The 70239-nt window shown below is 46.9% G+C and overlaps 3 protein-coding genes across 3 annotated transcripts; 2 read left to right on the top strand and 1 right to left on the bottom strand.

Annotated features, from left to right (window-relative positions):
- Positions 1–18241: 18241 nt before the first annotated feature.
- LOC137834297 (uncharacterized) lies at positions 18242–19246 on the bottom strand. Its single transcript, XM_068642357.1, has one exon. The coding sequence runs from the start codon at positions 19244–19246 to the stop codon at positions 18242–18244; it is 1005 nt and encodes a 334-aa protein (XP_068498458.1).
- A 6080-nt stretch (positions 19247–25326) lies between these two features.
- LOC137834296 (predicted GPI-anchored protein 58) lies at positions 25327–26603 on the top strand. Its single transcript, XM_068642356.1, has 2 exons — positions 25327–25450; positions 25648–26603. Exons 1-2 carry the CDS (start codon positions 25327–25329, stop codon positions 26601–26603), a joined length of 1080 nt encoding a protein of 359 aa, XP_068498457.1.
- Positions 26604–40372: 13769 nt separating this feature from the next.
- LOC137834295 (uncharacterized) lies at positions 40373–44221 on the top strand. Its single transcript, XM_068642355.1, has 3 exons — positions 40373–40920; positions 41232–41895; positions 44033–44221. The coding sequence occupies exons 1-3, from the start codon at positions 40373–40375 to the stop codon at positions 44219–44221; spliced, it is 1401 nt and encodes a 466-aa protein (XP_068498456.1).
- Positions 44222–70239: the final 26018 nt, after the last annotated feature.

The raw sequence follows: 70239 nt of genomic DNA, 5'->3' as shown, positions 1-70239 counted from the left end.
TCCTCCTAAGAGTGGTGTTGATCTTGAAGGTGCATGATAGGTATGATTATAGGGAGGTTCGGCCAGCCCAAGGAAAGGTGAAGGATGTGAAGTTTAGAGCCTAGAATTCTAGGAGAAGCAAAGCTTGGCACAAAATGGCAGCATAACTTTACTCACAATAAACTTGAAAATACAAGGTGTAGGCTCCTCCTTTTATAAGCTAAGGAGGACCATAATGCAACCCTAATGCTAGCCAAATGAAATGTAAATGTGAAGCACATGGGTGCACATGGCACATGGGTGCACAAATGAGCACATGGGGAGGGGTGTGTCTAGTTTTTATGCTCACCCCCTCCATGGTCTTTCTAGAATGTTCACACAAATATGCTTTCTACACTACTCTAATTACTAAGCACCCCTAATGGGCCTTTATGTAACAATTACAAAGGTCTTCTCTTCCCAAAACCATAGCTTTGACCCATGTGTATGTGAAGCTAGACGGTCTAGAAGGAATCCTCATCATGGCCTAGACGCTCCTCTTCATGGGCTAGACGCTCCTTTTTTAGTCTAGACGCTCCTCATCATAAGCTAGACCGTCTAGTCTTGGAGGCTTGGCTTTCATCGTGTGGTGAGCTTGGGCCCTCCTCCATCAAACAAGGCACATGAAGGTCAAACTACTGTCTATGGAGTGATCATCACCATCTGTTCTGACCAAAAGGAGGCGAAGAAGTGTTACGAAAACAGCCTCAAGAACAAGAGGTCTGTATGCCACGTAACCACAACGCCTCCCCCTGGCACGGAGCCTGCACAGGAAACCCTGCGAGTGCTGGATACTACGTTGGAGGTGGCCGCCGAGGGCAACGTCCCAATGGAGGATATCGAGGCGAGGTCCGAGAACGCCGCCCGGATGGAGGGAGAGAGAAACTGCTCGGAGACCGCCAGGGATGCAGGTATCGCGAGGGCGCTGATCTTCAGTGAAAAGAAGCCTCAGCCAATAGAGGAATGGCTTGAGAAGAAGATCGACGGCAAGACATTTAAGTTGGGAAGAACCTTAGACAGCGAGACGCGAGACCAAATCCCCAAGGTGATAAGTAGACACCTGGATGCATTTGCGGGTCTGCTTCAGATATGCCGGGAATCGACCCCGATTTTTTGTGACATCGTTTAGCAATGGATCCCCAAGTCAGGCCCATCCGCCAAAGAAGGAGAAAGTTCAACGAGGAAAAAAGGCAGGCGATCAAAGACGAAACACAAAAACTCCTCGTAGTAGGCCACATCAGGGAGATCCAATATCAAGAATGGCTCGCCAATGTCGTTTTGGTCAAGAAGAGTAGCGGAAAATGGCGGATGTGTGTTGATTTCACAGACCTGAATAAGGCCTGCCCAAAGGATTCTTATCCTTTGCCGAGTATAGACGCCCTGGTAGACAGTGCATCAGGGTGCAAGCTACTCAGTTTTCTGGATGCCTTCTCGGGGTACAACCAAATCAAAATGCACCCAATGGATGAAGAGAAGACTGCCTTCATGACGGAAAGGTCATTCTACTGCTACAAGGTGATGCCCTTCGGGCTGAAGAATGCGGGAGCCACATACCAAAGGCTAATGGACAAGGTTCTCGCGCCTATGCTCAGGAGGAATGTGCAGGCATACGTTGACGACATGGTCGTGACGTCCCTGGAAAAAAGCAAACACGTCGTCGATTTAGAAGAGTTGTTCGTTACTATCGCCAGGTACAAGCTGAAACTAAATCCTGAGAAGTGTGTCTTTGGTGTGGAGGCAGGGAAATTTTTGGGATTTCTCCTGTCAGAGAGGGGGATCGAGGCTAACCCCGAGAAATGTGCCTCCATTTTGGCGATGAGGAGCCCCGCCACTGTGAAGGAGGTGCAACAGCTCACGGGGCGAATGGCCACCCTGTCCCGATTTGTATTGGCCAGTGGAGAGAAGGGCCACCCATACTTTCAGTGCTTGAAGAGGAACAACAGGTTTGTCTGGATGAAGGAGTGTGAGGAGGCCTTCATAAAGCTCAAAGAATATTTGGCGAGCCCACCAGTTCTATGCAAACCCCAAGCAGCAACACCAGTCAGGCTGTATTTTGCCATAACTGAGAGGGCAATAAGCGTAGTGCTCGTCCAGGATCGAGATCAGGTCCAAAAACCCATCTATTTTGTTAGCAAGGTGCTGCAAGGCCCAGAAGTGAGGTATCAGGCCTTAGAAAAGGCGGCGTTACCGGTCGTATTTTCGGCGAGGAGGTTGCACCATTACTTCCAGAGCTTTACGGTGTTGGTAATGACTGACTTGCCCATCCAGAAGGTTTTGAAGAAACCTGATGTAGCAGGAAGAATGGTGAAGTGGACGGTGGAACTATCGGAATTCGACATCAAGTACGAGCCCCGGGGATCGATCAAGGGGCAAATCTTCGCTGATTTTGTGGTCGAGCTGTCTTTCGAAACAGCTCAAAACACCAAGGATGACTTTCGTTGGGTACTCTCGGTGGATGGGTCGTCTAACCAGCTGGGCAGCGGGGCTGGGGTCATTTTGGAGGGACCAAACGGCGTGTTGATAGAGTAATCACTGAGGTTTGCTTTCAAAGCAAGCAACAATCAAGCAGAGTATGAGGCCTTGATCGCCGGTATCTTGTTGGCGAAGGAGATGGGGGCGAAGGTGCTGATGGCCAAGAGCGATTCGCTGTTGGTCACTGGACAGGTAACTGGCGAGTTCCAAGCCAAGGACCCGCAGATGGCAGCCTACCTGGAGTACATGCAAGAGCTAAGGAGATCTTTCGCTTTGTTTGAAGTGGTACACGTGCCGAGAGAGCAGAATGCCCGAGCTGACTTGTTAGCCAAGCTTGCCAGTTCGGGCAAGGGGGGCAGACAGAGGACCGTTATTCAAGAAACTTTGAAGACTCCTCGGGCTTTTATCGCAGATCACCAGGTCCTTCACATTTGTAAGTCGACGGAGAGGACATCAAGGGGCCATAGATCTCTAACGCAGGAGACCTTGAGGACGCCAAGGGTCAGGGCGCACCAAGCGAAAGGGGTGAGAACGATGCAAGTTTGCACTATCCACGAGCCAGATACGTGGATAACGCCATACCAGCGCTACTTGGCAGATGGCATGCTCCCAATGGATTCAACAGAAGCCAGAAAGATGAAGAAAAGCTCCAGCAAGTTTACCCTCATTGACGGCGAGCTGTACAGGTTTGGATTTATGCACCCTCTTCTTGTATGTGTACACGGAGAAAAGTGCACGAGAATTATGGCCGAGCTCCATGAAGGGATTTGTGGGAGCCACATTGGAGGTCGATCTCTGGCGACAAGAACTGTCCACGCAGGTTATTACTGGCCCACAATGAGGGAAGATTGCAAGAGATATGCCCAGCGTTGCAAGCAATGCCAGCAGCACGCCGACTGGCACAAGGTGCCCCCAGAAGAGTTAAAGTCAATCTACAGCCCATGGCCGTTCCACACGTGGGGAATTGACATTCTGGGGCCCTTCCCGTTAGCGATCAGGCAAATGAAGTATTTGGTTGTGGCGATCGAATACTTCACGAAATGGATTGAGGCAGAACCATTAGCCCAGATCACCGCACATAAAATCCAGAGTTGCGTGTGGAAGAATATTGTGTGTCGTTTTGGCGTCCCCAAGCGTCTAGTATCGGACAATGGGACTCAATTCGCAAGCCACCTGTTGAAGAAGCTGTGCGAGGACATCGGGACACAATAGGTGTTTGCTTCCGTGGAACACCCACAAACGAATGGGCAAGTGGAGTCCGCTAACCGGGTTCTGCTGAGAGGATTGAAGAGGAGGCTAGAAAAGGCCAAGGGGTCTTGGGCTGAGGAAGTTCCCAGCATAGTGTGGGCATATCATACCACTGAGCAATCAGGAACCCACGAAACCCCGTTTAGCTTGGTGTATGGATGCGATGCGATGATCCCAGTTGAAATCCAGGAAAGCTCGCCGAGATTCCAGAACTTCGTGGCGAAAGACTCGAACGAAGAAAGGAGAATGAACTTGGATTTGCTGGACGAGGTCAGGGAGGAAGCGCGGGTGAAGGCTGAGGCAGTAAAGAGAAGAGTTGAGCGTAAGTACAACTCCAAGATAAAGCCAAGGCAATTCAGAGATGGCGACCTGGTGATGAGGAAGGCCCACCAGTACGAGATGGAAAACAAATTGTCACCCAAGTGGACAGGACCGTTCAGAATAACTTAAGCACTCGGGAACGGCGCCTACCGCTTGGAGACGCTGGAGGGAGGGGCGATTCCTCTCACTTGGAATGCCACCCATCTCAAGTTTTACTACAGTTAAGGCCTTGTAAGTAGCAATTAACTCCAACAGTTTAAGATGTATCAGTTTAAACAATTTTTCAAGGGGGCACTCTTGATGTGATTCCAATAGCCACATAGAGAAAGGTTCTTGACCTTCTTAGGAATCACCTTGAGTTGGACATTATAGAGGCACTTTTCTTAGAGTTGGATCATTGTTCTAAGACAAGAACTCACCAAAAACTAGTACCAAATCCCAAACTCATTTGGATGAACCAATTTTAGTCAAATTGAACCGAACAAAAGAGTAAGAAAAGCAAAGGAACAAGATGAATGGACTGAAATATAAAACTGCCAAACCAAAACTCATAAAAAAACAGCAAGAACACCAAACCAAAACTCAAGAACACAAGCTAACAAAAACAATAGAAAGAGAAGGAAGGAAGGAGAAGAGAATGCTCATGAAGATGGAAGGAGGATGGATGATCTCGCCACTAGAAGTGTGGAATGCTCCTAGATGAGAGTGATGCCGCCACTTGAGGACTCCATTGATCCATCAAGATAAGACTAGAGAAGAAGGCTCAAAGCTCTCCAAAGTTCACTCAAAATTTGAGTAGAGTTTTCTTAGATTAATTCCAATCTGCATTGTGAAGGACCTAAGCCCTCCTTTTATAGGAGTAAGGGCTGGTCATTTACATAGCTTATTCCCTAAGCTACCCAAAAAAATCCTAAGATCACACCCCCCTTACTAAGCTCACTCCCCAAGCTTCTAGAATTTGCTAAACTAAAGCCTAAGGATGCTTTTACAAAAGAGGTGTCTCATGTTTCCCTCTAAGCACCTTTCTAAACATTATTCTATATTATTTACAATTTTAAAGAAACTATAAAGAGAGATATTTAATATGAAGCCTATTATTTGAGAGTTTGTAGACTTCTTTATCTTTAGGCTTGATCTTCTCTTTGACTTCTTTTAATTTGTGAGACGACTAGAAGGAAGAACTTCAAATGTGTAGGTGAAAATCCTCTTCCTTCATTAATAAAATCCTCTCCTAGTGGATATCCATCATACTCCCCGAGTTGGAGAGAATTCGTCCACGAATTCAGTACTCCTGCATAAAACAAAGTCAGTTTGCTATTATATAAGAGAAGACAAGAAGAAATGGGCAAACATGACTTATCACTTTGAAATGTGATTCCAATAGTGGATATCCATCAACTCTTTTTCCCTAAGGAGGGTTTTAATGAGGCCACCCAGTAAAGAAGGTTTCGAAGTTTATCAAAGTTTCCCAGCTGTTAAGTTTGCATGCTGTCTGTTTGCCAAGTTTGCGGGGAGAGACTCTATCGCCCTTCTGTAGTTTTAAAGAAAAATGGTAAATCCAAACCGCATGCATCCAGTACAAAATTTTCGAAACATAAAGTTTGTTAAGTCCTCGTCGCCATATGGCGATCGGAGGCACAGGAATAAAGTTTTTTAAGTCCTCGTCGCCATATGGCGGTCGGAGGCACAGGAATAAAGTTTTTTAAGTCCTCATTGTCGTATGACGATCGGAGGCACAAGAATAAAGTTTTTAAAGTCCTCGTCGCCATATGGCGATCGGAGGCACAGGAATAAAGTTTTTTAAGTCCTCGTCGCCATATGGCGATCGGAGGCACAGGAATAACGTTTTTTAAGTCCTCCTCGCCGTATGGCGATCGGAGGCACAAGAATAAAGTTTTTTAAGTCCTCACCGCCTCCAGGCGATCGGAGGCACAAGTATTAGATTTCCTCCCAGCGAGGAAGAGATTTAAAAAGACCTCCTCGCCTTGAGCGAGTGTAGGCGAGAAAGAGATTTAAAAGACCTCCTCGCCTTGAGCGAGCGTAGGCGAGAAAGAGATTTTAAAGTCCTCCTTGCCCTGAGCGAGCACAGGCAAGTACAGATCACAAGACCTCTTTGCGTGAGCGAATTGAGGCAAGTTGAAAGCCCTCAGTGCATCCGGGGGAGGAGGAGATGTAACCCTTGGGCAAGTTGAGGCATCAGGAAAAGTCCTCCTCACCCTCGAGTGAGTTGAGGCAAGATGAAACTGAAAAGTCAGGGGTGTTAACGATCTCAAAATATGGGAAAGGAGGGTTGGAGAAGGACTCTTTTCCCCTTGAGAGAGACACCAATATTGACCTAGTAAGACCAGTTAAATCTGAGGTAAAGGGTGGTTGGGGAAGGTTTACAGAGGGCACCTCACCACCTAAATCGTTGTTCTAAAACCTAGGGAGGTAGAGAAGGATCCGAAAGGCGGCTCTACCCCCAGATGGGGGAACAATGATGTAAGTTATCTCAGGGTAAAAACCCAGGGAGGTAGAGAAGGATCCGAAAGGCGGCTCTACCCCCAGATGGGGGAACAATGATGTAAGTTATCACAGGGTAAAGACTCGGGGAAGGTAGAGAGAGATCCGAAAGACAGCTCTCCCCCCAGATGAGCAAAGATGAAATCCGGAGGTGCTCCCGCAGGGGACACTCCCAGTTAAAAGGAAGATGACGTCGCCAGGAGCCCATGGTTTGAGATCGAGATAGAAAGAGAATCGCATGGCGATGGCCGCATCAGCAATGTTCTGGGCAACGGTGTAGAAACGCCTTTGGCCCTTGGTAGATCGGGTGAGAGAGGTTTCAGATACTAAGATCGACCTAAGCCCTTTTTGCCAAGTAAGTGATTTCGTATTAAACATTATTGTTTTGAATTAACCGTTTGCAGAGAGTTAAGTACCTGTTGGACAAAGTACATTGAGTTGGGAAAAACCCTTCCAGTTAAATCAGTCGATTGCACGGCAGATAAGTTAGAAGACTATATATATATACATGTGCACATGAATATCGAACAGTTTGAGCAGAATAAAAGATATTACATACAAGTCAAAATTAGATACAAGTTTCAAGGCGATAAGTCAACTGGGGGTACGATCTTGCCGTCCACCACTTCATTGTACACCGAAAACTCTAAGAGGTCAAGGTCGGGAAATTTGCAAGCGAACTGCTCCAAACCCGCTCCAAAGCCGGAAGTAAGAACTTGGGCAGCTTCAAGCTGAAGCTCGTCGATCTTCGACTTGAACCCACTGTTCTCTTCACGAACCTGGGTAATTTCAAGCTCGAGCTCGTCGATCTTCTTCTTGAACCCGTTGTTTTCTTCGCAAACCCGGGCAAGCTCGGTAGCAGTTTCGCTCAATTCTTTGGAGGCCTTGTCCCGATCCTGTTTGACTTTCCCCAGAAGGGTCTCCCTCTCAGTCGACCTTTTCTCCAGCTTGGCCATCTTTTCGGCATCGGTTTTCTTTGCCTCCTCCAGCGCGGCAATTTTCTCCCTCAGAGGGACGATCTTGTTCTCCAGCTCGACGGCGTCTTGGAGTTTGTCATGAAGCTTCTTGCGCAGTTCTTTGTTGTCCTTGCGCACGGTTTGAAGCTCGTCCTTGAGAGCGTTTTCGACCTGCGAAAACTCGAGGCCTTGCATCAGCATGTCGCACTTGGTCTTCTCGGCTTCGGCCTTCGCGGTGCTCGCCACCTCCTGATGGACCCGGTTATCAAGTTCGAACTTCTCCAAGGAGTCCCTTAGCCCTTCGCCGACGATTTGGGGAAGACAATCGTCAACCATGGCACTTAGGCGCACGGTGAAGGACTTCAAGGCTTCCTGAAGAGGGGGTGGGAGGCTTGAGGTTGCTGGAGGAGGCGGAGGTTGGTGCTCACCACCACCCTCACAAGGTTGGATGGCGGGGGGAGCTTCGAGGCGTGGTGGTGAGGCAGGAAGTTCTTCGGCGACTTGGGAAGAGGCTTGCGTATCAGCAAGTTGCTCAAGAACGGCTTCAGCAACTGAGGCGATCGAAGCAAGAACATCCCCAGCAGACTCGAATGGAGTGGAGGCGCTGGGGTGGCTCTCGATATAGTTTGGGGCGGCGCTCTCAATTGGTGGGGGCTCGATCACAGCCCCCCTCTTCCTCTTGCAGACTAGCCCGTCCTCGGTGCTCTCGTCTGCCTCTTCGTCTGACACTACCCTGGGGGCTTTCCTCTTAGCCTTCTTAAGGGGTAGTTTCTTGCGTTGGGGGGCTGGAAGAGCAGCAGCTGCGGGTGGACCCACCGGCGATGATTGGCCTTGGGCAACGGCGATCTCCGCGACAGAGTTCGGGACTGTTTGGGAGCCCGCCGCAAGTTTGTGGGACTTGGCTATGGCGCGTAGCTCAGCCATCCTATCCTTCCCCAACATCATATCTGCATTAGTGACCCATAGTTACCAACCAGCACAAGAATTCAGCAGTTAACAATGCAAAGAAAGATAAGCAATATAAGACAATGAATGGGGAAAGTTAAAACCACACACAGGTCAGAACAACAACATCAAAATAAAGACGGGGCGATGCAAGTGTAGGCTAAGGGAACTCAAGGGCTTAAGGACAAACCTATGTGAACGTCTAGCTGGCCTTCGAGAAACTCGTAGGCGATGATGGAGGAAGTGGGCAGAATCACGTTGGAGGAGGCGGCTCTTTTCCAGAAACCGCACAAGTCCTTGTCGAGCTCTCCCATTTTTTCTGGCCCCCTGGCCTTCCTGAAGCTCGACTCCTTCTTCCCCTTGTTCACCCAATACAAGGGGAACCCGTCGAGAAGGGAAGGGTCTTGGTCGCTACAACAAACACGCACGAACTTCCCCTTCCAGTCCTTATAGGATTGCTGGAAGATGGAGAGAATGGACCTCCCAGCGACCCCATTGAGGCTAACCCATAGACGATCGCCCGGGTTTTTCGCCTCGAATAGGTACAGGAACACATCCACCGAGGTCGGGTGTCCCAAGTGCACGCAGATAATTTGGTAAGCCCGGACGAACGCCCAGCTATTGGGATGAAGCTGGGCGGGGGCTATGTCGAGCTCGGTCAGGAGCTCCCTCTCAAAGCGTGTGAAGGGAAACCGAAGCTTGACCTTCTTGAACATGGTGGCGTAGACAAAGCAGAAAGGGGCGTCGTCGCTCCCTGATTATCGGTGCAGATTGGCTCACCGGGAGGACAAGGGCGCACAACTACTTTGTCATCGTGCTCTTTGCTGAAAGAGAGGTGATCCGCATCACCTTTCTTGACACGAAGGATATCGCGATCAGTGTTGATGGATGAAGTCTCACCCAGCAGGGTTGCGGAAGCCCACGGGTATAGTCGCGCTGGGTTGTGGTGGGTTTGGTTGTGGTTGGTTAGGTCGAGAAGACACGGGTCTCGCGACTCGGTCGGAAGGGACGTTAGGACCCCTTGGGGGGTCGCGGGAGGAGGAAGGGTTTGGTGTGATTTTTGAACGAGCCATCGAGGAAGCTGCAAGAAGACGAAAAGGGAAGATATGAGAGTTCGTAAACAGAGAGACTCGACGGAAGAGAGGGAGATTGATGGAGATCAAGCCCAAGAGAACATGGAGGCCACTCATCAAGCTCAAGAAGAGGTGGAGGCACAAATGGAGGACGCCCATGGAGGTCAAAGTCCACCTCAAAGGATTACAAGAAGCATGTTCAAAGCCTTGGGAGCTAGAGGACATTTATTTTCTCTTTTTGTAGTGTCTTTAGTTGAAGGTGCTTAGAGGGAAACCTTAGAAACCTCTTTTGTTATAGCATCTTTTAGGCTTTAGTTAGGAGCTTTAGGAGGGTGTATTAGTAGATAGGTGTAGGAGTAGAATAGGGGGTGACAAAGTAAAGGAAGGGATCACACCTTCCTTGCTTAGGCAATTAGCGCCGGTTCTAGATAGCTTTTGGAGGGAATTTTGAATTGTTTAGCTTTCATTTTTCAGCACCTTAGGCTATAAATAGAGGTGCCTTCCTTGTAAAATTCAGATTTGAATTTTATCTAAAGAAACTATACTCAAAATTGGAGTGAGCATTTGGAGAGCTTTGAGCTTCTTCTCTAGTCTTATCTTGAAGGACCATGGTTTCCTCAAGTGGCGGCTTCCGCACTCATCTAGGAGCATCCATTCTTCTAGTGGCGTGATCATCCAACCATTCCTCCATCTTCATGAGCATTCTCTTCTCCTTCCTTTCTTCTTCTTCAATTTGTTCATGTTGTCTTGTGTTTTGAGTTGTTGTTGTTTCGGTTCTTCTAATTTTCCAGCACCTAAAGTTTGTTTGTTTCTTAATTCTGTTCGGTAGTTTTGATTTTAATTCAATTCTGTTCGGTTTCTTCTTTTTAATTTTCCTTTGTTGATTCAATTTGACAATATTTGGTTCAACCAAATGAGTTTGAGAATTGGTACTTGTTATTGGTGAGTTCTTGATTTTAGAACCATGATCCAACTTCTAAGAAAGTGCCTCTATATTTTCCAGCTCAAGGTGATTCCTCAAAGTGTCAAGAATCTTGTTCTATGTGGCTATTGGAATCACATCAGAGATGGAAGAACAAGGGGGGCTCACAGAGAAAAGGTTCAAAAACCCTAAACGCAGAAAAGAAAAAACAAAGTAGAGAAAACATCCCACAACGTATGCTCCAGACAGTTAATGGATGATGCAAACCGATTAAAATGCAGCAAATATCAGTAGAAGTGATAAAAAAAGTTACCTTTGGATGATCAGAAGAGTATTCAGAAAGATGGTGATTGGGGGAATCGAAGCGTTCGCTGGAGCGTTTCGAGAGTCTGAAGAGAGGTAGAAGATAATGAAACAGTGAAATGACGCGAAGTGTTTAAGAGTCTCGAAGAGTTTTGAACGTTACGAGAAGCGCAAATGGCAATGAATAACGGCCGTTGATGAATCCACGTGTCGAATGATCGAAGGAGTTGGTGAAGTGTCAAGTCAGTAAACAGTGCGAGCGCCAACGCGCAAAGCCACGTAGGCCGCCGGATTTAAACCTCTTTAGTCTTCTCGCTGAACAAGTCGCAGCTCGAGACTGGGGGACTTGTGTACCGACCAGGTCATCGAGTGTGATGACGTGTCTAGCACGTGACTATGTGGGGCGTGCTCAGCGGAACACGTCGACAAGAGAAAGATGAATGGTTCAGAAGTGAGCATAGTCGCCGGTTCATGGAACTGGCGTTCTATAGTGAACATGGTTGGTGGTCGCCAGGTTTATGTGTCATCGACGTGTTAGACAAATGGGAGATCAGGTGGTCTGACGCCGCCGCGAGGAGCACATCGTCGGATGTCCCAGTAAACTCAGTTGAAGCTGCTGAAGGCTCAGAAGAGTAAGATCAAGCGTATAATTTCAGTAAGATGATTGTTGCGCCAACATAGGGCGTGAAGGGCGTGTGGGTTGAAGGGAACAACTTGCCTATCAGCGACAGGATTCCCAGAGTGGACATTCGTTGATGGCAAGGTTTCCTCAGCCAGAACATGCATGGCGCAGCGATAAGGAGGGTGGCATTAGCGACAAGCGATATCACAGAGATGGTGCACTTTGCTGCACCCGATACTCGCCTTGTCAGGTGGTGTTCTAGAGCATATTGCGTGCTAGCTTACTCCTTGAGTAGAGGACTTAGCCGCACGACTGGTTACTACACAGAAATGACGCTCAAGTTACCTCAACCTAGATGACGACACGTGTAGGGTTGGATGCTACCTGTTATTCCAACCCAGATGATGACACGTGTAGGGTTGGATGCAATAGAGAAATGACACTCAAGCTATCCCAGCTCAGATGATGACACGTGTAGGGCTGGGCACTACCTGCTATCCCAGCCCAGATGGCGACACGTGCAGGGCTGGATGTGAGCCACGCGTCCAAAAGCATAACGGCCTGGAGAGTGAGAAAACCTAGCCATAAAGGTAAACTTAACAGAATTTACAGAGGTACGTTTTTCATTACGGCTCATTGCTAGAGTTGTGTGCCTTTAGTACGGTTTCACAGAGCATATTTTCTCTGAGTCTTTGGGTGTTCTTGTTACTGACTTGAGCATCGGAGCGCCACCGGCCGTAGAGGCGCCACCTTGTGTTTTCAGGTTCTCAGAGAGGTTTTCTATGGTGTGGACTTGAAGGCCACGTGGAGTCAAGCTGGTGAGGAGGTTCGTGACGAGGCAACGCTCTTACGCTAGGTCAACCGGCAGGATCATTGAGCTAAGATCTTCAACTTTTTGTGGTTAAAATTTCATAATCCAGTTCGCTTTATATCATTCCAGTTAAATCAGTGAACATCAAGCACAGTTTGCATAAAAATATTTTCCAGTAGCTCTGTTTTTGTTTTCTTCATCTACTCTAGTGCTTTTCTTTAGGTCTCTTTTGTGTGCCTTCTTTTTCATTGAGTACCTTATTTTCTTGCTTGTCTTTTATTCATTACTCTTTGAGTTTGTCATACAGCTAGTATTCCTTTTGTTATAGCCTTTTATTGCTTATACCTTTTCTTGTTTGTCTTTCATTATTCATTGGTTTTGTGGTGAAGTGCTTTGAAGATTGTGTGCTCTTGCTTTGACATATTTCATTTGATGGTACTCAAGGCCTCAAGATCAGCTTGGTCAAGGGAGTATTCTTTCTTTGGAGTGATTTAAGTGACACTTCACTTCGGTAGTTGGTTCCAAATTCTTTTGGCTAACTTTGTTTTCTTAACTTTGTTTGCTGTTTTATTGTTTGTTGTTTTCTTTTCCAAATGGCTTCATAATTCTATTAAAAGTGCCTAAGCTATCTCCAACTCAAGTTGATTCCATAGAATGTCAAAGAATCATCTCTATTTGGCTAGTGGAATCATATCACTTTATATACTCTAGGGTTTCCACTGATTCCGCTAACCATAATTAGGTTTACTGATGGTGTGCCTTAGCGCCGCTATCACCCACTTTTAGGGCAATCTAGCACGTAAGACTCCTTACTAGAGTGCAACCTCTTACGGGATGACCACCTGGGTACCAACTTGTGCACCTAATCTCTGGGGCCATCCGTCATGGGAGTACCCTAGCTGTTCACATGCCATGCATGCAACTCACCCCTGGAACGTGACCCTCACGGGTCGTCTCTCCTCTAGTGGCTCTTTACTCGTGTTACGCCTAAACGCGTCATCCACACCACATGCATGGACCCCTCGTGATCTAGACTTCTCCCTAACTAATAATTGCTGTGTGTTCTAGGATCCACCTCTCGTGGTCCAACTCTACTGTTTGAGTCACCGATGTTCGATCTCTCATCGCCTTCACCGCCCTACCGAGGACACATCAGCACATCCTGGTGATTGGCCTCTGACCACTCTTCAGTACCTTGGCTCACGTGCCCAGCGAGACATTGGCCCACGACACTCGTGGGACCCAGCTTACGCGGTCCCATCATTACTAGTGGTCAACGACACCCGAGGACTAGTCGGTACAGTCATAATCTATGCTTACAACTAGGGAGAGACGTTGTGCTTGTTTTTGTATAAGGATATCCTGAAATCCTTCTATTTATAATGATTGAACTTACAACTACGTACATGCATGTATCCATAATATCCCTGTTTAACCTATTTCAATTAATGCTCTCACCATCTTCTACTCAACCAACTTATTGTACGTAGTACTATATTTTATTATTAGTGATCTCAGTTATAGCACGTGGTTTTGTAATTTGTTTGAAGTTATCTTCTTATTTAGTAAGGAACAAATGAAATCTATCACAAGGTAAAATTGTAACGCAACTTGAAAAAAAATTAGCAATCACACCAAAAAATTAGCAATCACACCTGAAATCGAAATTTTTTATAAATTTTCTCTTTAATAATTTTTTATTTTCTACTCTTTTTTTCCTTGTGTTTTGTAACCGAGTGAGTAGTGTTGGTTACCAAAGAAATCGAAATGCGGATATGCAAAGAAACTGGGGAGGGAGTGTCTCACTCGTGAATAAAGAAAGGAAGAAAAAGCCTTATTTCTTTCGTTAATGTTTTTTGTCCATTTATTTTCCTTTTCACTCTTAAAAGGTTTGTGTTAAATTACCATCTTACCTTTTCTCTAGACAAGTAGAATTTTCTTTTCACTCTTTTTAACACGATTTGGTGCCTCTTTGCATAAGGGTGCACTGTTCCTGCGGACGGAACTGAAGGTGCACCCCTTATTTGGATCAGGGGATTAAGGAAGATGAGGGAGCGGGGGAGGGGTGAATGGAAGGTGCAGGTTTCTTCTCTTAAATGCAGAGAAATAAGAGGGAGAAGAGAGAAAGTCACAATGACGCATGTAGCCCTATTTTTTTTATAAAATCTGAATTAGTCACAATGACGCATGTAGCCCTATTTTTTTTATAAAATCTGAATTAATCACAATGTAATTTTGTATCTATTTTTTTAAGTATCCCATGCACATATAATAAAACATAAAAAAAAAATAACTAAAATTGTAAAAAAGTTTATATATTAATGGTCCTGTCGGTTGACCGAAAACGTCTACGACAATCTCAGGCCCAAGAATCCCTGCGTTCGCACGTGCTTTCCTTCTGATTGCACTCCGACGCTCAAGTCAATCTTAGGGCTAGGAAACACCCAAACTGTTAAGCGTAAAGCTTTGTGTAAACTGTGTGTGTGAAGCGGCACAAATGAATAGCGTACCTTACTAGGTTTGTGACTACCCTTTATATAGTCTAGGGTTTCCACTGTTTCCACTACCCAAAATAGGATTTCTGAGGGTGGGCCCTAGCGCCTCTATTACCCACTCTTAGGGCAACCTAGCGCGTAGGGCTCCCTAACTAGAGTGCGACCTCTGACGGGACGACCGTCGGGGTGCCACCTCGTGCACCTGATCTCTGGGATTGCCCGTCCTGTGAGCGCCCTAGCCGTTCACGTGCCATGCGAGCAACTCACCCCTGGGACGTGACCCTTTCAGGTCGTATCTTTTCTAGTGGCTTTTTACATGTGTTACGCCTGAACGCGTCATCCACACCACACGCATGGGCTCTCGTGACCTAGGCTTCTCCCTAACTGATAACTGGTGTGTGGTCTGGGATTCACCTCTCGTGGCCCAGCTCTGCTGTTTGAATCACCGATATCTCTTCGCTATGTCTGATGTCTCATCGCCCTCACTACACTGTCGGGTGGCACATCGTCACATCCTGTTGAACGATGTCTGACCACTCTTCGGTACCTAGGCGCGCGTGCCTCGCGAGACGCTGACCCCTGCCACTCGTGGGACCCACCCTACGCGGCCCCACCATCACTAGTGGTCAAACGACACCTGAGGACTGGTTGGTACACAAGCCCCCCAGTCTCGAGTTGTAACTTGTTCAGTGAAGAGACTAAGTCCTCACCTAGGCGACCTATGTTCCAACAGCGCCTGTAACGAACTCTTTGAACTTTAGGTAGCACGCCTGCCCGTCTTATCTACTGCGTATAGGTAGTGGGGGTTTGCACACTAACCTTGAATTGACCTCACCCTTGCTCAGTATCAGGGGAGGATTTATCTGTAAACTGCGCTGCTCAACCTTGGTGTTCTCACTCGAGAGGACGACGTTCTCTCCGAACCTGCCCTTTCCTCTCCCGAGACTTCTAACCCAAGGGAAAGCTTGTGACTAACCTCTTAAAAGGGGATTTCACCGATGAACCATCAACCCTAACGTTCTCACTCGAAGGTAAGGTGTCCTCTGTGAACCTACCTCCTCCGCCCTCGAGGTCCTCTAACGTAAGGGAATGGCTCGTATCTGACCTCGTTCTCGCTCAAAGGCGAGGGAGGGTTTCTCTTGTGAACCATACTAGTTCATTCTTGGTGTTCTCACTCGAGGGGTAGGTGTTCTCTACGAACCTACCTTTCCCACACTCGAGGCTTCTAACCCAAGCGAACGGTTCGCAACTGACCTCATCTTCGCCCAAAGGCGAGGAGGATTTAACTGGTGAAGTATTTCGTTCAACCTTGGCGTTCTCACTTGAGGGGGGACGTGTTCTCTACGAACCTACCTTTCCAACACTGAAGGCTTCTAACCCAAGCGAACGGTTCGCAACTGACCTCATATTCGCTCAAAGGCGATGAGGATTTAACTAGAGAACTATTTCGTTCAACCTTGGCGTTCTCACTCGAGGGGGGAGGTGTTCTCTACGAACCTACCTTTCCCGCTCTCAAGACTTCTAACGCAAGGTGAACAGTTCGTAACTGACCTCATCTTCGCTCAAAGGCGACGAGGATTTAACTGGTGAACTATTTCGTTCAACCTTGGCATTCTCACTCGAGGGGGGAGGTGTTCTCTATGAACATACCTTTCCCGCTCTTGAGACTTCTAACGCAAGGTTAACAGTTCGTAATTGACCTCATCTTCGCTCAAAGGCGAAGAGGATTTAACTGGTGAACTATTTCGTTCAACCTTGACGTTCTCACTCGAAGGGGGAGGTGTTCTCTACGAACCTACCTTTCCCGTTCTCGAGACTTCTAACGCAAGGTGAACAGTTGTAACTGACCTCATCTTCGCTCAAAGGCGAGGAGGATTTAACTGGTGAACTATTTCGTTCAACCTTGGCGTTCTCACTCGAGGGGGGAGATGTTCTCTACGAACCTACCTTTCCCGCTCTCGAGACTTCTAATGCAAGGTGAACAGTTCGTAACTAACCTCGGCTTCGCTCAAGGGCGAGGAGGATTTATCTGGTTAACTATTTCGTTCAACCTTGGCATTCTCACTCGAGGGGGGAGGTGTTCTCTACGAACCTACCTTTCCCACTCTCGAGACTTCTAACGCAAGGGGAACAAGTTCGTAACTTCATTGTACAAAATTCGAGAGCATATTTCAATCGAAATTTATTGGGTGACCTCATTAAAAAACCCTTATAAGGGGAAAAGAGCGTCCCCTAAGACAATGTACAATGTTATTGTTTAACTGAAATAACTCTGAGGTTGACCGCTTTCCATGTGCGAGGAATCGCGCCTTCCTCCCGCGTCTCAAACCTGTATTCTCCATTTCCAAGGGCCTCTGTCACTCTGAAAGGACCAGTCCGTTAGGGGGAGCTTACTCTCTATTTGACATGGGACCGTTAGGGTCACCTTCTCCAATGCTTGGTGTCTTACCTCAGGCCCTTGCAATACATAGGTTTCTGAACCTGATCCCCTTTCTGAACAAGGACTGAACTAGTTTGCACAAGACTGAAGGGTTGGCTAGGTACTCCTTCAGCCTGATGAACGCCTCTTTACACTGGGTCCATATGCACTGGAAGTAAGGGTGGCCCTTGTCTCCTCCAGTTGACACGAATCCGGACAGGGCAGCCATGTGCCTCGTCACTGCACACATTTCTGGGTTCGCTTCTATCCCACGCTCAGTGAGCAAGAAACCTAGAAACTTCCCTGCTTCTTTTCTGAACATGCACTTCTTGGGGTTCAACTTCAGCCTGCACTTAGCTATTGTCGTGCATAGCTCTTCTAAGTCAGCAAAATGTTGTTCTTTCGCCCGCTGGTGGACAGGTCAGACCTTGGCAATCCGATCCTACGCCGTGAGAGCGCTGCCAAGCTTGAAGATCTTTCCTCCAATCTCTCTTTTCCCACATCGCTGATTGGCTCAGGTCGCCTTTCCCAGGCGATCTCTGCGTGGGTGACCTCGGGCTGGGCGACCTCTTCTGAGTGCGGTGCACGCGTAGTGACCATGAATACCCCTCTCTTCATTTTAAGGTTGTTCTCATAGGACCTCTTAGCCTCCTTCTAATCTGACTTGATGGTAATCACTTTTCCCCCCAAGTCAAGCAACTTCATCTTCATGTGCCTCGTCGATGATACCGCCTTCAGCCTGTTCAGCGTAGGTCTACCTAGCAGTATGTTATATGCGGAGGGGGCGTTGACGAAGAGGTACTTGATGTTCTCCGTACGGGACGCGGTACCATCTGTGAAGGTGGTCCTCAGCTCCAAGTGCCCACGCATAAGGCCTTACAGGTCGGGGGACAACTGCAGCTTGTTGAAAATCGTCCAGAACATCACGTCTGTCGAGCTCCCTTGATCTACCAATACACGGTGCACCCTCCTCCCAACGGTTACTACTGAGATCACCACCAGGTCGTTATCGTGTGGGACGACGTCTCGAAGGTCGGCCTTGGTGAAGACGAGGTCAACGTCAAGAGCGTCATCCGCCTCTTGCGCTTCTACCGACATCATTATTCGTGCATATCTCTTCCTCTGAGAAGTGGTTCACCCTCCTCCCGAAAAACCTCCTGCGATAGTGTGGACCTCACCATGCACGGGTATCTCGTGCCCCTGATCCTCTCCTGATGTTGTCGAGTTCAGGGCTCCCTGTGACTCCGCCAAGTAGTCATTCAAGAAACTGCTCTTCACCAGCTCATCTAACTGGTGTCCCAACGCCAAGCAGTTGCGTATGGGGTGGCCAAACGCTTGGTGGAACTCGCACCAGGCGTTCTTGTTGGGTCCTAACTTCTTGTCGGACTTAGCGGGCATCTTTAGTCTCTCTGCTATGTTGGGGATAGCAATGAGGTCCTTTAATTCTACTATGAATTCGTGCCTAGGAGGCACATTTTCTCTTGCATGCCCCCTGGTTTGGGGCTTCCTGGGTTGGTAGAGTTGTTGCTTCGTCGGGGTCTTCTTCTCTGTCGTTGCCTCATGTACCCTCAAGGGTTGAGGTCGACCTGGTGCATGTGGGCGCGTGGGAACAACACACGCACGCTTCTCATAGACTTCTCCCTCCGCAGCAATGTGAGCCACCACTCGGCGCCTTATCTCACCAAAAGTTTTAGGGTGGTTTCTGATGAGTGATTCGCTGAAGGGTCCTGGCACGATGCCCTTTCTAAACGCATGCACCATCATCTCTTCACTCTTAATGTTCAACCGCACAACCTGTGCCCCAAAACGGTTGAGGAACTCCTTCAGGGACTCTCCCTGATACTGCCTTACGTCAAAAAGATCGTAAGAAATGGACGGGGGAGCCCGATTCACGATGTATTGTTCTCTGAACAGTTTCATGAGTTGTGGGAACGACGTCACGTGGCCATCAGGAAGACTGATGAACCAATCCATCGCAGTTCCCACCAAAGTGCTCATGAACAACTTGCATCGCACCGCGTCAGAGCCCCCAACCAACATCATATGCGTATGGAAAGCCGTCAGATGAGCTTCCGGGTCCTCTGTACCGGTGAAAGCGACCTCTGGCCCTACGAACGTGGCTGGTATTACTGCATCCATGATCGCTTGCGAGAACGGCATTGGGAACTCCCTGGGCAGCGTCACGGGTTCTTGATCTTCCTTACTTTCGCCTTCCTGATTTTGCAGATCCCTACGCAATTCGTCATTTGATCGGTGTAGTTCTTCATTCGCTGTCAGCGACGCAGCCAAATCAGTCTGGATGCGTTCTTGATTCGCTCTTGACGCAGCCACTTCTTCTTAGAGGGCCTGCATCGTGTCCATAATCTGTTGCAGGGTGAGGCTTTCGCCCCCGTTTGGTGCAGCAGATCCTTGCCTCGTATTTCTCATCTTCTCAATCTTTATGGTTCTTGTTGGTGGGACAGCGTTTTAGATCGTGCCCCACAGTGGGCGCCAAATGTTCCTGCCGGTTGACCGAAAACGTCTTCCTACGTCTACGACAATCTCACGCCCAAGAATCCCTGCGTTCGCTCGTGCTTTCCTTCCGATGGAACACCTGAAAACACAAAGACAAAGGGCGTCCTAGAGGTTGTTTGCACTCCGACGCTCAAGTCAATCTTAGGGCTAGGAAACACCAAAATTGTTAAGCGTAAAGCTCTGTGTAAACTGTGTGTGTGAAGCGGCACAAATGAATAGCGTACCTTACTAGGTTTGTTACTTCCCTTTATATAGTTCAGGGTTTCCACTGTTTCCACTACCCAAAATAGGCTTTCTGAGGGTGGGTCCTAGCACCGCTATTACCCACTCTTAGGGCAACCTAGCGCGTAAGGCTCCCTAACTGGAGTGCGACCTCTAACGAGACGACCGCCGGGGTGCCACCTCGTGCACCTGATCTTTGGGATCGCTCGTCCTGGGAGCGCCCTAGCCATTCACGTGCCATGCGTGCAACTCACTTCTGGGACGTGACCCTCTCAGGTTGTATCTTTTCCAGTGGCTCTTTACTTGTGTTACGCCTGAACGCGTCATCCACACCACACGCATGGGCTCTCGTGACCTAGGCTTCTCCCTAACTGATAACTGGTGTGTGGTCTGGGATCCACCTCTCATGGCCCAGCTCTACTGTTTGAATCACCGATGTCTCATCTCTATGTCTGATGTCTCATCGCCCTCACTACATTGTCGGGTGGCACATCGGCACATCCTGGTGAACAATGTCTGAATACTTATTTATTTGAATTCTACATTATTTTATTATTTTATTTATAATTAAAAAATTAATTATTTTAATTAACTAAATTGTGTACAAAATTAATTATCATTTATTTCTTTTTTTATACACAATGATAAATTTATAATCTTAGAATTAACACAATTCAAAATATCCTTACAACCATCACATCACTCACATATTTCAATAAATTTTTCTCACATATTCACTCTAAGATACCTCAACTTTCTTCACACTTCCACTCCCTCACCCTCAACTTTTCACTCCCCCACACTCTCTAATCCAAACAAAGTGTTACTTTTACTATTATAACATTAATTATAGTCTCATATATAGGAGATTGATGGGTCCATTATAAAGATATCATAAACTCTTACCCCATGTCATTATTAAGTGTTAGAAATATAGTTGGCAGCTCAACTACTTCTATATTACCTCATGTTGGTGGATTTTTCTCCACTCCTTTTTAATTAATGCCTTCATTCTCTCATTCAAGTGCCTTCCTTGCAAACTCCAAATTGAATGGTATAGGTAAAAGTATCTTTTACACTTAAATGAGATCTTTGGTACCGGATATTATTAAGGCATTATGATGACGTATCTTTTTCTCGAAATCTATGATTACTTACATGATTATCATGAACTCTTTGCTATTAAGTCGAATTAGCGTTCTGAATTACAATTAAGAATGTATTACCTAATGGCTAATCATTGTTTGAAACGATTTGGACTTTATAAATTTGATCATATATGTCGACACAAACAAGGTATTGACAACTGCATCTATCGTCCGATATCGAAACAGGAAAAAAAAATTAATAGATGTGGCCAAACATTAACAAATTAATATACTCATTTCTTCTAAATATAGATGGATTTTAAAAGTATGTTTCTGTCATGGTGTTGTGATATTTTCTATCCATTTATTTTCCTTTTCACTCTTAAAAGGTTTGTGTTAAATAACCATTTTATCTTTTCTCTAGACAATTAGAATTTTCTTTTCTATCTTTTTACCAAGATTTGCTTTTACAATTATAACATCAATTATTGTACTCTTTTTATTCATCTTCTCTTTAAACTTTACAAAATTCTCATAGTCTCATATATATGTGATTGTTGGGTCCATTATCAAGATATCATAAACTCTTACCCCGTGTCATTATTAAGTGTTAGAAATATAGTTGGGAGTTCACCTACTATGTTACCAATAAATTAGTCTTTTTTAATAAAGGCTTAAAAATCCCCGGAGAAACGACCTCCTTTCTGGTATTTAAAATATCTAATATTTGATCTATCATTTTCCAACTCCATTAAAAGTAATATGAATGTTTACTGATGGTGAAATCCACTGCAAACAATTTTCTTTTCAAAAATCCTAATCATTATTTGACAACTATAATCTTCATAACAAAAACCATATTTAACCATTTTGAAATAATTAATCCAAAATAGTTGTTTTGGCTTATTTGTTAAGTCACACAAGCATAACCAACTCCAGAATACAGTTTGATATTTGAGGTATTTTTTTTTTAAATAAATAAAAATGATTATATAGTTGTAGATAGGATTCGGATGATTTTATCTCAAACAAATCTTATCGAACAAGATTAATTAGAAAAACTAAAATATAAACCAAAAAAAATATTTAACTATAAATAGAATGGATAAAACAATGATACATCAAAACATATCGAGTTCTCTAGTTAGACGGATACTCGTCGTTTTTCCTGTATGAAATTATATACACTATATGACTTTTCAATCAGTAAAGTAAAATGAGTTTGCGAAATACTTATTTTGAACATATACATGCATATTACGGATCATTTTATCTGAAATCCTAAGCCAAGACGAAATAATGTTCTAGACTGAAGATCCGAATGCAACAATTTAAAAGAAATAAGAAAGCAAATTAGCTCGAATCCAACAAACTAAATAATTTTACTGTCTTCAAAAAAGGCCTTTTTTTTAATTTATACATAAGATATTTTCTCACTTTACGCATCACTTTTTGAGCTAGGAATAATGAAAGATATTCCCTCGTATACAATCCCACCAGGTGCCATGAAAATGGATCTTCCCCAACCAAAGTCAGCATCGTGGATTGCAATGAGCTTCTAATGATTCATCACTTGGAATCTGGAATACCTTGTAATGAGCTTCAGTCTAGAACATTATTTCGTCTTCATTAGTCTAGACCAACCATAAGATTCATCACTTGGAATACCTTGTAATGAGCTTCTAAGAGTCGAGATCATGCTTCACTTCAATAGTTTCACTTCAATAGTTTTCTTGAATATAATGCACTCCTCAAGTACAATCAACAAATCTCAGTCTTAACCAACTGAACCATCCCACATTTGAACTCATCTTAACACTAGGAAATGTTTTCAAGAATTTCAATGAGTTATTCTTCTCAAAGAAATCACGAATGAAACAACACCCACAAATGTCTTGTCTTATAGTTAAGCTTTTGAGAAGGAAAACGACATTTAGCGGTAGGAATTGTTCCTAAAATACCATATTATATATTGTGACATTTATATATATATATATGATCCTGCCGGTTGACTCGAGTGCAAGAGTCTTGCCACGTCAAAGGTATCTTCTCTCGATCAGCTTCGCACCACGCTAGCCTTCGATCTCCACGTCTCAAATCCTCTCGAGAACCTGAAGAAAACAAAGACACAGAATGGCGTCGCTGCGGCCGATCGCGCTCCGACGCTCAAGTCAGTGACAGAACCACCAAATACTAAGAGAGAAAAGCTAAACTCAAGGAACCGTGCAAATGTTCTCTCAGCGTACTCAAGTGTTCTCAAAAGCGTAAAGAAGTGTTCTAAACGCGCGTACCTCAGAAGTTCGTTAGAGTTCTTTATATACCTGAGCACTTTCTCTCTCCTGACGGTTACACCTCTGGACACGTGGCTCGCATCCAGCTGTACACGTGTCACCATCTGGAGCCACCTTCTACTTGAGCGTCACCTCTACTCTTCAAGCTATTTGACTAAGTTACCCATGCGAGGAGTAACTACAGCTTCCTTGGAGCGCGACCCCTTAAGCGGCGAGTACGGGGTGTCACCATGTACACCTTCTCTGTGGTCTCGCCTGCTGCTATCACGATCTGCTTTACTTGCACATCGTACATGTTCTGGTAAACTGTTCCCTTGCCTCGACCTCTGGCCAGGGAATGATCATCTGATAACTTCGACCTTCGTACTAGTACCCCTTGAAAGCCTTAAGCAAGCCTTCATGATCCTTCGGCGATGTGCCCCTTTCGGCGGTCTCTGACCACTTGGTCGCCTAAACTCACATACGGCGACTATGACGCGAGCCTGGTGACCGCCGGTTATACATACCAGAGATCGGAGAACACCAAGCTAACAATTGGCGACTGCACAAACTTCCCGATGTGCTTCCCTTCTATCAGCCAGGTGTTCCGCTCAACACGTCTACATTATCGCTTGCTGCCACGTCATCACTTCCGAGTACCTGATCGGTACACAAGCCCCCCAGTCTTAAGCTGAGACTTGACCAGCGAAAAGACTAAGAGGCCACGTCATCGTCGATCTACGTGGCACTGGCGCAGATTTCCGTACGCCCGTACCCTCTGCTTTTCTGACGCTCCACCAACCTCTTTTTCCATCACTCGATACGTGGCTTCATCAACGGTCGTCTTCAACTGTCGTTTGCGCTTCCGAAAACGTTCGAAAAACCCTTAAACCCTTTGCGCTTCCACTGTTCCATCATCTTTCTTCACTCTCAAGCGTTCTAAGCGTTTTCTCTGCGAACCACGAAGCTTCTCGTCTCTCTCAATCTTCAACTTTCTTCAACGCTCATCTGATCACAAAAAGGTACCCCTTTTACTTCTTCTGTTGATATTTGCTGCATTTTAATCGGTTTGCATCATCCTTTATCTGTCTGAAGCATACGTTGTGGGCTGTTTTTTCCTTTTCTCCTTTTCTCGTGACTTAGGGCTTCGTCCTTCATAACGTTTATCCTAGCGAACCCTTATTCGTTCGTTCTGTCTTCTTCATCCTCAATCGAGTCGTTCTTTGTTATCCTCATTTCATCCTTTTCTCTTTCCTTTGCAGTTCCTGCGATGGCTCACACAAAGTCCACCGCGAACCCTCCTCCTTCATCACGAAACCCTCCACCCCAAGCCCGTAGGGTTGCTCCTGGGGCAAATCCTCCACCAGCGCGCAACCCACCACGAGCCTCTGGTGCTCCTTCTAATCAGGCTGAGAGGCCTACTTCTTCTCACGCCAATCCTACTTAGGCAACTCCACCAGTCGCCGGAGGAGCCTCCCTTCCTCCACAAGACTATAAAGAACTCTACCCTTGGGCCACCCCGACTCTGCTGAAGGAGACATCCTCAATAAACACCGAGCTGGGCGTGCACCGACTGCGGAAAGGAGACCAATCCGACCTCTCCTTCCACAAAGAGCACGATAGCAAAATGATCGTGCTACCCTGCCTCCCCGGGGAACCGATCTGCGCGGATAATAAGGGGAACAATGGCGAGTTGTTCTGCTTTATCTACACGACATTCTTCAAGAAAGTGAAGCTTAGGCTTCCTTTTACCCACTTCGAGAGGGAGCTACTAACCGAGCTCAACGTCGCCCCTGCCCAGCTTCATCCCAACAGCTGGGCGTTCGTGAGGGCGTTCCAAATCATCTGCACACACTTGGGGCTGCCGGCTTCAGTGGATGTCTTTCTTTTCCTGTTCGAGGCCAAGAATCCCGGAGATCGCCTCTGGATTAGCTTGAACGGGATTGCTGGGAGGTCAATCCTCTCGATCTTCCAGCAATCTTACAAAGACTGGAAGGGGAAGTTCGTCAAGGTGTGCCAAAACGACCAAGACCCTTCCCTGCTCGACGGCTTCCCCTTGTACTGGGTACACAAGAGGAACAAAGACTCTAAAGAAAGCTTCAGGAGGCCAAGGAGTCCTGACAATATGGGGGAGTTAGACAAAGATCTCTGCCTCTTCTGGAAGAGTGTGGCCGCTGCCAATATCACCCTCCCCACCGCCTCCATAATCACCTTCGAGTTCCTTGAGGACCAACTCGAAGCTCACATAGGTTAGCTCCTGCCCCAGCACCAAGTCTTTCACTTCGAGTTAACATTAACTTAGCGTCTTCACCACTATATTTTGGCATTTCATTATTCTGTGTTGACTCCGATCTTTCATCCATGTACTGCTTGTGTTATCTTATATGAATGCGCTTGCATGTTTGGCTTCTGCCTTGGTTGCTCATTTGTTCTTTATCTTGCGCAGATAATATGTTGGGCAAAGGGAAGCTGGCTGAACTGAGGGCGATCGCCCGGTCTCATAAGCTCGCGGCAGGCTCCCAAACCGTGCCCAACTCGGTGGTGGAGATCGCCGCTGCTCAAGGCAAGACTCCTCCCCGAGGTGCAACCTCTTCCGGGGTACTACCCGCCCCTCAAAGGAAAAAGCTGATCTTGAGGAAACCAAAAAGGAAAGCTCCTCAAGTGGTACAAGAGGAAGAAGAGGATGACGAGGCGACTGAGGATGGCCTCGTCACCAAGAGAACAAGGGCGACCCCCTCTTCACCACTTGCACTCCCAACACCAACACCGCCCTCACTTCCAGCTCCATCACAACCAGTCCAAGCAACACTCTTGGCCGCCGCACCCCCCGTGGTTGAAAGCAGCGACCCAAGCTTCATTGAGAACCCTCCAAGCGCCTCCACGCCATTCGTATCTGCCAGAGAGGGTCCTCCTTCAACCACTTCTATTGCTGGGGTCGCACCAGGAGGAGATGAAGGCGCTCATAATTCGCCAATACTCATAACAGAATCTCCGACCTCACCACTACGCCAAGAAGCCCCCCTTGCCCTTCAAACTCAAGAGGGTGGTGGTGAAAATCAGCACCAAACTCCTCCAGCACCTCCACCAACAACAACCTCAAGCCTCCCAACCTCCCTCGAAGAGATCTTGGGGCCCTTCACAGCTAAACTGAAGATGATGGCGAAGGATCTCCCCTCCATAGTATCAAAAGCTGTGAAGGACGCACTCAAGAAGCTCCAAGATGAAAACTCAGCGCTCAAGGAGTCAAATCTGATTACAAGGGCTGAGGCTGAAAAGCTCTCGTGCAACCTGCTGATGGCTGAGTTGGAGCACTCAAGGCTGGAGGACGCCATGGATGCTGAGCTAAGGAGCGTGCGCAAGGAAGCCTCCGATCTGCGCCAAAAACTGCACCTCCAAGTATAAGAGAAAATCGACTTGGAAAGCAAACCGGTCCCTTTCCGGCTCAAGGTGGCAGACTTGGAGGCTGCGAAAAAGGCGGATGCGACCAAGATGGAAAACCTTGAGAAAAGGTCAGTAGATCGGGAGGTTCTCCTCGGAAAGGTTGAAAAGGAGAGGGACGATGCCATTGCTGAGCTCGCCAAAGCTCGAGAGGAGGCCACAAAGACTGCTGCAGAGTTGGCCCAGGCTCAGGACGAAGGCAAAAAGGCTGCTGAGGACCTAGCTCGAGCTCGTGAGGAAACGGAAGAACTGAAGAAACAAGCACAAGAGCTCGAGCAAAGCACTGCCCAAGTCCTCACCGCCGGGTTCGACGCCGCTCTGGAGAAGGTTGCATGCCAATACCCCGAGCTCGACCTCTCCATGGTGTCAATCTGCAACGAGGTGGTGGATGGGAAGATCGTACCCTCTGAAGACTAGCTGCCTCCCTCCATCACCTTGTTTTTGAAACTTGGCGCTCATCTTTTGTTTGTAAAAACTTTATATGTAATTCTTCTGCTTATGTACTTGATCACATTCGTGTTCAAACTTGAATAGCCACTTTTGTATGACTTTCAATGCTGAAAAGTTGTTTTCTAATACTTCTCTTTAAATGCTGCTCACTTTTACTCGCTTTCACACACTGCTTCAAACTTGAATAAACTGTTAACTTCATAACAATTTATCAAACAGTTAACTCAAAGTAGAACTTGAGCAACTATTAACTTTCAAGCGATGACATTTAATATAACTTGTGAACTTAAGGCAACAAACTTTAACATAAGTTACTTACTAGGCAGCAGGTTTTAACTTAAACTAGTACCACAATACAGTTTACCTGATCTGCCCAACAAAGTGAGCCCTTACACCCGTCATCGCCTGGAATTCTTCTGATCGCCGTAGGGTTCTGGCGATGTGACCCTCCTTACCTTCATATCTTGACCATTGTTCCCTCATCTGGGGGTAGAGGCACCTTTCGGATCCTTCTCTACCTCCCTGAGTTTCAGAACAATGATCTGGTCTTACTGGGTCAATATTGATGTTTCACTTAAAGGGGAAAAGCCATTTTTCCTTCCCTTCCCACCGTTTAAGGTCACGAACACCCCTGACTTTTCAGTTCATCTTGCCTGAACTCACTCTAAGGTGAAAAGGACTTTTTCTTGCCTGCACTTGCTCAAAGGCAAGGAGGACTTCTTCTTGCCTGCACTTGCTCAAAGGCAAGGAGGACTTCTTCTCTTTCTCGCCTGCACTCGCTCAAAGGCGAGGAGGACTTCTTCTCTTTCTCGCCTGCACTCGCTCAAAGGCGAGGAGGACTTGTTCTTGCCTACACTCGCTCAGAGTCGAGGAGGACTTTTTCTTGCCTACACTCGCTCAAAGGTGAGGAGGTCTTTTTCTCTTTCTTGCCCCAAGACGCACGAGAGCGTTGAGGTCTTTAGTCATTACTGGTGCCTCCGATCGCCGAAAGACGATAAGGACTTTAAAACTTTAACTACTGCCGCTGATCGCCGAGAAACGATGGGGACTTTAAACTTTTAACTGATGCCGCCAATCGCCGAAAAGCGATGGGGACTTTAAAACTTTTAACTGATGCTGCCAATCGTCGAAAAGCGATGGGGACTTTAAAACTTTTAACTGATGCCGCCAATCGCCGAAAAACGATGGGGACTTTAAAACTTTTAACTGATGCCGCCAATGATGGGGACTTTAAAACTTTTAACTGATGCCGCCAATCGCCGAAAAACGATGGGGACTTTAAAACTTTTAACTGATGCCGCCAATCGCCGAAAAGCGATGGGGACTTTAAAACTTTTAACTGAGAGCATGCAATATAACTTTGAACTTGCCTTAAATCACGCGCGAGTGATAAGGTCTTTTTTCGATTCTAAAAACTTTCAACATAAAAGGCATGCAAACTCAGAAACTTAAGCTTGGAAACTCTTCTTTATTGGGTGGCCTCATTAAAAACCCTCCTTAGGGAAAAAAGAGTGCCCCCTTCAAAACTGTTTTAACAGAAAGCTTGTAAATCTCTTCATGTTCGTTTTTACTTACAAAGCTTTAACTGTAATATAACTTGAGGTGTGTGGCGTTCCAGGTGCGAGGAATCGCCCCTCCTTCTAACGTCTCTAAGCGGTAGGCGCCGTTCCCGAGCACCTCGGTTATTCTGAACGGTCCCGTCCACTTAGGCGATAACTTGTTCTCCATCTCGTACTGATGGGCTTTCCTCATCACCAGGTCGCCCTCTCTAAATTGCCTTGGCATTACCTTGGAGTTGTATCTTCGCTCAATCCTTCTTTTTACTGCCTCGGCTTTTACTCTTGCCTCCTCCCTGACCTCATCCAGTAAATCCAGATTTAACCTTCTTTCTTCATTCGAGTCTTCCACCACAAAGTTCTGGAATCTCGGCGAGCTTTCCTGGATTTCAACTGGAATCATTGCATCACATCCATAAACCAAGCTAAACGGGGTCTCGTGAGTTTCTGACTGTTCAGTGGTATGGTACGCCCAAACTATGCGGGGTACCTCTTCAGCCCACGATCCCTTAGCTTTCTCTAGCCTTCTCTTTAAACTTCTCAGCAACACCCGATTGGCAGACTCTACTTGGCCATTTGTCTGTGGGTGCTCGACGGATGCAAACACCTGTTGTATTCCCACCTCTTCGCATAGCTTCTTCAACAGGTGACTTGCAAACTGAGTTCCGTTGTCCGACACCAGGCACTTAGGCACACCAAACTGGCACACGAGACCTGACCGCCAATGGGAAAGGTCCCAGAATGTCAATTCCCCAAGTATGAAACGGCCAAGGGCTGTAAATTGACTTCAGCTCTTCTGGAGGCGCCTTGTGCCAATCGGCGTGCTGCTGACATTGTTTGCAACACTGTGCATACTTCTTGCAGTCCTCCCTCATCGTTGGCCAATAATAACCTGCACGGAGAGTTCTTGCACCCAGAGCTCGTCCCCCGACGTGACTCCCACATATACCTTCATGGAGCTCGGCCATAATTCTAGTGCATTTTTCTCCGTGCACACATTCTAGGAGTGGGTGTGTAAACCCAAACCTGTACAGCTCGCCATCGATCATGGTGAACTTGCTGGAGTTCTTCTTTATCTTCCTAGCCTCCGTCGGATCCAGCGGGAGGAGGCCATATGCCAGGCAGCGCTGGTATTGCGTTATCCATGTGTCTGGCTTATGCGTAGCGCAGACCTGCGTCATGTTCACCCTCTCCCCCCGACATGCTCTTATTCTCGGCGATCTCAAGGTCTCCTAGGTCAAGGACCTGTGACTCCTCGCCGCTTTCTCCGTCGACTTGCTTATCTGAAGAACCAGGTGGTCTTCCACAAACGCTCTAGGAGTCTTCAGAGTTTCTTGGATAACTGTCCTCTGCCTACCCCCCTTGCCCGAACTGGCGAGCTTGGCTAGCAAGTCAGCTCGGGCATTTTGCTCTCTGGGCACATGCACTACTTCAAATGAGACAAAGGAACTCTTCAACTCCTGCACGTACTCCAAGTAAGCCACCATTTGTGGATCCTTGGCCTGGAACTCGCCTGTTACTTGTCTCGTGACTAACAATGAGTCACTCTTGGCCATCAACACCCTAGCCCCCATCTCCTTAGCCAACAAGATTCCGGCGATCAACGCCTCATATTCTGCTTGATTGTTGCTAGCTTTAAAGGCAAACCTCAGGGATTGTTCTATCAGCACGTCGTTGGGCCCTTCTAGAATAACTCCAGCACCGCTACCCTGCTGGTTAGACGATCTTTCCACCGAAAGCACCCAGCAAAAATCGTCCCCCTCAACTGGCGCCGCTTCCGACGAGAGCTCGAACACGAAATCAGCGAAAATCTGCCCCTTGATCGGTCCTCGGGGCTCATATTTGATGTCGAACTCCGACAGCTCCACTGCCCACTTCACCATTCTCCCAGCTACATCAGGCTTCTTCAAGACTTTCTGGATGGGCGGTCGGTCATCACCAGCACTGTAAAACTGTGGAAATAGTGGCGCAACCTCCTCGCCGAAAATACTACAGCCAGCGCATCTTTCTCCAAGGCCTGATACCTTACTTCTGGGCCTTACAACACCTTGCTGACGAAATAAATAGGCTTCTGGGCCTGATCTTGATCTTGGGCGAGCACCGCACTCACCGCCCTCTCAATTACAGCAAAATACAACCCGAGAGGGGTTCCCACCAAAGGTTTGCACAAAACCGGCGGGCTCGCCAGGTATTCTTTAAGCTTCACGAAGGCTTCTTCGCATTCCTTCGACCAGATAAACTTGTTGTTTCGCCTTAAGCATTGGAAGTACGCATGGCCTTTCTCTCCACTAGCTGATACGAAACGAGACAGGGCGGCCATCCGACCTGTAAGCTGCTGCACCTCCTTCACGGTAGCCGGGCTCCTCATCGCCAAGATGGCAGCACACTTATCAGGATTTGCCTCTATTCCCCTTTCAGTTAAGAGGAAACCTAAGAACTTCCCCGCCTCCACGCCAAAAATGCACTTCTCGGGGTTTAGCTTTAATCTGAACTTGGCAATCATGGTAAACAGCTCCTCCAGATCTGAGACGTGCTTGCTTTTCTCTAACGAGGTCACGACCATATCATCTACGTACGCTTGCACATTCCTTCCCAGCATCGGTGCAAGTACCTTATCCATCAACCTTTGGTACGTGGCCCCCGCGTTCTTCAGCCCGAAGGGCATCACCTTGTAATAGTAGCACGATCTCTCAGTCATGAAGGCAGTTTTCTCTTCATCCATAGGATGCATCTTTATCTGGTTGTACCCCGAGAAGGCGTCCAGAAAACTCAGCAACTTGCACCCTGCTGCGCTGTCGACCAGGGCATCTATGCTTGGCAAAGGGTATGAATCCTTTGGACAAGCCTTGTTCAAGTTCGTGAAGTCGACGCACATGCGCCACTTCCCGTTGCTCTTCTTCACCAGTACGACATTAGCTAACCATTCAGGGTACTGGACCTCCCTGATATGGCCTGCGGCGAGGAGCTTCTGCGTTTCATCCCTAATCGCCTGTCTCCTCTCCTCATTAAACTTCCTTCTTCTCTGTAGCACTGGTCTGACCTGTGTGTCCATTGCCAAATGGTGACACAAGAAGTCGAGGTCAATTCCCGGCATGTCTGAAGCAGACCATGCAAAAGCATCCAAATGCCGTTCTATCACCTTGGCGATCTGGTATTGGAGCTCACCTTCCAAATATCTTCCCAACTTGAAGACCTTGCCCCCGATCTCCCTCTCAAGCCACTCCTCGACGGGTTTGGGTCTGGTTTCCCTGGCGATCACCGCCCTGGCGATTCCCGACTCCCTCGCTTCCTCTGGGTGGTTTCTCGCTTCTTCTTCCTGTCCGGCGCTCTTTCCCTCAACCTCAGCGTCTATCATGGTGACATCGCCTCCGGCGGCCACTTCCATCGCCGCATCAACAACTCGCCATTCTGTTGGCCTGGGCTTCACACCAGGAGGCGGCGTCGTGGTGATGTAACTTACTGACCTTTTATTCTTGAGGCTATTTTCATAGCACTTCTTCGCCTCCTTCTGGTCAGATCTGATAGTGATCACCACCCCCTCCATTGATGGTAACTTAACCTTCATGTGCCTGGTTGAGGGCACAGCTCCTATTCTGTTGAGGGTTGGCCTTCCCAACAGAATGTTATACGCTGAGGGGGCGTTCACAACGAGGTACTTGATCTTCTCCGTCCTAGAGGCCACCTCATCCGTGAACGTTGTTCTCAGCTCAACGTACCCCCTGACCTCCACCTGATCGCCAGCGAACCCATATAAGCATCCTCCATAGGGTCTTAGCTGGTCAAGGGGTAGTTGCAACTTGGTGAAAGTCGGCCAGAACATCACATCTGCCGAGCTTCCTTGGTCCACCAGCACCCGATGGACCTTCCTTCCCGCCGTGACTAGCGAGACCACTATGGGATCGTTGTCGTGAGGCACAACGTCCCTGAGATCCTCCTTTGTGAACGTAATGTCCACATCTGGCGAGTGATCTTCAAACACATCTACTGCCATCACAGACCTTGCATACTTCTTCCGCTGTGATACAGTGCACCCACCACCTGAGAAACCTCCGGCGATGGTGTGGATCTCGCCATGAGTGGGCATCTCATGCTGCTGACCCTCACCACTCGCCGGCTGAGAGCTCGACGCACCCCCCGTCCTCTTGTCCAGCAAGTAATCATTCAAGAAGCCGCTCTTGACCAGGTCGTCGAGCTGGTAACCCAGGGCCAAACACGAATCAAGGGTGTGACCAAAACTCTGGTGGAACTCACACCAGGCGTTTGGCTTTGGTCCTAACACCTTGTCGCCAACTTTCTCACGCGCTTTAAGCCTGGCAGCTATGTTGGGAATGGCAATCAGGTCCGCCAATCCCATGACAAACTTGTACCTGGGTGGGCGATTGAACTCCCTAGGGCGCCCTGGGCCCCTTCCCTTGTTTTTCTTTGGATCGTAAGGATGGCGAGTCCTTTGATCCTTCTTGGCCGCCGCCGTCTCCAGCACCCTCTGCGGCTGGATTCTAGTCTGGGCTCGTGGCCTAGCAGGAGCCACGCTCCCTCTCTTCTCGGCGACCTCACTCTCGTCGGCGATGTGGGCCACAGCAAGTCGCCTAACTTCAGCAAACATGGCGGGGTGGGCCCTAATCAGCGCCTCACAGAAAGGTCCCGACAGCACGCCCTTTTTGAAGGCGTATACCAACATCTCCTCGTCTTTGGCAGGCGACCGGACCATCTGTGCTCCAAAACGATTCAAATAGTCCCTGAGGGACTCTCCCTGGTACTGCCTCACATCGAACAGGTCATAAGACACCCTAGGTGGCGCCTTGTTCACAATGTACTGGTCGACGAAAAGCTTCGAAAACTGCTGGAAATTGGTTATGTGACCTGTAGGCAAGCTAACAAACCATTCCAGCGCTGTTCCCTGGAGCGTGCTCACAAACATCTTACAATAGATAGCATCTGAGCCTCCTGACAGCATCATCTGTGTGTGGAACGTAGTGAGATGTGCTTCAGGATCCTCCACGCCGGTGAAAAAGGCTTTCACAGGTACCACGCTCGCAGGGATCGGCGTGTCCGTGATCGCCTGAGCAAACGGCATTGGGAAAACGCGCGGTGGCGATGACGGCGCAACTTCTTCAACAACTGTGCGTCCTCTCTGCTCCTGAAGAGCTTGACGCAATTCCTCCATGACCTTGCTGAGCTCTTCATTCCTGGCCTGAGAGGCGACCAGGTCTTCATGCATCTTCGCCTGCTCTATGCGCGATGCCTCCACGTTTTCTTGCAACGCGCGCATGATCTCCATCATCTGCGCCATGGTCATGGCGCCTTCTACAGCAGCTGACACAACGGGACTGGAACGCGTACTTCTCATCTTTCTCATGAAAAATCAACAAACCAAACCTCAGCGAGCAAAACCTTCACCAGCGAAACGATCGATCCAGCAATCAATCGGTCAAAACTTCGTAAACTCCAAAGAACTTCCAAGAACGCAATCACAACAGCAAAAACCTCCACAGAAACTTGCAACCTTGACACGAAACTACCGCTTCTCCTCCAGAACTCCCGATTCACCGGTCAGAAACACGAACGAACGGTAAAAACTTCAATTCACCGATTGAAACTCACAAGCGGTGGAAAACTTCAAACTACCGATCAAAACTTCGAACGAACGGTGAAAAACGCCGATACACCGAATGAAAATCCAAACGAACGGTGGAAAACGCTGAAAATGGTTGCACCAGCACACAACCACACAAGAATCTCAAAAACTTCAAGAACTCACGCTGTGGATGGGAAACACGCTTTACACGGCCCCACGGTGGGCGCTTGATGATCCTGCCGGTTGACTCCAGTGCAAGAGTCTCTCAAAAGCGTAAAGAAGTGTTCTAAACGCGCGTACCTCAGAAGTTCGTTAGAGTTCCTTATATACCTGAGCACTTTCTCTCTCCTGACGGTTACACCTCTGGACACGTGGCTCGCATCCAGCTGTACACGTGTCACCATCTGGAGCCACCTTCTACTTGAGCGTCACCTCTACTCTTCAAGCTATTTGACTAAGTTACCCATGCGAGGAGTAACTACAGCTTCCTTGGAGCGCGACCCCTTAAGCGGCGAGTACGGGGTGTCACCATGTACACCTTCTCTGTGGTCTCGCCTGCTGCTATCACGATATGCTTTACTTGCACATCGTGCATGTTCTGGTAAACTGTTCCCTTGCATCGACCTCTGGCCAGGGAATGATCATCTGATAACTTCGACCTTCGTACTAGTACCCCTTGAAAGCCTTAAGCAAGCCTTCATGATCCTTCGGCGATGTGCCCCTTTCGGCGGTCTCTGACCACTTGGTCGCCTAAACTCACATACGGCGACTATGACGCGAGCCTGGTGACCGCCGGTTATACATACCAGAGATCGGAGAACGCCAAGCTAACAATTGGCGACTGCACAAACTTCCCGATGTGCTTCCCTTCTGTCAGCCAGGTGTTCCGCTCAACACGTCTACATTATCGCTTGCTGCCACGTCATCACTTCCGACTACCTGATCGGTACAATATATATATATATATATATATATATTTTTTTTTTTTTTTTTTGTGTGTGTTGAGACTGTTTTTACAAAACAGAATGGTCTGTGATTTTTCTTGAAAGCTAATTCCTTTAATACAATACAATTCATAAATTAGTGCTAAAAAAATCCCTTTTACCCCTTCTATCACTATCCGCCATCCATTACCAACTCCACTCGTGTCCCTTTTACCCCTAATAAATTGGTTGTCACTAGATCACCTAAACCAATCATCAGAATGAATCTATCTACCTCTGGGAAGAGAAATCATGAGAAAGAGTGTGCATTTCCTAGTGGAAATTGTAATAAGTAGTCGTCATACTCATCCAGGACGAGTGTGGGGGAATTCTTCATTTTATAAAGTACCATCACTGGTCAGGTCAAGAGAAGACTTGCACACAGAAGGCATGGTAGTAGAAGACCCGATGCAAGCAAGTGACCAGTCTACCCTTTGTTTTATTCAGATAGATACTTCTATATGTCTGGTTGATTCAAACCAATTATTTGGGGGATTGTTTCTTACTATATTTGTCTCTATTACAAACTTGTGTGCCTATTATATGATGTAGGACAGCAAAAGCCTTTTTCCTCTAGGCAAGATTGGTTACATAGATCACATAGTGCTGCTGGACTTGATTAAAGACCATACTTTCAGAGATATTATTTTAGACCAACTAAACCCTAGCTCTTAATCAAAGATTTAATTCAAACCCAACTAAAACAATTGATTATGGTCAGAACAAGATCACATAAAATATACGAACATTTTAAAATAATTTAAGAAATGAAAAATTGATGAATTGTAAACGCTAATGAGTGCTCACCCATGGCAGTATATTCGTCAGACCACTCTAAAGGAGTAGGGTTTGTTTGAAGATGGATGGAGAGAAGAAAGAAATGCACCATTTGACTCCTTAGTGGCCCGTTCAATTCCCATGACTTGCATTTTCCTCTCACCGGAATGCGGATTGAAGCTATGGCACCAAAGGGAACGTGGATTCAAGCTTGGAAGTGGGAAACTATTAAAATAACTTCTGATTTATCCCCCGAGAAACTACTGACCCCTTGCTCTTTTTTTTTTTTTTGTTTTTGAAAAACCCTAAAATAACTTTTATCCACTAAAATAATTAACTTTTTAAAATTGATTATAAAAGTTTAATAATTGATGTTACATTTAATTAAATTAATGAAATCATTTTAATAAATGTATTACATTCTATATTATTGATGTAATGTTTGACTAAGATTAACTTAGCAACCTTTGATATTGGTCAAGTCACTTAAAAAATGTAGCCCTTCATGTCGTATGAGCTTTCTGCCTTTACTCCAGTAACCTGTTTTATGAACAAGTACAGGTTTGAAGACAAGATGTTAAAAATTTTAAAAGCCGACTATGAATCGTAATATGTTTTGCCTGTGAAAATGACTCAAGAGATAAGGATTACTATCACAGAAGTCATACAAATTGAGGTAAAGAGACTTAACAAATTAAGTATTTGTCTACTGTGTGCCAAAGAGATAACTAATCAAAACTTTCATATGGACAAAGCCAGAATACATTCACATTTGGAAAGAAGAAACAAGAGGAATTTGGAGGATGGGTATCCTCCTTGCAGAAAAGGATAGTCCACATCCAAAATTAAATAGAAGTGTGCTAATATCTCTCAGTGAAAGCAATATTATACAAAATCAACTCTAGCAAGGTAAGCAAATCCAATGGAAAATCCAAACATTCAGAATAAAACAAAGACAACACGAAGTTTGTTTGCTTATAAAACACATTTCCAGGACACTCTTTCTTCTTTTACTCCATCCAAAACCTCTGAAACCAATGAAGAAGACAAGAAATGCTTCATATCCCGAGTACATACCCAAGTTTCACCAAAAACAACGAAAGGTCTGTTCCAATTTCCAAATGTTGCTATCCAGCAATGTAAATAACAACCAACAACATTATCGCAGATCCACCAACCAAATCAACATGTGTGAAATTCAATTATTAATATTTACAGGAAATAAATCATCCATCCGGAGAGGGTAGGAGAAAAATGACATACCAAGTACAAACATTCTTCAACTTAAACACCAGTAATAAACGATTTATTCATTAATACCAAGCCTAACCAGTTACCACTATCACTCGCAAGAAAATCAAATAAGTTACTACTCTCTAAGTGTCCGTAACTACTAAAATCAATGCAGAGCTGACAAAAGACACTGAAACAAAAAAGTTGAAAACTCTTAATCATGTAAGAACTGACTTTCAAGAAAACGGAATTCCGATAGGGTTCTAATTTAACTGCCTACAAGGAGCATTTGCAAAATGAACTGTATATAATATTTCAATCACAAAAACAAGTCAAATGAAATAAATTTGAACGTCCAAGAGACATACAATACTACTGATCCATCAGAGTGCAAACTTCGTGAAAACCTCTACTTCCTTTCCAAAACCAAAGGGCAGGGGTAATCATTGTATTCAACATTCAACTTCAACACTCATTTAGCTCCTTCGTTTCAAAACATTTGCGGAAAGTCAAACAGGTTTTAAACAGCGTGCTATTCAAATTAATAATGCAAAGGAATTAATATGCTTTAAACATTTTACCCAAACGTATGGTATTCTTCATCGATTCACTTGTCCCCACACCCATGAGCAAAATGGCTCTATCGAACGCAAGCATAGGCACGAAATGGGTTTAACCCTTCTTGCTTCTGCTTTGTTACCCATCAAATTTTGGGGTGAAGCCTTTACCACTGCCATGCATATCATTAATATCTGCCTTCCCCTGTTTTACAAAATAAATCTCCATATGAATTGTTGTTTCACAAACCTCCTGTATATAATACATTAAAAACCTTTCGGTGTGTCTGTTATCCTTTGCTTCTACCCCTATAACAAACACAAGCTTGATTTCAAATCTAAATGTTGCCTTTTTCTTGGCTACTACATTCATAACAGAGGCTATATTTGCCTCTCTAACACTAGTAAGGTCTATATTTCTAGGCATGTTATTTTTCATGAAGAATTATTCCTTTATGATATTCCTAAATATAAGTTTCATCCTTTTGTACATGATAACATTGCATCTGACTGTTTGAACCAAGTTATCACTGTTATTCACTCCCCTTCTATTAATTATTCTCTCGTTTCCCAACTCAGTCCTGATTCTACTGTACCTACTAATCCTAATCCTTCTACCGCTTTGGTGCCTACCTCTTCCACTGACCCTAACACTGTCAATACTCATCGTATGACAATGAGATCCAAGGCAAGTATTTTCAAACCCAAAACTTTTCATACTCACTTTGTTTTACCGTCACCAGTTCCAACGTCTATCACCAAAGCTCTCTCTTCTCCTCCTTGGTTTCAAGCAATGACTGATGAATACACTGCTTTTCTCAACAATCACACTTGGTCCTTAACATCTCTTCTTGAAGGAGATAAAGTTGTTGGATGCAAATGGCTTTTCAAAAACAAATACCATACGGATGGTTCCTTTCATCGGCAGAAAGCTCGCCTTGTTGCGAAGGGATTCAGTCAAACAGAAGGATGTGATTACAATGATACATACAGTCCTTTGGTTAAACCTTCCACCATTCGGCACGTCCTATCTCATGCGGTTTTTGCTAATTGGCCTATCCATCAAATTGACGTAAACAATGTTTTTTCTGAAAGGAGATCTTCAGGAGGATGTCTATATGAATTAGCCACTGGGTTTTGTGTCCAATTCTCCACATCTAGTTTGCAAACTTCACAAAGCTTTATATGGTTTAAAACAGGCTTCGCGATCATGGTTTCAAAAGCTAGGTACCACTCTTCAAACTTTTGGTTTTCACTCTACCAAAAGTGACCATTCTTTATTTGTTTAGTTTCATTTCTCATACACAATATTTATTCTAATTTATGTTGATGATATTATCATTACATGCTCTTCCTTACAAGAAGTTCAAAATATCATATCCAAACTCGGCTCCTATTTTGCACTCAAGGATCTTGGCCCTCTTCATTACTTTCTCGGTGTTCAGGTTAATCGTCTTTCTAATGGTGGTTTGCACTTGTCTCGGCATAAATATATAAATGACCTCCTTATACGTACAAACATGCATGCTGCTAAACCTCTACCCAAACCCATGCAAACTAACCTTCGCACACCAAAAGATGCGTCCTATGTTATGCATGATCCATCCATGTTTCGATCAGTTGTGGGAGCCCTTCAATATATCCTCATCACATGTCCATAACTGTCCTATGCAATGAACAAGGTGTGTCAGTTTATGGACGACCCACAAGACCATCATTGGAAGGCAGTTAAACGCATTCTACGCTATCTTGTTGGTAGGGAAGTTTCTGGGATTTCTCTTGACCGAGACGGGAATCGAGGCGAATCCCGACAAGTGTGCTGCCATTCTGGCGATGAGGAGTCCTGCCACTGTAAAGGAGGTGCAGCAGCTCACAGGCCGGATGGCCGCCCTGTCTCGGTTCGTGTCTACTAGTGTAGAAAAAGGCCACCCATACTTCCAATGTCTGAAGAGGAATAACAGGTTTGTCTGGACGAGGGAGTGTGAAGAAGCTTTTGTGAAGCTCAAAGTGTATTTGGCAAGGCCGCCGGTTCTGTGCAAACCACAAATGGGAACGCCCCTCAGGTTATATTTTGCCATAACTGAGAAGGCGATAAGTGCGGTGCTTGTCCAGGATCAAGATCAAGTCCAGAGACCTATCTATTTTGTTAGCAAGGTGTTGCAGGGCCCAGAAGTGAGATATCAGGCTTTAGAGAAAGCAGCACTGGCGGTAGTGTTTTCGGCGAGGAGGTTGCGTCATTAGTTCCAGAGCTTTACAGTGTTGGTAATGACTAACTTACCCATCCAGAAGGTTTTGGAGAAACCGGATGTAGCTGGGAGGATGGTGAAATGGGCGGTGGATTTGTCAAAATTCGATCAAGGGGCAAATCTTCGCTGACTTTGTGGTCGAGCTATCTTTTGAAACAGTGTAGAGTGCAGGGGATGATTTTCGTTGGGTGCTCTCAGTGGATGGGTCGTCTAACCAGCTGGGTAGCGGAGCTGGAGTCATTTTGGAAGGACCCAACGGTGTGTTGATAGAACAATCTCTAAGGTTTGCCTTCAAAGCCAGCAATAATCAAGCGGAGTATGAGGCTTTGATCGCCGGTATTTTGTTGGCAAAGTAGATGGGAGCAAAGGTGTTGATGGCCAAGAGTGACTCGTTGTTGGTCACTGGGCAGGTAACGGGTGAGTTTCAGGTCAAAGATCTGCAGATGGCGGCTTACCTGGAGTATGCGCAAGAGTTGAAGAGGTCCTTTGTTTTGTTTGAAGTGGTGCACGTGCCAATGGAGCAGAATGCCCGAGCGGACTTGCTAGCCAAGCTCGCTAGTTCGGGGAAGGGGGGCAGGCAGAGGACCGTTATACAAGAAACTTTGAAGACACCTCGGGCATTCGTGGTAGATCACCAGGTTCTTCAAGTGTGCAAGTCAATAGAAGGGACGACGAGGAGTCATAGATCTTTGACTCAGGAAACTTTGAGGACGCCGAGAGTCAGAGCACGTCTAGTGGGAGAGACGAAGATGACGCAAGTTTGCGCTATCCATGAGCCAAATACATGGATAATGCCATACCAGCGCTACATAGTGTATGGCGTGCTCCCAATGGACCCGACAGAGGCCAGAAAGATAAAGAAGAACTCCAGCAGGTTCACCCTCATCGATGGCGAGTTGTACAGGTTCGGGTTCACACATCCTCTTTTAGTAGGTGTATATGGAGAGAAGTGCATGAGAATTATGGCTGAGCTCCATGAGGGGATTTGTGGGAGTCACAACGGGGGTCGAGCTTTGGCAACAAGAACCCTCCGTGCAGGTTATTACTGGCCCACAATGAGGGAAGATTGCAAGAAATATGCCAGTGTTGCAAGCAATGCCAGCAGCACGCCGATTGGCACAAGGCGCCTCCAGAAGAGCTGAAGTCAATTTACAGCCCCTGGCCGTTCCATATGTGGGGAATCGATATTCTGGGACCCTTTCCATTGGTGATCAGGCAAATGAAGTATTTGGTTGTGGCGATCGAGTACTTCACGAAGTGGATTGAAGCAGAACTAGTAGCCCAGATTACCGTGCATAAGATTCAGAGTTTCGTGTGGAAGAATATTGTGTGCCGATTTGGTGTGCCCAAGCGTTTGGTATCAGATAATGGGACTCAGTTTGCAAGTCACCTGTTGAAGAAGCTGTGTGGGGATGTTGGGATACAGCAGGTGTTTGCTTCTGTGGAGTCAGCCAATCGAGTCTTGTTGAGAGGCTTGAAGAGGAGGTTGGAGAAGGCCAAAGGGTCTTGGGCTGAAGAGGTTCCCCGTATAGTATGGGCGTATCATACCACTGAGCAATCGGGAACCCACGAAACCCCATTTAGTTTGGTGTATGGGTGTGATGCGATGATTCCCGTTGAAACCCAGGAAAGCTCGCCGAGATTCCAAAACTTCGTGGCGGAAGACTCGAATGAAGAGAGGAGAATGAACTTGGATTTGCTGGATCAAGTCAGGGAGGAAGCACGGGTGAAGGCCGAGGCAGTAAAGAGAAAAGTTGAGCGCAAGTACAACTCCAGAATAAGGCCAAGGCAATTCAGAGATGGCGCCCTGGTGATGAGGAAGGCCCACCACTATGAGATGGAGAACAAACTGTCACCTAAGTGGACAGGACCGTTTAGAGTAACTGAAGCACTCGGGAACGGAGCCTACCGCTTGGAGACGCTGGAAGGAGGGGCGATTCAAGGGGGCACTCTTTTTTCCCTAAGGAGGGTTTTTAACGAGGCCACCCAATAAAGAAGGTTTCGAAGTTTATCAAAGTTTCTAAGTTATTAAGTTTGCATGCTTATCGTTTTTAAAGTTTTCGGAAAGAGACTTTGTCGCCCTCGTGTAATTTAAAGCAACGGTGAATTCAGATCGCATGCATTCAGCACAAAGTTTTAAAGCATAAAGTTTTAAACCCTCATCGCCACTTGGCGATCGGAGGTACAAGTTAAAGTTTTAAGGCCTCATCGCCACCTGGCGATCGGAGGCACGTGTATAAAGTTTTTTAAGTTTTCATCGCCATCCGGCGAGAAAGGATTAAAAAGACCTCCTCACCTTGAGCGAGTGCAGGCGAGAAAAGATTAAAAAGTCCCCCTCGCCTTGAGCGAGTGTAGGCGAGAAGAGATTAAAAAGACCTCCTGGCCTTGAGCGAGTGCAGGCGAGAAAAGATTAAAAAGTCATCCTCGCCTTGAGCGAGTGCAGGCGAGAAGAGATTAAAAAGACCTCCTCGCCTTGAGCGAGTGCAGGCGAGAAAAGATTAAAAGGTCCTCCTCACCCTGAGCGAGCACTGGCAAGAGCAGATTGCAAGACCTCTTTGCGTAAGCAAATTGAGGCAAGTTTGAAAGTCCTCAGTGCATCCAGGGGAGGAGGAGATGTAACCCCTGGGCAAGTTGAGGCATCAGGAAAAGCCCTTTTCACCCTCAAGTGAGTTCAGGCAAGATAAAGCTGAAAAGTCAAGGGTGTTAATGATCTTAAGTATGGGAAAGGAAGGTTGATGGAAAACGCCTTTCCCCTTGAGTGAAACATCAATATTGACCTAGTAAGTCCAGTTAAAAAAGAAGTTAAAGGATGGCTGGGGAAGGTTCGCAGAGGACACCTCACCACCTAAATCATTGTTCTAAAACTCAGGGAGGTAGAGAAGGATCCGAAAGGCGGCTCTACCCCCAGATGAGGGAACAATGACTTAAGCTATCTCAGGTTAAAGACTCAGGGAAGGTAGAGGGAGATCCGAAAGGCAGCTCTCCTTCCAGTCGAGCAAAGATGAAGTCATGAGGTGGCCCCACAGGGGACGTTTTCAGTTAAAAGGAAAATGGCGTCGCCAGAAGCCTATGGCTTTGAGACTGAAATAGAAAGAAGGTTACATGGCGAGTGCCAGATCAGCAAAGTGTTAGGCGATAACATAGAAACACACTTGCCACTTGGCAGATCAGGCGAGTGAGATTCCAGATACTAAGATTGACCCGCGCCTACTGCCAGTAAGTGATTTCGTGTCAAATGTTATTGTTATAGACTAACAATTTGTTTGAGTTAAGTTGATTTCCATGCTTGAAGAGAGTTGTTCTTAGCGGTTAACCAGGAGCATTCATCAGTTTTGTTTGCAAGTGCGACCTCAGCCTTTCCCAGTCACTACTCCCGATTCACACACTGGTCCTCAAGTTTCTTCTGGTATACCTTAGAGGTCTCCGTAGCCGCCTCGAGATCAGCAATCTTTTTCCGAAGAGGCACCACTTCATTAAGGAGCCCAGCTTGGGCTTGAGCCGTCTCATATAACCGTTTGTTGGCCTCTTCCCTTGCTTTCTGTGCCACCTCCAGCGAGGCTTTGTATGCTTCCTCCTGCCGCCCCCAGTGGGTGGCTAGCCTCTCCTTCTCCTTTTTTAACTTCTCCTTCTCTTCTTTTAAGGAAGCAACTTCCTTCTTCAGTGCTTAGAAGGCAGAGTTTTGAGCAGTTTTGACCCTGGACTGTTTGTGCCAAGCGTAAGCACAAGACATGAAGGCCCCCATGTAGTAATATAAGCTTTCTTGCTGGGCCCCTTCAACTTGACTGTCTGAGGACTCCCTGGCCAGGAACCCCCTCAACGAATCTTGCATAGGAGGAGGGAGCTCTGGGGCAGGCGAAAGAATGGTCGTGGCCTCAGTCTCAACCTCCGAGTTCGTCGGATGAGGAGGGGAAGTGGCACTAGGGGGATCCTCCCTCAAAGACTCGGACCCGTGAGAGGAAGAAGTGGTCGAGGTGACCTATTGAGGGGCATGCTGAATTGTCCTTTGACGCTTGAAGACTTGCCCCTCAGCAGAATCTTCATCATCATCAGTGACCACCACCACCCTTTTCCCTTTGTCAAGGGGGGCTGAGGGAGCAGCGGCCTCGGCCAGCGCAAGAGGCATGGCCGCAATGGGAAGAGGGGAACTTGGAGGCTGGTGGAAGGAAGTTTGGACTGGTGGGGTTGACGGAGTCGTGGCAGATTGAGAGTGAGGATGGGGAGAAGCTGGGGACGTGGCAGAGCTCGGAGGGGCAGATGCCAAGGCCCCGTCTTTCGGCCTCAGCAACTGAGCCATCCACAACCGTCACTGCCTATCCATCTTGGAATTTGCACCAAGGAAACAAAACATGGCAGAGGTTAGGCAAAGGTTAAAATTAAAGCACAAAATGAGCAGGCAAATCATGCATTAAGCAAAGATCCAACAGAAATAGAGGCCAGAAGGTTACAACAAAAAGCATTCGTACTTATATATTTTGCTAGAGCTTCGGTGTTGAACTCTAGATTTATCAGAGTAGCGGTGTCAAAACCCCCCACGCTGGTCAATATTTGGCAAGCCTCTCGGTCGTTCGAGGGCAGTTCGTCCAATGATTTGGGCTTCACAGTTTTTACCTCCTTCACCCAGTATAGGGGAAAGCCGTCTAGGGCGGAGGGGTCGTACTCGGAGCAGCAAACTTTGAAGAATTTGCCTTTCCACCCCTTAAAGGATTGCTGGAATAGGGATAAAAGGACCCTTCCAGGGATGTTGCTGAGGCTCACCCAAAGGCTCTTCCCCTGTTTCTTCACTTCGAAGAAGTGTAGGAAAACGTCAACAGAGGGAGTACACCTAAAGAACCCGCACAGCACGCCAAAAGCCTTGACGAAAGCCCAACCGTTGGGGTGCAGCTGGGCAGGGACGATGTTAATCTCCGTCAGCAACTCCCTCTCAAATCGGGAAAAGGGCAAGCGCATCCCAATACGCTTGAACACCACTTGATAAAAATAAAAGAAGGGGACCCCGTTGTTAGCCCATTCGTCCCCACACACGGGCTCCCCTAGAGTGCAAGGAAGCACAGAGATGTCGTTATCGTGCCTTTTCGCGAAGGCGCAGTGATCATAGGTGCTTGGCTCCCCTATATGGTCCCTCCAAGCTTTGGTGGAGACCAAGTCCGAACACTCGTCAAGCAGGTCGTTCGGAGCCCACGGATAGAGGGCCTTATGATTGACGGAGGGGGGTGGAGGGTTAGCCGTTGTTTTAGTGTGTGCCATTGATGAGGAAGCTGGAGAATGAAGAAGAGGAAAGGTTCAGTGAATAGGGTTAAGGCGGAAAAGGGGAAATAAACCCAGGAAGACCCCTACCCACGTGAGAAATCCAAAAAAGAAGGGAGAACGAAGAAATGCGGAGGAAAGGGGTAAAACATAAGAAATACATAAAAATAAACAATCCCAGGCAGTTATGAGATCAAGACAATGAAGTATAAAGACGATCGGAACAAAAAGGGCCATACCTTTTGTGGTTGGAAGGCGAAAAGGCGTGAGCTTGAACTTTTGGAAGCGGAGAACGCAAGAGTCGCAGGGAAGATGAACAGTGGAGGGAATGCGAAGAGTGAATGAAACAGTGGTTGGGAGCGCGCGTTTTGAAAGATGTAATGTTAACCTGATCAGTGCGAGAGGTGCTAAGTGATGGCCGTGCGATTAAGCCACGTGTCAAAAGATTAAAAGCGCAACTTAAGACGTCACATCTTTAAACGCAGAAAATGTCACATCGGTTCCTCAGGGATTGTCAAGTCAAACTGAATGAAGGAATGTCACATCAGCAAGAATGCCACGTGGATAATGGGCGAGGCCTTAGTCTTTTCGCTGAAACAAGTGTCAGCTCAAGACTGGGGGGCTTGTGTACCGTCCCGTCCCCGGGCGTGGACCAAAAGTCAAAGTCAACATGTGGTAGGACCCCTCGTGGGACCCAAGGAAGAAGTACGAGAGAAAGGCAGATACACCCCCAGGGCGAGTGACTCGAGTTTGGGGCACATGAGTTGGTGCCCAGAAAGTCACCCCACGCGCCAGATGCACTTCAAGGAAGGAGGACTCACACAATGGATTAACCCTAAGTTGGGTTACGGCGCTGTGAGACCCTTCGCACAGAATGACGATCAATTCAAAAGGACACGTGGCAATTAGCACATGCTCATTAAATGTTTTAGAGAAAGTTTTCCAAGGTACGCACTAATTCAGTTAAGATTCGAACGTTCCAAGGAACATTTTTATACGCTTTCAATGCGCTTCAACGCGCTTTAAATACAGAAGGTATATAAAAAGGGGCCTTGGGTCATTTGAAAAGGATCCGGGTTTTCACCCAGTTCTCGCAGTTTTACACAGCGCACTAACCCTAGTTGTTCTCGCTGCGCACCCACTGTGAGCACAAGGCAATTAGGGCAACACAATTTTAGTGATTCAGTGATTTCTGACCACCTTCAGAGGGTGCGTCACCTTTGATGTTTCTCGCTAGCTGACTTGATCGTCGGAGTGCAAACGGCCGCGAGGGCGCCCCGTTGTTCACTTCTTTTCAGGTATCGCAGATGGAGCATAACGAAGGTGCCCTAGCTCGCGAGGACAAGCCACGCGCAAAGACGATCGCGGTCAGCCGGCCGGAACACTTTCAACCGCTGGTGGCTCAGTTTTGGTTGCTCTTTTCCTTTTGCAAACAAGACCATCCTCAGTGCTCTCGTCCTCTTCTTCGTCCGATACCACCGTGGGATTCTTCCTCTTGGCCCTTTTTAATGGTAGTTTCTTCCTCTCGGGGGCAGGAAGAGTGGCAGGGGAAGGTGAGCCCACTTGGGGGGATTTGCCCAGGGCAACAGCAGCTTCCGAAAACTGAATTTGGGACGGTTTGAGAGCTCGCCGCTAGGTCGTGATGTTTGACTATAGAGGGTAGCCTAGCCATGTGCTCCTTCCCCAACATTGTGTCTGCACAAAGAGATCAATCTTTGCAAATCAACTCAGTTCAAGCAATTAATAATGCATAGGAAAGCAAGCAATGGGAACACTAATGTATGAATCAAACAGCCGAGAACGAATGTAGGTCAGTGTAATACAAGCAAATTTGATAAAGAGTAAAGTGGACTTAACACAGAAAGAGAAATTTGGAGAAGAAGGGAGGGCAGACCTATGTGAAAGTCCAGTTGACTTTCAGCAAATTCAAAGTTAATGATGGAGAGGGTGGCCAAAGTGATGTTGGAGGAGGCAACTTTTTTCCAGAAGTTGCACAAGTCTTTGTCAAGCTCCCCCTTTTTTTCTGGACTCCTCGCCCTCCGAAAATTGTCCTGGGTCTCCTTCTTCCCCTTGTTCACCAAGTAGAAGGGGAATCCATCAAGAAGGGTAGGATCCCGATCGTTGCAGGACACGCGGACAAACTTGCCCTTCCAGTCTTTGTAGGATTGCTGGAAGATTGAGAGGATGGATCTCCCAGCAATCCCATTAAGGCTCACCCAAAGACGATCCCCTGGCTTCTTGGCCTCGAACAGAAATAGGAATACGTCTACAGAAGCTGGGTGGCCTAGGTGTGCGCAGATGATTTGGTATGCCCTAACGAACGCCCAGCTGTTGGGGTGCAGCTGGGCGGGGGCGATGTCAAGCTCAGTCAGAAGCTCCCTCTCAAAGCGAGTGAAGGGGAGTCTGAGCTTGACCTTCTTGAATACGGTTGCGTAGACGAAGCAAAAGGGGTGATCGTTGTTCGCCTCATTGTCAGTGCAGATAGGTTCCCCAGGAAGACAAGGGCGAACAACCACCTTGTCATCATGTTCCTTAGTAAAGGAAAGGTGGGCCTTGTCTCCTCTCTTCAAACGAAGAACATCTGCTTCAGTGTTGATAGAGGAGGTCTCACTCAACAAGGCTGGAGTGGCCCAGGGGTATAGTAGTTTGTAGTCAAGGGTGGGGCACGCGTCGGCACTGGATTGTGGAGGGGTTGGTCGCGGTTGGTCAAGATGAGAGGGTGCAGGTCTCTCAGCCCGACTTGAAGGGACGTTGGGATCCCTAGGTGGGTTACGAGATGAGGAAGGGTTTTCTGATGAAGGGATTCTGCGTGTTTTTGGAGGTGGGTTTCGAGAAGAGGCAGGGGGGTTTGGTGTGATTCTTGTACGAGCCATCAGGAGAACTGCAAAGAAGATGAAAAAGGGAAGAGTGGAAGGTTGATAAACAGAATGACTCGAGTGAAAAACGAAAAAGAAAACAACATGAACAAGGGGGGCTCGCAGAGAAGAGAAAACCTAAAACGCAGAAAAAGAAAAAACAGAGAACAAACAGCCCACAACGTATGCTCCAGACAGTCAATGGATGATGCAAACCGATTAAAATGCAGCAAATATCAGTGGGAGAAGTAAAAATGTTACCTTTTGATGAGCGAAGATGCTTCGAGGAAAACGATGATTGAGGGAGATGAAGTGTTAGCTAGGGTGTTTCGAAAGTTTGAGAATGAAGAAGAAGATAATGAAACAGTGAAGTGGCTCGAGAATTTTAAGAGTTTCGAACGTTACAAGAAGCGCAAACGGCAGTGAATGATAGTCGTTGATAAGTCCACGTGTCAGTTGACAGGAGGGGGTTGGTGAAATGTCAAATCAGTAAATAGCGTGGGCGTTAACGCGCGAAGCCACGTAGGTCGCCGAAATTTCAACTTCTTAGTCTTTTCGCTGGACCAGTCACAGCTTAAGACTGGGGGGCTTGTGTACCGATCAAGTCATCGGGTGTGATGACGTGGACAAGAGAAAGGTGGGTGGTCAAGAAGGCAACATAGTCGTCGTTTATGGAAGTGGCGTTCTGCGGCATACATAATCGGTTGTCGCCGCTTTGTGTGTCACCAACGTGTTAGCTAATGGAAGATCAGGTGGTCTGACATCGCCCAAGAGAGGCATCGCCGAGCAAAGACATCGCCCAAGAGAGGCATCGCCGGGCAAAGACATCGCCAAGAGAAGACGTAGCCAAGCGGAGATATCGATGGTGTTACCCCCCGATGCCCATGGGTAGGAAAGACCGTGGAGGGGGTGACACCGTGAGGATGCTTTGGACCTTAATAGCTCAGAACAGTAACAAAGAAAGGTGGCTTCAAGGCTATAAGTTCTAGTACCAGTAGGGGGTAAACCTGACTCGTGAAGTATCCACGCCACTGCTGGGAGACCCTAGTACAGATACGACCCATGAGAGGGCCATGATCAGGGGAGAACCACGTGTATGATACGAGAGAAAGGTAGATGCACCCCCAGAGCGAGTGACTAGCAATTGGGGCGCATGAGTTGGCACCCAGAAAGTCACCCCACGCGCCAGAAGCACTTCGAAGGGAGAAGGGCCCACACCATGAAATAACCCTAAGTTGGGTTGCGGCGCTGTGGGACCCTCTGCGCAGAATAACGATCAAGTCAGAAGGGCACGTGGCAATGCACACGTGCTCATTAAAGGTTTCAGTGAAAGGTACGCGCTAATTCAGTTAAGATTCGAACGTTCCAAGGAATATTTTTATACGCTTTCAATGTGCTTTAACGCGTTTTAAATGTGAAGGGTGTATAAAAGGAGACCTTGGGACGTTTGAATGAGGATAGTTTTTTGACCTAATTCTCATAGTTACACAGAGCACAAACCCTAGTTGTTTTCGCTGCGCACCCACTGTGAGCACAAGGCAATTAGGGCAACACAGTTTTAGTCACTCAGTTATTTCTGACCACCTTCAGAGCATTCGTCTACGGTGTTCCGATACGGAGGTGCGTCACCTTTGATGTTTCTCGCTAGCTGACTTGATCGTTGGAGTGCAAACGGCTGCGAGGGCGCCCCTTTCTTCACTTCTTTTCAGGTACTCACAGACGAAGCAAAACAAAGGTGCCCTAGTTCGCGAGGACAAGCCACGCGCAAAGACGATCCCGGTCAACCGGTGGGAACATCAGCCATCAAAAGATTTTCAAAAGCCATAAATCAAAACTTGAGTAACTTTCAAGAACCTTGCTCTTGATGCCAATTGTTAGGATTGATGGCTGTAACAAGAAGGGGGTGAATTGTTTCCAAAAGATTTTCACAAATACTTTGCTCAAAATGAAACTTTAACAAACAACTCAGAAAAGAAATTCAGAAAGCCAATCAAATTTCCAAACAGAAACAGATAACATAAATATAATCGATTAAAATCACGATTCAATCGGTTGTTTATGACAGCGGAAAATATCAAACAAATATGGAGAGAAGAGATAGAGAGAATTACACACAAGGTTTATACTGGTTCACTCTATCCAAGAGCTACATCAAGTCCTCAATCAAACCACTAAGTATTTCACTATGCAACCAATCACAAATTACACACACATCACAAAAAGAGGTGACTTTGAATCCCACAAAGCCTACTCACCCTCTTTGCACACAACCAACACCTCAAGCCAGAATCACACTGAATTTACAGGATTTTACAACAGTTATTTAGAGAGTAATATGAACAGTTACGAGAACCTAAACAGGGATAAAAAACACTTGGAATCACACTACACCAGAAACCCTATTGATCAGTTCTTGAATCACAGCAAAGCTCAAAGGCAATCTTGCTAACACTTGGTAAAAAACCTTTTCACAAACAGTTGGTAATCTCTCAAAACAATCTCAAATCAGAGTATCAAACTTTTCTGCTTTATCAATCCTTTAAAGAAGACTAATTTTATATAACGTGAAAAGCTACCGGTGAAGGCAGATTTGAACAACCAAATCAGTTAAAACTGGTTTTCAAAAAACTGTTATGAAAACACACATTTAATCGGTTAAAACTACGATTTAACCGGTTGAATGGTTTTGTCAGTTATATAGCTGTTCCTGCCGGTTGACCTAGCGCGAGAGCGTTGCCTCGTCACGTTCTCCCTCACCAGCTTGACACCACGTGCCCTTCAAGTCCACTCCACAGATGGCCTCTCTCAGAACCTGAAAAACACAAAGTGGCGCCTATGCGGCCGGTGGCGCTCCGACGCTCAAGTCAGTGACAAGAACACCCAAAAACTGAGAGAAATATACTCTGCAGAACCGTACTAAAGTGCACACAACCCTAGCAATGAGCCGTAATGAAAAACGTACCTCTGCAAATTCTGTTAAGTTTACCTTTATAGCTAGGTTTTTTCTCTCTACAGGCAGTTACACTTTGGACGCGTGGCTCGCATCCAACCCTGCACGTGTCGCCATCTGGGCCGGGGTAGCAGGTAGCACCCAGCCCTACACGTGTCATCATCTGGGCTAAGGTAACTCGAGCGTCGTTTCTATACTGTATCCAACCCTACACGTGGCATCATCTGGGTTGGAAGGACAGGTAGCATCCAATCCTACACGTGTCGTCATCTGGGTTGAGGTAACTTGAATATTATCTGTGTGTAGTGGCCAGCCGCGCGACCAAGTCCCCTATTCAAGGAGTAATCTAGCACGTACTACGCTGTGAAACACCACATGACAAGGTGTGTACCGGAAGCAACAAAGTGCATCATCTTTGTGATATCGCTTGTCGTGAGTGCCACCCTCCTTATTGCTACGCCGTACACGTGCTAGCTGGGGAAGCCTTGCCACCAACGAATGTCCACTCTGGGAGTCCCGTCGCCGATGAGCAAGGTGTTTCCCCCAGCTTACTCAACCTTTGTTCCCCATGCTGGTACAGCAACCATCTTACTGGACTTACTCGCTGGAAACTACTCTTCTGAGCCTCCAACAGTTTTAACTAGGTTTCCTGGAAGATCCGGCGATGTGCCCCCATAGACGACGTCTGACCACCCGATCTCCCATTGTCTAACACGTCGATGTCATACAAACCCGGCGACAACCGGCTATGTTCATTGCAACACGCTACTTCCATGAGTCGGCGACTATGCTCACTCCTGAACCATTCATCTCTCTCTTGTCCACGTGTTCTGCTGAGCACGCCCCACACGGTCACGTGCCAGACACATCATCACAAGCGATGACCTGGTCGGTACACAAGCCCCCAGTCTTGAGCTGCGACTTGTTCAGCGAAAAAGCTATTGGGTTAAATTTCCGGCGACCTACGTGGCCTTGCGCGTTGGCGCTCATACTGTTCATCGATTTGACACTTCACCAACCCCTTCGATCGCTCGACACGTGGACTTATCAACGACCATAATTTCGTGTCGCTTGCGCTTCTCGCAACGTTCGAGACTCTTCAAAACCTTTAAACACTTCGCGCCACTTCACTGTTTCATTATCTTCTTCCTTGTTCCAAGCTCTCGAAACACCTCAGCGAACGCTTCGACTCCCTCAATCTTCATCTTACTGAACACCTTTCTGATAATCAAAAGGTAACTTTTTTATCACTCCCACTGATATTTGCTGCATTTTGATCGGTTTACATCATCCATTAACTGTCTGAAGCATACGTTGTGGGATGTTTTCTCTGTTTCGCTTTTTCTTTTCTGCGTTTAGGGTTTCTAAACCTTTTCTCTGCGAGCCCCCCTTGTTCTTCTATCTCCTTCTCTTCTGTTGAGTCTCTCTGCTTACAAACTCTCATCTCTTCCCCTTTTCGTCTTCTTGCAGCTTCTCCAATGGCTCGCTCCAAAGTTACACCAAACCCTCCTCCATATCCCCGCAACCCTCCGACGAACACCCGTAGGGCAAACCCTTCCTCCTCCCGCGACCCCCCAAGGGATCCTAACGTCCCTTCGAGCAAGGTCGTGAGACCCGCGCCTTCTCGACCCAGCCAACCGCAGCCAAACCCACCTCACACCAGCGCAGTTGTGAGGTCCCTTCCAAACTACAAGCAACTATATCCTTGGGCCTCTTCAGCCCTGCTGGGTGAGACTTCATCCATCAACACCGATCGCGACATCCTCCACCTTAAGAAAGGTGACCAAACTCATCTTTCTTTCAGCAAGGAACACGATGACAAGGTATCCGTGCATCCTTGTCCTCCTGGAGAGCCTATTTGCACCGATAACCAGGGGAGCGACGACGGCCCCTTCTGCTTCATCTATGCCACAATGTTCACGAAAGTCAAGCTCCAATTCCCCTTCACCCGCTTCGAGAGGGAGCTCCTGACCGAGCTTGACATAGCCCCCGCCCAGCTTCATCCCAACAGCTGGGCGTTCGTCCGGGCCTACCAAATCATTTGCGCACACTTGGGGCATCTGGCTTCAGTGGACGTGTTCCTCTACCTGTTCGAGGCCAAGAACCCGGGTGATCGTTTATGGGTTAGCCTCAACGGGGTCGCTGGGAGGTCCATCCTTTCCATCTTCCAGCAATCTTATAAGGACTGGAAGGGGAAATTCGTGCGCGTTCGCTGCAACGACCGAGACCCTTTCCTCCTCGACGGGTTTCCCTTGTATTGGGTGAACAAGGGAAAGAAGGAGTCGAGCTTCAGGAAGGCCAGGGAGCCAGAAAAAATGGGAGAGTTCGACAAAGACTTATGCAACTTCTGGAAAGGAGTTGCCTCTTCTAACGTGACTCTGCCTACTTCCTCCATCATCAACTACGAGTTTTGATGGAGATCAAGCTCAAGAGGACATGGAGGCCAATCAACAAGATCAAGAAGAGGTAGAGGCACAAATGGAGGACGCCCATGGAGGTCAAAGCCCACCTCAAAGGCTTACAAGAAGCATGTTCAAAGCTTTAGGAGCTAGGGGACATTTATTTTCTCTTTTTGTAATTTCTTTAGTTGAAGGTGCTTAGAGGGAAACATTAGAAACCTCTTTTGTTATAGAATCTTTTAGGTTTTGGTTAGGAGCTTTAGGAGGGGGGGTGTGTTAGTAGATAGGTGTAGAAGTAGAAAAGGAGGTGCCAAAGTGAAGGAAGAGGTCACACCTTCTTCATGCATGGTTTTAGGCGCCGGTTCTAAATAGGTTTAGGAGGGAATTTGAATTCTCTTAGCTTTGTTTTCAGCACCTTAGGCTATAAATAGAGGTGCTCCCTTTGTAAAATTCAGATTGGAATTTATCTAAAGAAATTATACTCAAATTTGGAGTGAGCATTGGAGAGCTTTTGAGCCTTCTTCTCTAGTCTTATCTTGAAGGATCCATGGTGTCCTCAAGTGGCGGCAACACACTCATCTAAGAGCAACCATACTTCTAGTGGCGTGATCATTCATCATACATCCATCTTCATGAGCAATTCTCTTCTCCTTCCTTTCTTCTCTTTTGTTGTTCATGTTTTGAGTTGGTGTTCTTCAGTTTTTTGGTTCGGCTTTAAGTTTTCCAGCAGCTGTTCTTATTCTTCTTTGTGTTTGGTTCAGTACATTTCTGTTTCCAGCTTTCTTATTCAGTTTTCTTGGCTTTAATTTCATTTTGTTCGGTTCAAAGTTGTTTTCATTCAATTCTATTTGGTGCCTTTGGTTTTTACCTCTTTTTGTTGGTTCAATTTGACAATAATTGGAAGTTCTATATGAGTTTGTGTTTTGACACTAGTTTTGGTGACTTCTTGTTCATAGAACCTTGATCCATTTCTATGATAAAGTGCCTAGCTCTTAACCAACTCAAGATGATTCCTAAGAATGTCAAGAATCATTCTAATTGTGCTAGTGGAATCACATCAAGTTTCTCGAAGGCCAACTGGATGTTCACATAGGTTTTTCCTTAAGTCTTTGAGTTCCCCTAGTTCAAACTTGCATCACCTTGTCCTTACTTTGATGTTGTTGTTTTGATTTGCGTATGGTTTTAACTTTTTCCACGCATTGACTTACACCGCTTATCTTCCTGTGCATTATTAACTGTCGAATCTTTGTGCTGGTCGGTAACTGTTGGCCCCTTTATGCAGATATGATGCTGGGGAAGGACAGGATGGCTGAGCTACGCTCCATAGCCAAGCTCCACAATCTTGCGGCGGGCTCCCAAACTCTATCACGGAGATCGCCGCTGCCCAAGGCCAGTCTCCGCCAGTTGGCCCGTCCAACGCTGTTGCTCTTCCCGCCCCTGAGCGGAAAAAACTACCACCCAAAAGGGCTAAGAGGAAAGCCCCCAGGGTTGTATCAGACGAGGAAGCGGACGAGAGCACCGAGGACGGGCTGATTTGCAAAAGGAGAAGGGGAGTTGCAACTGAGCCACCAGTAGCTGAGGTCGCCCCTCCTGACTACGCCGAGAATCCCCCCCAGTGCCTCCACGCCCTTTGAGTCCGCTGGGGACGTTCTCTCCTCCAACACCTCGGCTGCTGAAGTTGCGCCTGAACAGCTTGCTGATACACAAGCTTCCTCCCAGGCTGCAACAAAACTACCAGCCTCATCACCATGCCTCGAGGCTCCCCTCGCCATCCAACCTTGCGAGGGTGGTGGTGAGCACCAACCCCTACCTCCTCCTCCAACACCGAGCCTTCCAACTCCCCTCCAAGAAGCCTTGAAATCTTTCAACGTGCGCCTACACGCCATGGCCGACGAATGCCTTCCTCAAATCGTTGGCGAAGGGCTAAAACGCTCCTTGGACAAACTTCAGCTCGATTGCCGCATCCACCAGGAGGTGGCAAGCACCGCGAGAGTCGAAGCCGAGAAAGTCAAATGCGACATGATGATGCAAGGCTTAGAGTTCTCGCGGATCGAAAACACTCTCAACAAAGAGCTCCGAAGCTTGCGTAAGGACAAGAAAGAATTGTGCAAGAAACTGCACGACAAGCTTCAGGACGCCGTTGAGCTGGAGAGTAAAATCGTTCCTATGAGGAAGCGAATCGTAGAGCTGGAGGAGGCCCGAAGGTCCGACGCAGATCAAATGTCCAAACTGGAGAAAAGGTCGACCGAACGGGAAACTCTTCTGGGCAAAGTTGAGCAAGATCGGGATAAGGCAGCCAAAGAATTGAGTGAGACGGCTACCGAGCTTGCCCGAGTTCGTGAAGAGAACAGTGGGTTCAAGCAGAAAGCTGACGAGCTTGAGCTTGAAATCACCCGGGTTCGTAGAGAGAACAACGGGTTCAAGGAGAAGGTCGACAAGCTTCAACTTGAAATCACCCAGGTTCGTGAAGAGAACAACGGGTTCAAGTCAAAGATCGACGAGCTTCAGCTTGAGGCTGCCCAAGTTCTTACTTCCGGCTTTGGAGCAGCTTTGGAGCAGTTTGCTTGCAAATTCCCCGATCTCGACCTCTCTGAGATTTCAGTGTACAACGAAGTGGTGGATGGCAAGATCATGCCTCCAACTTAACTGCTCCCATCTACCACTTCAATTTTATCACCTTGAAACCTCTTGTATTTAACTTTGATTTATATGTAATAATTTTCATTCTGCTCAAACTGTTTTGATATACATGAATATACGTGGCTCAAACTTTATCTGTTGTGCGATCACCTGATAACTGGTTGGTTTTTACTCAACCCAATTAACTTAGCACAAACTGACGCTTAATTCTCTGGAAATCAACTGAACTTGAACAAACGTTTAGTCTATAGCAATAACATTTGACATGAAATCACTTACTGGGCAGTAGGCATGGGTCATTCTTAGTATCTGAAATCTTGCTTGCTTGATCTGCCAAGTGACATGTGTATTTCTAGGTTATCGCCTAAAACTTCGTTGATCTGGCTCTCGCCGTGTAATGCTCTTTCTATTTCAGTCCCAAGCCATGGGCTTTCGGCGATGCCATTTTCCTTTAACTGAAAATGTCCCCTGCGGGGCCATCACATGACTTCATCTCTGCTCATCTGGAAGGAGAGCTGCCTTCCGGATCTCCCCCTAACCTTCCCGAGTCTTTAACCTGAGATAACTTAAATCATTGTCCCCTCATCTGGGGGTAGAGCCGCCTTTCGGATCCTTCTCTACCTCTCTGAGTTTTAGAACAATGATTTAGGTGGTGAGGTGCCCTCTGCGAACCTTCCCCAACCGCCTTTTAACTTCCAATTTAACTGGTCTTACTAGGTCAATATTGGTGTTTCACTCAAGGGGAAAGGAGTTTTTCTCCAACCCTCCTTTCCCATACTTAAGATTATTAACACCCCTGACTTTTCAGCTTCATCTTCCCTGAACTCACTCGGGGGTGAGAAGGACTTTTCCTGATGCCTCGACTTGCCCAGGGGTTACATCTCCTCCCCCCCTGGGTGTATTGAGGGCTTTCAACTTGCCTCAATTTGCTTACACAAAGAGGTCTTGTGATCTGCTCTTGCCTATACTCGCTCAGGGCAAGCAGGACTTTAATCTTTTCTCGCCTACACTCGCTCGAGGCGAGGAGGTCTTTTTGATCTTTTTCTCGCCTACACTCGCTCGAGGCGAGGAGGTCTTTTTGATCTTTTTCTCGCCTACACTCGCTCAAGGCGAGGAGGTCTTTCTAATCTTTTCTCGTCTACACTCGCTCGAGGCGAGGAGGTCTTTCTAATCTTTCTCTCGCCTACAATCGCTCGAGGCAAGGAGGTCTTTCTAATCTTTTCTTTCGCCTACACTCGCTCGAGGCGAGGAGGTCTTTTTTTTTAATCTCTTTCTCGCCAGATGGCGATCAGAAAGTTTTATACTTGTGCCTCCGATCGCCGAGGGGGGGGGGGGGCGGTGAGGACTTAAAACTTCATACTTTGTACTGGATGCATGCGACTTGGATTTACCATTGTTTAAAACTACAGAAGGGCGATAAAGTCCCTTTGTGAAAACTTAAAAAACGATGAGCATGCAAACTTAATAACTGGGAAACTTCGATAAACTTTGAAACCTTCTTTATTGGGTGGCCTCATTAAAACCCTCCTTAGGGAAAAAGAGTGCCCCCTTGAAAAATTGTTTAAATTGAAACATCTTAAACTGTTCGAGTTAATTACTACTTACAATGCCTTAACTGTAATAAAACTTGAGATGGTGGCGTCCCAAGTGCGAGGAATCGCCCCTCCTTCCAGCGTCTCCAAGCGGTAGGCGCCGTTCCCGAGTGCTTCGGTTATTCTAAACGGTCCTGTCCACTTGGGTAATAACTTGTTCTCCATCTCGTACTGGTGGGCCTTCCTCATCACCAGGTCACCATCTCAACTCTTCTCTTTACTGCCTCAGCCTTCACCCGTGCTTCCTCCCTGACCTCGTCCAGCAAATCCAAGTTCATTCTCCTTTCTTCGTTCGAGTCTTCCGCCACGAAGTTCTGGAATCTTGGCGAGCTTTCCTGGATTTCGACTGGAATCATGGCATCGCATCCATACACTAAGCTAAACGGGGTTTCATGGGTTCCCGATTGCTCAGTGGTATGATATGCCCACACTATGCGGGGAACCTCTTCAGCCCAAGACCCCTTGGCCTTTTCCAACCTCCTCTTCAAGCCTCTCAGCAGGACCCGATTAGCGGACTCCACTTGCCCATTCGTTTGCTCGTGCTCCACAGAAGCAAACACCTGTTGTGTCCCAATGTCCTCGCACAGCTTCTTCAACAGGTGACTTGCGAACTGAGTCCCATTATTTGATACTAAGCGCTTGGGCACACCAAAACAACACACAATATTCTTCCACATGAAAATCTGGATTTTGTGCGTGGTGATCAATCCACTTCGTGTAGTACTCGATCGCCACAACCAAATACTTCATTTGCCTGATCGCCAACGGGAAGGGCCCCAAAATGTCGATTCCCCACGTGTGGAACAGCCAGGGGCTGTAGATTGACTTTAACTCTTCTAGGGGTGCCTTATGCCAATCGGCGTGCTGCTGGCATTGCTTGCAACGCTGGGCATATCTCTTGCAATCTTCCCTCATTGTGGGCCAGTAATATCCTGCGCGGACAGTCCTTGTTGCCAGAGCTCGACCCCCAATGTGGCTCCCACAAATCCCTTCGTGGAGCTCAGCCATAATTCTCGTGCACTTCTCTCCGTGTACACATACAAGAAGAGGGTGTGTAAATCTGAACCTGTACAGCTCGCCATCGACGAGGGTAAACTTGCTGGAGCTCTTCTTTATCTTTCTGGCCTCTGTTGAGTCCATTGGGAGCACGCCATCTGCCAAGTAGCGCTGGTATGGCGTTACCCACGTATCTGGTTCGTGGATAGCGCAAACTTGCATCGTTTTTACCTCTTCCGCTTGGCGCGCTCTGACCCTCGGCGTCCTCAAAGTCTCCTGTGTTAGAGATCTCTGGCTCCTCGCCGTCCTTTCCATCGACCTGCAAACATGAAGAACCTGGTGATCTGCCACGAATGCTCGAGGTGTCTTCAAAGTTTCTTGAATAACGGTCCTCTGTCAGCCCCCCTTGCCCGAACTGGCGAGCTTGGCTAGCAAGTCAGCTCGGGCATTCTGCTCTTTTGGCACGTGCACCACTTCAAACAAAACAAAGGATCTCCTTAACTCTTGCACGTACTCCAGGTAAGCCGCCATCTGCGGATCTTTGTGATGGAGATCAAGCTCAAGAGGACATGGAGGCCAATCAACAAGATCAAGAAGAGGTGGAGGCACAAATGGAGGACGCCCATGGAGGTCAAAGTCCACATCAAAGGATTACAAGAAGCATGTTCAAAGCTTTGGGAGCTAGAGGACATTTATTTTCTCTTTTTGTAATTTCTTTAGTTGGAGGTGCTTAGAGGGAAACATTAGAAACCTCTTTTGTTTTAGCATCTTTTAGGCTTTAGTTAGGAGCTTTAGGAGGGGGGGTGTATTAGTAGATAGGTGTAGGAGTAAATAAGGAGGTGCCAAAGTGAGAGAAGGGATCACACCTTCCTCATGCTTTGTTTTAGGCGCAAATTCTAGAAGCTTTTTAGGAGGGAGTTTTTGAATTTGTGTAGCTTACTTTTCAGCACCTTAGGCTATAAATAGAGGTGCTCTCTTTGTAAAATTCATATTGGAATTAATCTAAGAAAACTCTACTCAAATTTTGAGTGAACTTTGGAGAGCTTTGAGCCTTCTTCTCTAGTCTTATCTTGATGGATCATTGGAGTCCTCAAGTGGCGGCATCACTCTCATCTAGGAGCATTCCACACTTCTAGTGGCGAGATCATCCAACATTCTTCCATCTTCATGAGCACTCTCTTCTCCTTCCTTTCTTCTCTTTCTATTGTTTTTGTTAGCTTGTGTTCTTGAGTTTTGGTTTGGTGTTCTTGCTGTTTTTTTATAAGTTTTGGTTCGGCAGTTTTATATTTCAGTCCATTCATCTTGTTCCTTTGCTTTTCTTACTCTTTTGTTCGGTTCAATTTGACTAAAATTGGTTCATCCAAATGAGTTTGGGATTTGGTACTAGTTTTTGGTGAGTTCTTGTCTTAGAACAATGATCCAACTCTAAGAAAAGTGCCTCTATAATGTCCAACTCAAGGTGATTCCTAAGAAGGTCAAGAACCTTTCTCTATATGGCTATTGGAATCACATCACTTTGGCTTGGAACTCGCCGGTTACCTGCCCCGTGACCAACAACGAATCACTCTTGGCCATCAGCACCTTTGCCCCCATTTCCTTTGCCAAAAGAATACCGGCGATCAAAGCCTCATACTCCGCTTGATTGTTGCTTGCTTTAAAAGCGAACCTCAGGGATTTCTCTATCAACACACCGTTGGGTCCTTCCAAAATAACCCCAGCCACGCTACCCAGCTGGTTAGACGACCCACCCACCTTGAGAAAGATTTTCAAAAACCAACCATTTTTGTGTTTCAGATCTTTTACAATAAATAAATTCCATCAAACAAGGGGAGAGAAGCATTACACATTATTACACTGACTCTAAGACACCGTGGGAAGAGCTTGATGCCTTGCGCCCCTTACCTACTTGTGTTTGTAAGGTCAAGTGCAGTTGTAACATGATGAAGACCATAACCAGCTACAAGGACTCTGAAAAGGTAATGTGTTTCTTGAAATGATTGGGAGAAATGTATAATGTTGTTAAAATGAAAATTCTTTTGACATAACCTCTACCAAGAATCAATCGTGTCTTCTCTTTGGTTCTTCAATAGGAACGTCACTTGAATGAAGGCATGGGGATGGATACAAAGGTAATGTTCAACAATGCCAATCAGAAAATCAACAAGAGCAACAACACCAGTCAAGGTGGGCGTAGTTATGGATGAGGAAGAGGAAAAAACTATGGAAAGCAGTGTTCTTACTGCCACAAGATGAATCACACTGCTGACGAGTGTTATTCAAAACACGAGTTCCCACCTTGGATGAAGAAGAAGATGAATTACACTGCAAACGCTCTTGAGAAGGAGGGTGATTTGGTGTCTGAGACCTAAAAACAAGCACACAATGAAACTCTCAATGAGCAAATCTTTAAAGCCTTTGGACCGGAGCAACTTCAACAACTGATAAACATGATTCAAGATTCAAAGAACAAAGACAAGGTGATAAACAATACCATAGGAGATTCGTTTGCCATAAAAAAACAACATAGGTAAGAGAGGTATGCACTCTTGGATCATTGACACTGGGGCTACAGATCACGTAGCTTGTCCCCTCTCTTCTTTCACTAGCTATTATAAAATTAAACCTGTAAAAGTTAAGTTTCCAAATAATCAAAGTGTCATTGATGCATGTGATGGAACTGTTATATTGGCTATAAACATTATTTTATATAATGTTCTATATACACCAAATTTTATGTTGAATATTATCTCTATTCAGCGACTGACAAACTCTTTAGGATGCCAACTTCTTTTCTCACAAAATGCTTGTCAGATACAAGAGAAGACTACCTTGAAGATGATTGGTTGAGCTGAGATCAAGAATGGTCTCTACCAGTTGTGTGCAGATAAGGAAGACAGTCTTGTTTTTATCTTTTAGAATGATTACACTTTTAAAGCTATTGAAAACTTGAATGTTTGTCTTTGCATAATGGGCCATCCATCAAATAAAGTTTTAGAAAATTTAGCCAAGAATCATGCTAGTATACATGTTAATGACATAACTGTTTGTGCTCCTTGTCATCTTGCAAAACAGCGTAAGATTCCTTTCCCCCTTAGCAAAACTAATAGCCAATGCATTTTTTATCTTGTGCACATGAACATATGGGGTCCTCTAGGTGTTTCCTCCATACACAGACACAGGTACTTCTTAACTATAGTAGACGATTTTAGCAGATATACGTGGATACACTTAATGAAAAGTAAAAGTGAAACTAGAGAGCATATGCAACGTTTTGTCACTTATGCTAAGAGTCAACTTAATAAAGATATTAAAACTGTTAGGACTGATAACGGAAAAGAATTTTGATGGAAGGATTTCTATGATAAGTATGGCATAATGCATCAAACTTCATGTAATGAAATGCCACAACAAAACTCTACTGTTGAAAGAAAACACCAACATGTTCTTAATGTTACTCGTTGCATAATGTTCCAATCTAATTTGCCTAGAGTTTTTTTGTCCTTTGCTGTTGTGCATGTTGTCCATTTAATAAACCGTTTACCCTCACATGTTATTCAAAATAATTGTCCTTACAAGCTTCTGTATAATTGTGTGCCCAACCTTTTTGATATCAAATTGTTTGGTTTTTTGTGTTTTGCTTTAACTCTTGAATAAAACAGAAGGAAACTTGATCCTAGAGCACGAAAGTGCACCTTTCTCGATTACAAGCAAGGAACAAAAGGTTATATTGTCATGGATGTGCATTCTAGAGAAACCTTTATATCCAGAAATGTGATTTTTTATGAGACTTATTTTTATGATTTAAAAGAAGGAATGAGCAGGTGATTGGAGAAGAGACCAATGATCCAATGAGGTATCACTGTGATGATCCTGAGCAGATTGGAATTGAGAAGAACTTAATAGAACAAGAAGAACAGAGACTAAGCCAAGAACAAGTTGAACATGAAATTTTGAGACAATCTACAAGAGAAAGAAAAACAACTGCATATCTGGAAGATTATCATCATCAAATCATGGCAACATCATGTAAAAAGACTCTAAAAAACAATGATAAGGTACTCTACCCACTCAGTTCTGTTATTTCTTAAAGAAAACTGTCAGAAAGACAACTAAAGTATACTTTATCTATTTCAACACAAATTGAGCCACGATTCTATGAAGAAGCTAAATAATTCCCTGAATGGGTGAAAGCTATGGAGATGGAAATTAAGGCGCTAGAAGTCAACAAGACCTAGGAAATCATGGATCTTCCTCCCAACAAAATGCCCATCGGTTGCAAATGGGTATACAAAATCAAACGAAGAGCTAATGGAGACATCAAGAGATACAAGGCAAGGCTTGTAGCGAAAGGGTATACGCAACGTGAAGGTATTGATTATATGGAAACATACTCACCCGTAGCTAGACTTACTACCATACGAAGTATTCTAGCTATTGCATCTATCATGGATTGGCATCAAGAACAATTGGACGTAAACAATGCTTTCTTACACGGTGATCTACAAGAAGAAGTATACATGGAATTACCTCCTAGAGTCATCACTAAAAAATCTCATCAGGTTTGTCAGCTAACCAAGTCTTTATATGGCTTGAAACAAGCTAGCAAACAATGGTACAATAAACTCACTTCCTTTCTTCTTACCATTAATTTTGTTCATTCAAAAGCTGATAGTTCCATGTTTATAAAAAAACTGAAACCTCCTTTATGGCTCTCCTCATATATGTTGATGATATTCTTATTGCTGAAAATAATATGAATGAGATCAATAAAGTGAAAAGTTCTTTAAATGCTGGCCCGTTCTTCAAGTCTGGCCATCTTAACCTTGTTAGCCTCAACTTCTTCTTGGAGTCCCACCACCTGGGTACGTAGTGGCACCACCTTGCCAAACAGGGTGGTGTACTCTTGGCTCTTGTCGTGGAGTTTCTTGTTGGCTTCCAGCTCGGCCTGTCGGAGGGCACTTATTTCCTGGTTCAGTGCAGTCTCATGGTGGAAAAAGACCTGAGCCTGCTGCGCATGTTGTTCCTTCACCAGAGCCAGTTCTTTAGCCAAAGCTAGTTGCTCTTTTGATGTTGACTCTGCCTCATGGGAGAAGTTTGGGCGAAGAATTCACCAAGGATGAGGGCCAAGCTTTCCCGCGCGACCTTTTCGTTGGACCCTCCCATGGACCCTTTCTGATAGCCCTTAAGGATTTGTTGAAAGACCAGGGGAAGCTCAGGGGCAGGCGCAGGGGCGTTTTCACCACCACCCTCGAGCGCGAAAAGGCTTTGGGGGGATGAGGTGCTGGGGGGTGATCCCTGAGCGAGGCAGGGTGTCTAGCGGAGGAAGAATGACAGATGGTCGCCACCGCCACCCTACGCTTTGAAGACAAGGTTGCCCGTGGTGTATGCATCGTCACCAGACACGATCTCCACCACCCGCTTAAGAGGGGCTGGAGTAAAGGAGGCCCCAGTGGCAGCCTAGGGCACGACGTTGAGAGGAGCTGAGAGGGCAAGAGAAGGTGCAGCTAGTGCGATGTTTGGAGGAAGGGTTGAGGCACCTGCACCAGTGGTCGCCTCCTCACGAAGAGCTAAGACCTCCGCCAGCTTTGTTCGCTTCTCTTCGTTCAGCACCATGCCTACACCCAGAACAAGGAGAGATGAGAACTTGGCATGACAAGGTAAAGCAAGACATCAGCACATGCATGAGTAAGAATAAAGCAGAGTAGAGTTAAGGAAAAGGTCATGAGCAGGTGCCTATAGCGATGTAGCCAGCAAGTCCTGTTGGGTTGTACTCATTCTTGATGAGCTCAGCAGTGTTGAAGACTGCTCCAAGACTAGCTAGCACTTAGCATGCCTCACGATCAACAGAGGATAGCTCATCAAGGGTCTTAGCCTTCTCAAGGGTGAATTTCCCCTCCCAGTACAACAGAGGAGCGGTCGTGCTCAGAGCAGCACACCCTGAAGAATTTCCCCTTGAAACCCTCGTAAGATTGCTGGAACAAGGTAAGGATGACTCTTCCTGTCACCCCACTGAAACTTACCCAGAGGTTCTTCCCAGGGTTTTTGGCCTCAAAGAAATGGAGAAAGACATCTATTGTGGGCGGATGGCCAAAGTGATTGCAAAGGATGGAGAAGGCCTTCACAAAGGCCTAACTGTTGGGATGCAGCTGGGCAGGGGCAACGTTTACATCTGTTAACAGCTCCCTCTCGAAGCTGGTAAAGGGAAGGTGCTGCCTAACACGCTTAAAGACCGTTTGGTAGAAGAAGAAAAAGGGTTCTCTCTTGTTGGCACGGTTGTCTACGCACGCGGGTTCGCCCTCCGCACAGAGACGAACTGAGATATAGGTGTCACTCTCTCTCCCAAACGCCCTATCCTCGAACTCAGGGTCCCCGTCTAGGTGTGCCCTCTAGTCCGTGATAGAAGTGAGGGAGTAGGTTTCGGCAAGAAGTTCAGCAGATGCTCAAGGGTACATGCTCTACTAGATGGCGTTGGGTGGAGGGTTGGACGTGACTTTCGTTCGTGCCATGACGAAGGAAGCTAAAAAGCAAGAAAACAAGAAGGTAAGGGTTCAGCAAGGGTAAAAGGGAAGAAAAACCCAAAAAAACCCTACGCTCGCAGAAAGCCCAGAAAACAGAGGAATGAAGAACGAACTCAAAGGAAAACCCAAACACGAAAGTTTAAACAGGCCCAGGCAGTTATCAATGCGCGAAATCAGAAATAAAGAGCAATCATTGGAGAAAAATCATACCTTTCATTGTTGATAAATGAAAGTTTCGGTTTTTGCGAAGGTAGGAAACTAGAGAGTTCGAAGAGGAAGACAAAGAGTGCACCAGAAAGTTGCAAGTGATGGAACAGTGCATGAAGCGCGCACTTTCAAAATACTTAACGTAAACTTGGGAAGCGCAAGCGACATTAAGTCCTAGCCAATTGTTTAAGACACGCGGGTGCTGATTAAAGCAGGAACAGGAAAATGTCTCTTCGGTGCACTGTACACGTCCTGTCACAGGAAGCCACATAGGTCGGCAGGGCGAGGTCATAGTCTCTTTGCTAAACAAGTTGACAGCTCGAGACTGGGGGGCTTGTGTACCGACCAGTCCTCGGACCTGGGCGTTGACCAAAGTCATGGTGGGCCCCCGAAGGCTAGGTCCACTAGGAGGTTGGCAGGACGAAAAGATAAGGGGAGCCGAGGAGGGGGCGGCGTCAAGGCAGGGCGTGGAAGCCTCGGGCCTCGGTAACCCAACAGTAAAGATGGACCGAAAAAGGTGGTTTCCAAGCCACACACTAGTTATCAGTAAGGGAGAGGCCTAGATCACCAAGCGCCCATGCATGGGGTGTGGATGACACGGTGGGGTGTGCCACAATCAAAGAGCCACTGGGAAAGAGACGACTCGTAAGGGTCACGTCTCAGGGGTGATCTGCATGCATGGCACGTGAATAAGATAGGGAACTCCCACGGCGGATGGCCCAGAGATTGGGTGCATGAGTTGGCACCCAAGTGGTCATTCCTCGCCAATTGCGTTTCGGCAGGGTAGTCTTACGCACTAGATGGCCCTTGTACCGTCCCATCCCCGGGCGTGGACCAAAAGTCAAAGTCAACATGTGGTAGGACCCCTCGTGGGACCCAAGGAAGAAAGTCAACAGATTGGCCGCCTGAGGCATCGCTGGGTTAATGCGTCGCCAATAGAGGGCGTTGCCTTGACACGGCATCGCCTGAGAAAAGCGTCGCCGGGTTAAAGCATCGCCAAGTAACGGCGTCGCCGGGTTAAGGCGTCGCCAAGACAAGGCACCAAGCTAAGACATTGCAAGGAGGCTTCGGGCCTCGATAGTTCAGAATAGTAGCAAAAAGGAGAGGAAGGTGGCCTCAGGGCCATAAGTTCTAGTACCAGTAGGGGGTAACCTGACTCGTGAAGTACCCACGCCACTGCTGGGAGACCCTGGGACAGATACGACCCATGAGAGGGCCACGACCAGGGGAGAACCGCGTGCATGGTACGAGAGAAAGGCATATACACCCCCAGGGCGAGTGACTCGAGTCTGGGGCGCATGAGTTGGCGCCCAGAAATTCACTCCACGCGCCAGATGCACTTCAAGGAAAGAGGACTCACACAATGGATTAACCCTAAGTTGGGTTACGGCGCTGTGAGACCCTTCGCACTGAATGACGATCAAGTCAAAAGGACACGTGGCAATTAGCACGTGCTCATTAAATGTTTCAGTGAAAGTTTGCCAAGGTACGCACTAATTCAGTTAAGATTTGAACGTTCCAAGGAACATTTTTATACGCTTTCAATGCGCTTCAACGCGCTTTAAATACAGAAGGTATATAAAAAGGGGCCTTGGGTCATTTGAAAAGGATCCGGGTTTTAACCTAGTTCTCGCAGTTTTACACAGAGCACTAAACCTAGTTGGTCTCGGTGCGCACCCACTGTGAGCACAAGGCAATTAGGGCAACACAGTTTTAGTGATTCAGTGATTTCTGACCACCTTCAGAGGGTGCGTCACCTTTGATGTTTCTCGCTAGCTGACTTGATCGTCGGAGTGCAAACGGCTGCGAGGGCGCCCTGTTGTTCACTTCTTTTCAGGTATCGCAGACGGAGCATAACGAAGGTTCCCTAGCTCGCGAGGACATTTGGCGCCCACCGTGGGGCCGATATAAAATATCAGTCCCACTACACAAGTTTTTCAGTTCCAGTTCTCAAAGCCCAGATAAGTTAAGAGGGTTTCCAGAAAGCCATGACCACCAGACCTCCACGTTCTAGATTTGAGGAGATGACCATGCAACAACTGGTGGGCATGATGCAGGGGCTGCAAGAGGCAATGGCAGCATCAAGAGCGGAGCAAGAACGCATGCAGGTGGATCTCACAGCATCTCAGGTGAGAAACGACGAGCTCCACCTCGCCAATGAGGAGTTACGCCATGGCTGGCGCGATGTAGACGAACTTGAGACTGCCTCCCCACCCAGAGAATTCACAACACCGTTCTCACAGGCAATCCTAGAGACAGCAATCCCCAGTACATTCACGGGACCCAAGGTAACCTTCACAGGGATGGAGGATCCTGAGGCGCACCTCACTGCGTTCCACACACAGATGATGTTGGTTGGCGGTTCTGATGCCGTAAGGTGCAAGCTCTTTATGAGCACGTTGACTGGGATGGCTATGGATTGGTTCATTAGCCTCCCAGAGGGCCACATCACATCCTTTGCACAGCTCTCACGACTATTCAGGGAGCAGTATCTAGCCAATAGGGCCCCAGCCCCAGTTTCATACGACCTTTTCGATGTGAAGTAGTATCAAGGGGAGACCCTGAAAGAGTACATCAGCCGTTTCGGGGCACAAGTGGTAAAGGTGGGTACCACTGACGAGCCCATGATTGTGTACGCATTCAGGAAAGGAGTGCGCCCTGGGTCTTTTATCAAGTCACTCAATCGCGCCCGCCCCAAGACCTTCGCTGAAATAAGGCGTCGGGCAGTGGAACACATTGCCTCGGAAGGCGAAGCACATGAGAAGTGCATAACGGCTGCGCCTACGCGCCCAAGAGCGCAGATGCGTGCGCAACCCGCCAGAGTCCACGAAGCTACTACAGAGAGAAAGAATCAGGACAAGAGGCGCACCTTCGAGACAAGGAGAGCTCAACCTAAGGGTCGACCAGAAGGACGGAGAGAGAACAACAGACCTCTAAGGCACAGTTGTTAATGTGCCCAACATAGCTGATAGGTTGAGGCCACCAGTGAAGTCCGACAAAATACTGGGACCTCACAAAGAATTATGGTGTGAATTTCACGAGGCATTTGGGCACCACATTAACAACTGCTTAGCGCTGGGATACCAGTTGGATGAGCTTGTGAAGAATGGTTTCTTGAAGGATTATCTCGCTGGATCCACGGCGACCCCAGACGCGGCGGCGCCAGAGGAAGGTCCAGCGCACGAAGCCCCAACTCACGGAGAAGTGCACACAATCGCTGGCGGCTTTTCCGGTGGAGGACCCACTGTCTCTCAACAAAAGAAATACGTAAGGTCAGTAAACTTGGTTGCAGAAGAATTTCCGGACGACCGGTGGGAGTCAGACCTCGTTTTCACAGGAGCTGACCTGCGAGATGTCGTCCCACATGACAATGAACCAGTGGTCATTTCGGTAGTCACAGCGGGAAGAAAGGTACATAGGGTTCTCGACGACCAGGGCAGTTCCGCAGATGTCATGTTCTGGACGGCCTTCAACAAGCTACAGTTATCCCCTGACCTCTTGAGACCCTATACTGGATGCTTGTATGGATTTGAAGATAACCCGGTAGAGGTACGTGGCTACTTGGAGCTGAGGACGACGTTCACTGATGGAACGGCGTCACGTACCGAAAGCATTCGATACTTGGTGGTTAACGCCAACTCAGCTTACAACATTCTGCTAGGCAGACCCGCCTTGAACAGATTAAGGGCGGTGTCCTCCACGCACCACATGAAGATGAAGTTACCAGACCTTAGCGGCAAGGTGATAGTCATCAAGTCAGACCAAGAAGAGGCCCGAAGGTGCTATGACAATAGTTTGAAAACAAAGAGAAGCATAGTTATGGTGATTGAGCGACCGCCTGTCTCAGATTCACCTACAGAATTAGAATCATGGGATGGGGTGGCGCCCGCAGAGTTCACACCAGTCGAAGTCACCTTAGGGGCGACGCCTATGGAAGGCGCACATACAGTAGGAAAAGACGGCGAGGCCTCGCCGACAGTAGGAGCACACGGAAAGGCCTCGCCCGCAGATGAAGCACCAGGGATCGTACGGGCTTACCCCGCCACGCCTCAATCCTCTACCATGGAGACACCTTTCAGCTTGATGCGTGGATCGGACACCATAATCCCAGTGGGGATCCACGAGGGTTCGCCCCGTGTCCTGGGTTTCATGGCGGAAGAGTCCGACGAAGAAAGGAAGGTGAACATGGACCTGATAGATAAAGCCAGCAAAGAAGCAAAAATCAAGGCTGAGGCCGTGGGAAGAAGGGCGGAGCGTCAATACAGCTCCAGGGTGAAACTACGACAGTTCCAGGTTGGTGATCTGGTCAGGAGGAAGGCCCACCCCCACGAATTAGAAAACAAGTTGCCCCTCGAGTGGACTGGACCGTTCAGGATAACCAAGGCCAAAGGGAATGGTTCGCATGAGCTAGAGACTTTAGAAGAGGGCCCCATCCCACGTGGCTGGAGTGCGGCGAATGTAAAGTTTTATTTCAGTTGATGTTATTCCAGTTAAAGTTTGTAAAGGGGACACTCTTTTTCCCTCCCGGGGGTTTTTTAATGAGGTCACCCCAAATAAAGAAAAGAGAAGTTTCCTAGTTTTTCTCTCATTCGAATGTAAGATCTAAGGTTAAAGAAACAAAAACGACAAGGTGAGGCGTCGCCAAATCCAGTCGTCGCCAAGAAGAGGCGTCGCCCAGATGAGGCGATGCCAATGTAAGGCGCTGCCAAGATAAAGCGTCGCCAAGATAAGGCGTCGCTAAGACAAGGTGTCGCCGAGATAACAATGCCGAGACAAGGTGTCACTAGAACAGGGCGTCGCCAGCACAAGGCGTCGCCACCAG

This window comes from Phaseolus vulgaris, chromosome 5, assembly GCF_000499845.2.
Source record: "Phaseolus vulgaris cultivar G19833 chromosome 5, P. vulgaris v2.0, whole genome shotgun sequence".
Lineage (NCBI taxonomy): Eukaryota > Viridiplantae > Streptophyta > Magnoliopsida > Fabales > Fabaceae > Phaseolus > Phaseolus vulgaris.
This window is presented reverse-complemented; position numbering and strand designations above follow the sequence as displayed.

Excerpts from the sequence above, each read along its gene's own strand:
- LOC137834296 (XM_068642356.1), top strand. The coding sequence starts at position 25,327 with ATGGGGGAGTTAGACAAAGATCTCTGCCTCTTCTGGAAGAGTGTGGCC. Across the intron at positions 25,451-25,647 it reads CCAACTCGAAGCTCACATAG|ATAATATGTTGGGCAAAGGG; the intron begins GTTAGCTCCTGC and ends TATCTTGCGCAG.
- LOC137834295 (XM_068642355.1), top strand. The coding sequence starts at position 40,373 with ATGGGAGCAAAGGTGTTGATGGCCAAGAGTGACTCGTTGTTGGTCACT. Across the intron at positions 40,921-41,231 it reads ATCGATGGCGAGTTGTACAG|GCAAATGAAGTATTTGGTTG; the intron begins GTTCGGGTTCAC and ends ATTGGTGATCAG. Across the intron at positions 41,896-44,032 it reads AGTGGACAGGACCGTTTAGA|ACTTGCCCCTCAGCAGAATC; the intron begins GTAACTGAAGCA and ends TGACGCTTGAAG.
- LOC137834297 (XM_068642357.1), bottom strand. The coding sequence starts at position 19,246 with ATGGATGCAGTAATACCAGCCACGTTCGTAGGGCCAGAGGTCGCTTTC.